This window comes from Puma concolor, chromosome B4, assembly GCF_028749965.1.
Source record: "Puma concolor isolate L17-30 chromosome B4, mPumCon1.1.hap2, whole genome shotgun sequence".
Taxonomy (NCBI): Eukaryota; Metazoa; Chordata; class Mammalia; order Carnivora; family Felidae; genus Puma; species Puma concolor.
In genome coordinates, this window is record NC_141673.1 from 96,281,679 (window position 1) to 96,353,142 (window position 71,464).

At 44.4% G+C, this 71,464-nt stretch overlaps 2 protein-coding genes and 1 long non-coding RNA gene across 4 annotated transcripts; 2 read left to right on the forward strand and 1 right to left on the reverse strand.

Moving 5' to 3' along the window:
• The first annotated feature begins 10,573 nt into the window (after positions 1 to 10,573).
• Positions 10,574 to 36,150, forward strand: HEBP1 (heme binding protein 1). The gene is made up of 4 exons (XM_025930104.2): positions 10,574 to 10,763; positions 19,462 to 19,600; positions 21,352 to 21,532; positions 35,563 to 36,150. The coding sequence occupies exons 1-4, from the start codon at positions 10,686 to 10,688 to the stop codon at positions 35,732 to 35,734; spliced, it is 570 nt and encodes a 189-aa protein (XP_025785889.1). The 5' UTR covers positions 10,574 to 10,685; the 3' UTR covers positions 35,735 to 36,150.
• Positions 36,151 to 46,605: 10,455 nt separating this feature from the next.
• Positions 46,606 to 64,245, reverse strand: LOC147579306 (uncharacterized). Its single transcript, XR_015253796.1, has 3 exons — positions 62,692 to 64,245; positions 55,129 to 57,047; positions 46,606 to 54,104 (listed from the first exon to the last, which is right to left on the reverse strand). It is a non-coding gene; the product is annotated as an uncharacterized LOC147579306 (long non-coding RNA).
• GPRC5D (G protein-coupled receptor class C group 5 member D) lies at positions 56,115 to 63,968 on the forward strand. 2 transcript variants are annotated; one of them, XM_025930772.2, is made up of 3 exons: positions 56,115 to 57,009; positions 62,529 to 62,596; positions 63,693 to 63,968. In XM_025930772.2, the coding sequence occupies exons 1-3, from the start codon at positions 56,115 to 56,117 to the stop codon at positions 63,771 to 63,773; spliced, it is 1,044 nt and encodes a 347-aa protein (XP_025786557.2). In that variant the 3' UTR covers positions 63,774 to 63,968. The 2 variants fall into 2 exon arrangements, with proteins under 2 accessions (XP_025786557.2, XP_086570169.1); XM_086714043.1 differs by lacking the exon at positions 62,529 to 62,596.
• Positions 64,246 to 71,464: the final 7,219 nt, after the last annotated feature.

The window sequence follows — 71,464 nt, forward strand, 5'->3', positions numbered from 1 at the left end:
CTCTCTCTCTCTCTCTCTGAACCTCCTCTGTTCGCATTCTCTCTATATCTCTCAAAATAAATAAACTTTTTTAAGAATTGAGGAAATATGAAAAATGCATGTATTTTCAAAGATGGAAGAACAAATTAAAATGTAATGGAAAATGGTTACTTTTAGGAGGAAAGAGGAAGCAGATTAAAGGGAACAGGGCTAGAAGCCAAATTTCTCTGAACTTACTTTGGGTATAGCTTTTAACTTAGAAACCATGTCAATGGTTTACATAATTATAAAACAAAATTAAATCAAGTTGGGAAAATATCAGTCCCAGAAATTGAAAACAAGATATCAAATATATCAAGTTTATGTCATAACTATATAGAGAAGATTTAATTTAGTAACTTCTAAATATAGCAATTTGACTGTATTTTCCCAGTGGGATGTATTCTAAAGGGAAAATAAAATTTCAAAGAAATCTTAAGTTGTATTCAGGGCTTATATTGCTAATAACAATAGTATGAGACTATTAAACACATGTATATAACAGGATAAAGCCAATATGTAATTTGCAAATGATGTTTGAAACTATTATATATACACACAGAGTAAGCTGAAGCAAGTTAAGTAATGAGTTATGTTAATGAGTAAGAATAAAGAGATACCAATATAAAATAAATGAATTAGGTAAAGAAAATATGTAATGTTTTGAGTTGGAAGTATGAGAATTAACTCTCATGAGGTATTTTTCTTTTTCATACAAGAATACATACTTCTAGTTCTGTCCAAGGAAAATGCGATGGCCAACGCAATGAGGACCCCTAGTGCCCAGATTGAATCTCTAAATACTACTTCTCATAAAGCAACCAGTGCTCCTTGGAACAATAGAGGAGTTTCAACTGGGAGCAGGAATGAGCCTGTAATATCTAGTCATGCTAGAAACAAGGAAGCTATTAAAGTCCACTGGGGTCATGTTGAAAGGTCACAAGAACCAATCTGAAGGAGCTCCCAATGGTCAAAACTGCAACAATTTGGGGGTACCTGGGTGGCTCAGTTGGTTGAACGTCCAACTTTGGCTCAAGTCATTATCTTAAGGCTTGTAGGTTTGAGCTCCACGTCAGGCTCTGTGCTGACAGCTTGGAGCCTAGAGCCTGCTTCAGATTCTGTGTCTTCCTCTCTCTCTGCCCCCCACCCCCCAACCACTCACACGGTCTCTCTCTAAGAATAAATAAATATTAAAACATTTTTTTTCACTGCAACAATTTGAAGGGGCTCCCAATAGCCAAAGGTGGAACGTTATCATTAAGAATCATGATTGCAAGAGAGTGAAACATACAAAATATGTTAAAATCCATAAGTTTGTAATGACACATTAAAAAAAAAAAAAACCCTTACTGGTCACTTTTGGAGGATACAAAAGGATGAAATAATTTTTCTAAAAACTGGAAATGCAAGAGACTTAGTGCCCCATGGGACAACCCTCATACAAGAACAGGAGGCAATGATAAATATTCCCTTCCCTTCCCTTCCCTTTCAAGCAGACAGTTCTTACACACATTCTTCCCTAGCAGGGTTCACCTCGAATTCCTCACAGTGAATCAACTCAGTGAGGTGCTCTTAGGTTATCTGTTCTTCCTTTCCTGCTTCATTCTTCCTTCTTCTGCTCCTGGAAGGATCATTTCCCAAAATAATGACCATCAAGCAAGTCCTTGTCTCAGGCCCTGCATTTCTTGAAGAACATCGGCTAAAACAACTTGTAGTAGAAGTAGGTCTGGAAAGCAGACCCTCAGAATGAGATTCTGGCACTGGGTCACCTATAGGTCAGCCATGGGTAGGGATTCCATTAGTGGTGATAAGTAAGAAGGAAATAATTATAAAGACTGTGGAGTTGGCTGGCTTTTGTTCATAGCCTTAGAAGCCTTGAAGAAAAAAAATTAAATTTAAATTTAAATTAAAAAAAAAAAAAAAAAAAAAAAAAGATGGGCTCAGGTTAACCAGACAACTCAAGACACCCTGGGAAAGTGAGAAAACCTCCATGGCAATGTTTAAAGAAGTGCTTATCCTTTGTAGCCCAGGGGGCAGACCATGCTGAAAATCAAGTCCAGAATTTCATTACTAGGCTAGCAGGGCTCAAAGAATACTGAACAGCAGCCTAAACAGGTCTCCTGTCAAGGTCAAGGACCTTGTATGATGATAGTGAGAATCAGAGACCTAAGATGGGGATATCTGGGTGCATGAGCCTAACAACCTTGAACCCTGATACCTCTTAACCCTCCCAGTCCGCAAAAGCAGCCCCCTCCCCGTGGCTAAAGGAGAATAGCCTCCATTCCATCGGAGGCTCCAAAAGACCTCAGCTGAGGCAGGCACTTCACAACATGGTGCCTGTCCTTCTCAAGATCTGCCTCCACCTTTTCTAACTTCCTCCAAACCAATGACTAGGGAAAAGTCACAGCTCAGCCCCAATGGGCAACGCCTCCTCTGGAAACGTGTTGTTTCCTCTCGGAAACATGCAGCGAATGAAAATACCTGGCCGACAGGTATCAGCAGGAATTTTTTAGATGTCCTTGCACATGTGGGAAAGGATATGTGTAGGGAGTTATTCATTCCAGCATTGTTCTCATTATCAAAAGTGTAAACGGCTATTGATTGGCTACTTTTTAAGTGTGGCACCTCCACGCACGGGAATCTCCACAGCTGTGGGGAATATGAGGATGCTCCTGATATACCAACACGGGACGAATTCATTCTGTATCAGCACATAAAACAGTTTATAGAAACCATGAGTATAGCAAGCTACCATTTGTGCAGCAGGAGTGGGGAGAACAATAGATGCACGTATTTGTCTATGTAGAAAAAGAAATCTGGAAAAAATATATCTGAAAACAATGTAACAATATATGCTTCCGAGAAAGGGAAGTAGGTAGCTGAGAAACAGGGGCTAGAAGGAAACTCTTTACTACGTATCCTTCGGTACCTTTTGGGTTTTTGAAATGTATACGTGACTCAAAAAAAAAAAATGGTATGAAATTTTTTAAAAGTTAACTGTTTTCCTGTTGTCCTCTCCCAGGGATTCTGATTTTGGGCCAAGGAATCTGCATTGATACAGAAGATACAGGAGATGCAAAGAGCACACTGTGAGAAACTCAGACTGACATCACAGGTCCACATATCAAAGTATTCTATGTGAGGTATCACCAGGAAGGGACAGTGAAGAGAGACAAAGATGACGTCCAGGTGTTGGTACCATAAATGGGGAAATTAGAACACTGTTCTGAACAGGATAAGATGGAAGGGGAATTTCCCAAAATAAAGGACAAGCCAGTCCACTTAGATGTAATTGGGAACTAGATCCTTTTTGCCATTCTAGCTGCAATTTTCATAGAGATTCTGTCATCAAAAAGAAATCGCTGACATGACAATGGAGTTATGGGTATGTCAAAAAAGTTCCTCTCTTTTGATTCCTCTTTTTCCCCAAAACTGCTGACTATGATCAACTCTGTTTCAAACAAGCACATTTTTACAACTTTTTCCTTCCCCTCCTAAAACAGTGCACTTGGTTGGTATAGGATGGAACATGAGACACTAAGACACATACACACACACACACACACACACACACACACAGTCTCTCCGATAACTGGGCTCATGTTGCCCACTTTCCTCCTAGAGTCCTGCCCCTCCCACTCTCCCCCTCCCACCCTCTCACACCCCCTCCCATCTTCATTCATTCAACAAATATATATTGAGAACTTATGTTTCTGACACTGGGTACTGGAGACAGAGTCCTAATCAAGGTTCCTTGTCTCATGATATGTACATACCAGTGGAAAGAGCTAGAAAAAAGAACGAAAAGTATAGAAATTAATTAATTAAATATTTTCAGATAATGGTAAGTGTTCTGGGGGAGAGGGAACACTTTAGGTTGGGTAGTCAAGGGAAGTTTCTCTGAAGAGGTTATCTGAGACCTGAATGATGAGAAGGAGCCAGGCAAGTGAATTTCTGGGGCAAGAACATTCCAAGCAAAGGAATAGTCAGTGCAAAGGCCCTGACTCTTGAGGAATACAAAGAAGACCAGTCTGGCTGGGGCAGAGTAAACTAGGATGAGGGCACAAACGTATTAGGCGAAAGAAGAAGGCTATGTGGATGCTTGTGCATACCTACTACAATTTATCTCCACATCTTTTGATAGTAGGCTGCGTATATCATGCCATTTGTCACCTTAATACTTCAGTGTATGTTTCCTAAGAACAAGGATATTCTCCCGCACAATCACAATACAGTTATTAGTTTCAGAAACTTTAACATTGGTACGTTTATCTAATCTACAGTCTTATTCCAATTTAAACAATTATTCCACTAATGTTCTTTATAACATTTCTTAGTACAGAGTGACTCTGGTCCACAGTCACAGACAGCATTTACCTGTCATGTCTCCTCGTTTCCTTTAAACTGGATCAACTTCTCAGCCTTTCCTTGTCTTTTAACATACTGACCAGTAATTTTTCTTTACTAAGTTGTTTTTTTGTTGTTTGTTTTCAGAGAGAGAGAGAGAGTACGAGCACATGCGAGTAGGGAAGGGTCAGAGAGAGGGAGACAAGAGAATCTCAATCAGGCTCTGCGCTGTCAGGGTAGAGCCTGACGTGAGGCTCGACCTCACGAACTGTGAGATCGTGACCTAAGCCAAGATCACGAGTCAGTCCCTCGACAGACTGAGCCACCCACATGCCCCCCAGGCCAGTAATTTAGAGAATTTTCTCTTATTTGGTTTTTCTGATCTCTTTACCATTCGATTCAGGTATGCCACATATGTCACATGGGCAATTTTCCATCCTCAGAGCATTAGTCCAGAGGCACATCGTGCGTTGTTGGTGACGTTAATGTTGATCATTTGTGGAAGGGATCATCCAGGTTCTCCACTGCGCTGTTAACTTGGTGGGGAGATACACATTAATTTATATCCAACAAAAAATTGACTGTCACTCCTGGGTTCGATTTTATGGAGTAGTTAGAAAAAAAAAAATTAACCTTTAGTTTATCTCAGTCAGGGTCCAAAGAAGGACCATACAATGCATTTGGTTGCTATGTCACTGCCCTGTCTAAAGTGGCATACACAATGGGGCGCCTGGATGGCTCAGTCGGCTGACCATCCAACTTCGGCTCTGGTCATGATCTTGCAGTTCGTGGTTTCAAGCCCCGCGTCAGGCTTTGTGCCAATAGCTCGGAGCCTGGAGCCTGCTTTGGATTCTGTGTCTCCCTCTCTCTCTCTGCCCCTCCCTCACTCGCACTCTGTCTCTCTCTCTTTCTCTCTCTCTCTCTCTCTCTCTCTCTGTCTCTCTCAAAAATAATAAAATTAAACAAATTTTAAATAAATAAAGCGGCACACACTGACACACCTCTGGCTCAACACACACCACCTGCCCTATCATATATTTATTGGTGCATTTATTTACTACCTGTCTCCCCACATTAAAAATGTTAACTCCAAAAAAGCAAGGGCTTTTGTCTGTTCTGCTCACTGCTCCAGTACACAGCCTACCTAAACATGAAGAAGTGCTGAAAATTAAAGGAAACAAACCAGACCTGAAGAAGCGTTGAAAATTAAAGGAAATGACCTTTTGTTTTTGTAATCCGGAAGCAAAATTGCAAGGAAGCAATTAATTCCCTGGTGTATCAATATCTGTGGTACTGATTTTTTGCTATGTTCTAAGAGGAGGCAGAGGAAAAGGCAGCACTACCATGGGCAGAGAGTGGGTCTTCCCTGAGGTTAGAACATGTGCACAGTCAAAAAGGACAAGGTAGGATATCATTGATGAGAAAGGCTGACCGGGGAGACAATCTTTGTGCAAACGGGGGAACTTATTAGAGGGGGGAACGCCTTCCTCTCTGAGCCTCAGTCTCTTGGACCCGCACTCAGAAGCCTCTTGGTTACACCAGATGACCCTCTCTGCTAACGTGAGTCAGGAACACCAATTATTTAGCCCCCCTATGTAAAAATCTTAGTGGGATAGATCCCCACTACCTGGACCATACACTCCAGGCTTCCTAGTATTGCATACAACCGTGTTCTCATGCCTTATCACCAATTACGATTTGGTTTGCCGATGCTTTGCCTCTAGGGAAAAAAATGGTGCCTGTTCTGTCCTGTACCTGTTCTATTATTCTCATAATCTACTCACAGAGAAAAGAAAATCTTTCTGACATGGGCTCCTACACCTTCCCACCTACAACCTCCAAAAGCATAGACACCTATACTCATCTCCTCCTTTTCTCTCTGCATAATGGAAGATACGTCCTGATGTACGTCTTTCTTAACTTCTCAGAAATATCACTCAGCCAACCACCTCACTCCTGAATCTTGACATCTTCCTCCTTCCTAGCTCCTTTTTTTCAAAATTAAAGTAACTTGCTTCAGTCTCTCCATGGTTTAAAAAAAAAAAAATGTATCTTGACCTCTCCTCATTCAGCTGCTGTGTGTTACCCTCCTTGTAACAACTAGACTGTGTCATCTGTTTCTGTACCGTCCACAACCTCCTTGGATCTCTCAGTCTGATTTCTGCACCTCTCAGCCTGCGGTGTAACTGTTCTTGCCAAGAACAGAGGCTTTCTTGTTGCTACATCCAGCCAATGCTTCCCAGTCTCTTTCCTACTTGGCTTCTTAGCAGCATTCGACACTGTCCACAAGTCCTTCTTGGGACACACATACTCTCCTCTGGCTTCTTGGCTTAGTGGTTCCTTATGTCACAACTTTTTCTCATTCTCCTTAGTACAACTGTCCCCCACTTCTGCCCCCTTGAATGCTGACATTCCTCAGTGTCGTGTCTAGGCTCTCTTTTCTTATTCTACCTTCTCTACTTGGGGAATTTCATCACTTCCAAGGTGCCCATGAGTAACTGAAGACGCTAATGACTTTTCATATCTGTTTCTCCAACCTACCTCTCCTCCCTGAGACAACACAGTTCTGCCCTAATTGTCAGCCTCAGCTTTTAAGGCTCAGAAACTTGGTCTACCTGCTTTTTAAAGTGGCTTTTTCTCAGAGGAAATTAAGTTATAATCGTCACATAGTAAAGATGCCAAAAATGTTAGGAGCTATTGTCATTGCACTGATATTATCAGTGGTATCGTTAGCATATTCATCACAAATGTTTTTAGCGTGCAAGTGATTTTTAAACAATAAATCAAGCCCATTCTGAAAGGGGCAGAGGGACCAAAAACAAAATGGCTCGTCATGCTTGACTGCAATAACCTACAAACAAGGGAACACGTCTCCATTATTCTGTCCTATTTGAAGGGAAAGATGTCATATTGTACAACCTCGGTGTAGAGTGTGTTTCTGGACTTCAATTCACAGGCAGAATAAAACTAAAAATCAAGGCCAATCAAATGTTATCCAAAGTAACTGAACCTTGTCTCCTTTTAACTAAGGCCAGGCTCAACTCTGACTTCCCATGCGACCCCCTGACTTGGGAAAGTATGTTGGCTTAATGAACATTTCCTGCAAAGAAGGAAGAGGCAATTATCGTATGCTTCAGGGTAAAAAAAGAAAAAAAAAAAAAAGCCACTTCCATTTAAAGTGTCTTTCCTCAAAATCTTCCTCGCTCCTCAGTAGCTGAATTCTCCCTTCTTACCATGCTCACTTCACCAGACTCCCTTCCCACAGCTCCTGGTCTCGCTCTCTCTTCCCTGTAAATGGTTAGTAGGCAACTCAACATGCATACAACTTTGGTTGCTAGAGCTCTGCTTTGTTTCGCCTTACATATAACTATTACTACCTGCATGATTTCCCTCTCGGCCTAGGTAAACCCTGCTTGTGAGTGTTCCTCCCACCAAGCTCCAAATTTTGAGTGGGTTCTTCTGCTGTAGATATCAACCCCCACATCCACCCCCGATCTCATGAACTTGTCTCTCTTCCTGGGTATCATTTCCAAGGAAACAAAAGCAGCTGTAGCCATTGCTGTGATTCATTGTGAAGCCTCCGACTGCCCTCTTCCCCAACCTCTTCAGCACTTGGTGATTTGGAAATTGGGGGGGGTCACACTTCCTGCTCTACTGCCCTAGATATTTACAGAAGCATTCAGAGCAGCATGACTCTGGCCCTACAGTACCTGCCTTTGAACCCTACCTTCACCGTTACTAGCTGCCTGCTCTTAGGTAGATTACCTAGCCTTTCTATGCCCCAATTTCCTAATCTACAACACTGGGGAAGTACTAGTACCTTCCTCCCAGGGTCACTGTCAAGGTTAAATGAGATAAACCAAATAGATCGAGCACTTCTGATGCTAACTGGTTCATATACAGCCCTTAAGGAGTGTTATTATTATCCCTCTCCTACCAAATTCTGCTTCATCATAACATTGCATCCTTAAAACCCCACTGCCTAAACAATCCATACAGTATCTTTTGTCTATAGTACACACACGGTCAACATTATTCAATTTTAATAGCTAATAAATTGCAAAGGGAAGTATCTCACAACATATCAAAGTCTTCAGAGAAAGGAAAACTCCTAATGCTTTAAAATGATGCATCCATACAATGCTCTTGAAGCAGCTGGGGTCAGTTGTAGGTAGTACAACCAACTTAATCCTAGGAGTAGGGAGAGTCTAGCCCTTAACAGTCCACACAGTGCTTTTAAGTGCCTGAGCAATTTCTATCCTGCTGACAGCACTGTAAAGGGACATTATTACCCCAACACTACAGATGTAGGAACAGAGGCCTACAGAGGCTCGGGAATTTGCAGAGGAGACACTAATCACACTAGCAGGACAGAGCCAAATTGGAATCCAGATCTTCTGACCCTATGTTCTTCTGATTCCCAAATGTTCTTGCTACTTGACCATGCTGAGAAATAGGCCCCATTTTACTGTAACTAAAACAGATGATTAGATCTAATGTCAAGAATAATTCTGTTGGGGCGCCTGGGTGGCTCAGTCGGTTGAGCGTCTGACTGCAGCTCAGGTCACGATCTCGCAGTCTGTGAGTTCGAGCCCCAGCGTCCAGCTCTGTGCTGACAGCTCGGAACCTGGAGCCTGCTTCGGATTCTGTGTCTCCCTTTCTCTCTGCTCCTCCCCCGCTCATGCTCTCTCTCTCCCTCTCTCTCTCTCTCTCTCTCTCTGTCAAAAATAAATATTAAAAAAAAAGAAGAAGAAGAATTCTGTTAATCATTGGAAAGCCATTGAGCAACCCTTGGATGAGGGTAACGCTAAAGAAAAATAGATCTTTGCCCTTTAGTAGATTAGTTTGTAATAAAGGGGACATGGCTATGAGAAGGAAAGACCCAGGAACTCTTACAAAGCAACATACAATCTCTTCCGAATTTTAATGTCCCTGGATGATTTCAAATCAATTAAATATCATAGTTTACCAGGTAACATTTGTTTTCTTTCTTGGTGGCACATAAAATAACAGTGCCTCATAATCAGTGTCATCAAGTAATTAAAATAATTAAATAGTCATTTATTTTATAGTAGTCAACAAATATTAGTCGAAAGTAAATCTTGTTTATACACAATAAAGTTAACATATGTTACCACAAAACTGGAGGCCATTAGCATCACCATTATTGATCACCACTATCTGGCTCAGGTTCAAGGTCCTCTCTGTCAAGATGCAGGCACAGCAGGAAGTCCTTCAAGATTAGGGCAGAGCGGCCTGCACAAATGAGGCTAACAATTAGGTTAACAACTCCAGATGACAATGATTACCAGTGAGTTAAAGGTGCATTTAAATCCCTCATATGGACAGAACACTTTGAATAAACAAAATGGTGGGTGAGTTCAGACAGAAGGACCGCAGGGTGTTTCCAGGGACACAATGAACGTTGTACTGTCAGAGAATGTTGACACCATGCATATTGACAGCATGCTCAGGGATTCAAATCCTGGCTAAGCTGCACACTGGTTTTTCATCTTAGGAAAGTCAATTATTCTGAGTATCGAGTTCCTCCTTTGTAAAATGGCTATAAAATATGCATGTTTAGTGGTGAGAGGAGGTGATATTTGTAAAATGCTTGTCAGGGGGAACAGGCACTCAACAAATGATAATAACATTGGTTAGAAGGTTTTGAATAGAAGGGATGAATGAGCAAAGCCACGATTTGAGAAATTAACGTGGAATTTGTGATTAAAACTGGTTGCAGGAAAGAAAGTGGTAAGGAGAAAACTAGTTAAGATGCTTTTTCAATCGTCCAGATGAGAGGTAACGGGGTGGAGTGGGGGGACACACTAGGATATCTGTAGGTGGAGATGCCGCCATCAGCTGTCTCCAGGGGTCAGGAGCTACAGAGACTTTGAACCTTGTCTACTCAGTCCCTGCGGGGGGCAGAGCCTTAAGAGTGGAGCACCAAAAAAGCCCGAGAGGAATCAGAGGCTTGGAAGTTTGGTGTCCAGGTACCTGAGAGCAGAAGCAGCCGTGGACAGAGTGGAGGGCGGCGGGATGTAGGAAGTTCTCCGTTACCGTTGCCTAAATCCCTAACGCGGGAGAATCTGTTTCCAGGCCCCCCAGAACAGTCGCACTCAGTGGAGGAGGCGGGGCCGGCGGAGGCGGAGCGCGGCCCCTCCTCCGCCGCTCCCGCCGTGCCCCGCCCAGCCCGCCTTCGAGCGCCACTCCGCGGGGCGGAGCCCCAGCAGCCCAGCCCGCGGCCTGCGGCCCCGCTCGCCCTATCCACCCTTGCAACCCCGGGTCCGCAGGTGCGTCCGGAGCGCCGCAGCCGCACCATGTTGGGCATGATCAAGAACTCGCTGTTCGGGAGCGTAGAGACGTGGCCTTGGCAGGTCCTGAGCAAAGGGGGCAAGGTAGGCCCGCAGGGCTGCCGAGGACCTGAAACGGGGCGGCACCTCCCACCGCACCCTGATCGGAGGGGGGGCGGGGGCGGGTTCTGACGCGCTGGTGGGACAGCGCTGTGCTCCGGAATGTGCGTTTTGGCGCCTACCGGGGGCGCGGCCCCCCAGTGCCCAGCACGTGAATTGGGAAGGAGGAAGTAAGGGAAGTCCAGCACAGCAGGCCTAGGGCTCTGCTGGGAGGAGGGGTGACAAAAAGGAGAGGTTGCTTTGGGGGAGGGGTACCCCGTGGCGATAGAACTGCGCCTGTTGAATGCATTCCTTCGTTTAAACATCCCAAGCATTCTGCTCTTTTGCTTCCTGGGAGACCTTCGGTTGCAGAAAGACCAGAAACATGCTTGTCCTTAAGAAACTCCCAACTCCTGGAGGACTGAGTATAAAGGAACAAGATCTGTTCTCCACAGAGGCACAGGGGCAGGAACAAACCATTCTGCGAGGGGCTGATGAGGGAGCCTGCCCTGAGGAGGTGTCTTCGGCTGGGCCTCAGGGAGGTTAGAAGTGCACAGAAAAGGAGAGAGCAGGTGCAAAGGCCCAGAGCTGTGAAATGGTATGTTGGCCAGTGGGACTCCCAGAGTTGGGTCCTAGAATACAGGTTGGGTGAAGAGGGCGTAACTGCTGTCTCCCCCCAAATTTACATCAGTGCTAACACAAGCAAATGGGACTGCTCCCTGAAGACAGAGTCCCCCACTAGATCATAGTCTCCTTGCAGACAAGTACTTTGTGCACTTTGTAGACTCAGCTCCCAGCTTCGCATCTCCTATGTTAAAGGACTGTGTTGTCTGGCGGCCAAGTTCTGGTACCTGCTACAGTGATGGTCACAAAAGCCCTCAACTAGACTCTAGTCTGCACTCTTCAAGCAACTATAACCAGAGGCCTGTCCCTTCATCTGTCTGTCTCTCCGTTTCCTCGGCAGCACATAGAATGATCAAGGTTAGCCCAGATCAAGGGTGACATAGTCAGATGCCCACAAGCATCCAAGCAGGTAAGGGGAATGACGCTAGCCGTGTTAGGTGCTAGGGCAAGGTGGGGTCTGAGGCAAATCAGAGAGAACTCAGGGCCCCCTCTACAAAGGCAGTGATGTGGCGTCACAGAGACGTAAACCAGAGTTGCCAGATTTTTAAGGAAGACCAGAAATCCAGATTCTTCGTGTGAACTCTCCCAAGTTAAAATTAATTTATTCGACAAGGAACTACTTGTCGAGTGCCATCTGTGTGCCAGTCCGTCTTACAGGCCGTGGAGATAGAGCAGTGAACAAAACCAAAAAAATTCCATGTCCTCATGGGGCTTACATCTGAGTGGTTAGTGAACAAAAAAACAGGTCAAACATCATTATCAGATGGTGATCAGGGCTGTGAAGAAAAACAAGCAGGGGAGAGAGGAAGGAACAGGGAATTTTAGGAGTGAGGCTGTGCAAATATGTCGGTTTTAACTGTGGATAGCTGCCTACGAATGTTTGTAAACTGCAGGCCATGGGATCTGTCTGTGCCTAGACCAGGCCTGTGTGCCTGCCAGTCTGTGGACTCAGCCCAGGGATGTCTACGGTGCTTTTTGGCCCTAACACTTATAGAATCCACATGTTACCAACAAGTTCCAGAAAGCTTTCCTTTCTATAGTGGAATCCAGCTTACTTGGTCTGTTTAGGTTAAGAGACAATTGCAAATTCAGGTCTGAGTTGGTCTGCTGCCTGTTTGCCCTCAGATCCCTTCCTCATCCACTCCCTGCTTTGCTCTCTGGGTCTCTGTGTGGAGTGGGGGCTGATCCCAGTTGCCTATTTCCCAGGCTCCGATGTCAGGCACCTGGCAGTGAGGTTCACCCAGTGGGAGGCACTACTGGGAGATAAGAGGGTGGGAAGAAGGGAAGAAGGTGTTTCTCCAAACTATCAGGTCTCTGGCACCAAGAGTTTCTCTGTGGATCCAGGTCTTTCTAGACGGGCCACCATGGTTCTAGCTTCCATCATGATCCAGGTGTCTGAGCTCAGGTAGCATAATCCTCCCTCTACCCCTCCTAAGGTGTTCACTCACCTGTGGGTTGCCTCGCTGCTCCCTGTGGGGCATCTCCGCTCTTCTATTATTTATGAAATTAGTTCCTTGAATCAAGATGCCTCTGTTCAAAATACTCTGGTAGCTTCTGTTTCCCTTATGGATACAGTGTCACCTGCCACTGATTTGGTGCCTCTAAGGACAAATACAACTCCCTGATAAACATCTTCCCTCAACATTTGATGGGAGTATGGTGCTCTCTGGGATGTTGCTATCAGGCGGGTGCAAATCATTTAACCTGACCGACCTCAGTTTCAGCAGCTGTAGAATGGATATAAAAATATCTTTCCCAACTGCTCCCAGTGTTAGCATACATATTAATTTTTTAAAAGGCATGAAAATGCGGGGTGCCTGGATGGCTCAGTCAGGTAAGCGTTCTGACTCTTCATTTCAGCTCAGGTCACGATCTTGGGGTGGTGAGATTGAGTTCTGCATGGGCCTCTGCACTGAGTAAGGAGCTTCCTTGGGATTCTCTCTCTACGTCCCTCTGCCCTTTCTCCACTTTGTGCTCTCTTTCCCTCAAAATAAATAAACATTTAAAATGTTTACCCCCTTCAAATGTGGTAATATCATCATGTCACAACTCAGCTCTGTTCTTACTGGCTGTGTGGTCACAGGCAACTTACTTAACTTCTCTGAAGTAAGCATGAGAGGAAATAATTTGTATCTTATAAGGTTGTTTGGAAGCTTAAATGAGATAACCAGTTCAAAGTTGTTCAACAAAATACCTAACACTTGGTTGGGTGTGGTGTTAGTATCCCTTTAGTTTCACAGGTAATTTTGGGTAAACTTCTTGACCTCCTAACCACTCTGAACCCTGAAATTCCTCAACTGTAATACAAGAATCACCATGCCTATGTGACAGTTACTTAAATATTCAAAGGTACTTACAAGCCTTTTTAAATATATATATATATGTGTGTATATATATATGTGTATATATATATATATATATATATATATACACACACACACACAAATTCAGGGTGTTATTATTTTGAAAACAGACTGTCCCTGAAATTGAGCATCTTACCCTGGAAAGAGTCTGGGTCAGGAACTGTTGCCTACTTCGCTGGGCAAATTGATGGCAGGAAGCGTGTCCTGTGTAGCTCAGGTTCAGGCTCACCAGATGTTCAGAACTGATTGTGATGGGGGAGGTCCAGGCTGCTGCAGACCTTATCAGGTGCCTTCCACATTGCTTCTGGAGAGAGGAGGACACACTGCTCTCTGTGTTGGATTGGGTGGGTCTTGTGGATGCTCAGAGCAGGACTGACATCAACAACTGACATCTTTATGGGATTTTTTTCCAGCCTGTGCACATTGGTTGGGACCCGACAGCCTGGGTTGGAATCCTGGCTCAACCACCTGCCCGCTGTAACTTGGGCATGTTATTTAACCCCTTGTGCTCCAGTTTCATCTGAAAATGAAGATAAAAACACTAACGTCTTCACAAGATCATTGGAGGGACTGAGTGAACGAATCCATGCAAAATATTTAAAATAATACCCCACACACAGAAAGTCCTGAGTTAGGTTGATTGTTATTATTATTTTCTTACAATGAGAAAGCTGGCTTCCAGAATTAACATGTACACCCACCACATCAGGTGGCAAGGAAAAAAAAAACTGACCTTGCAGAGGACCTTGCAAATACCGTTGCAAGAGGCATTGTTGCAAGATCCCTGTCTGGAGTTTGAACTTGACCAGGGTTCCCATCGAATGCTGAATATTGGTGTTTGTAGTCATGGGCCAAATCCTTATATGACTGGGAGCATAAGCTAGCCGGATCTGGGGCAGAAGTGGGCTATTCTGTTCCATGTGACAATGAAACACACTAGGGGCGCCTGGGTGGCTCAGTCAGTTGGGTGTCCGACTTCGGCTCAGGTCATGATCTCGCAGTTCATTAATTCAAGCCCCGCTTTGGGCTCTGTGCTGACAGCTCAGAGCCTGGAGCCTGTTTCTGATTCTGTGTCTCCCTCTCTCTCTGACCCTCCCCCATTCATGCTCTGTCTCTCTCTGTCTCAAAAATAAATAAACGTAAAAAAAAATTTTTTTTAAATAAAAAAAATTAAAAAAAAAAAAGAAACACACTAAAGACATTAAATCTGAAGAACCAAATGTGTTAACTGGGTTAGCCTAGGTGCTTTGTTTTCTGCAGAAATGGAATTCTATTTCAATTCCCCCTCGAGAACTAGAGTAGTTTTGTAATATCTGTCACTTAGGTTTGAGCGATCCAGTAAACAATGAGAGTTTATGGACTTAGATGCTGTAAAAACAAGGTGGGACCTGCCATGTTACTACCTTTAGACATTGTGGCCCTGCTTTTCTCCAGCATAAATATAACTAGACTAGTTTCTTGTCTCTCTACCCAGCCTATGTCTGTTGTATTCCTTGTCGTTAGGGTAAGACCAGGTTTTACTCCGCAGTCTCCTTCCCCACAGACCCTTGCAGTACCTACTATATGCAAGACACAGCAGTACATGCTAAGAGATGCAGACAGCCCCTGCCCCCATCCCACCTGCCTGGGATTGCAGGTGGAGGTTAAACACGTTATTCTTCAGCTGTAATTACAATACGTATTGTGTCTCGAAAGGACAAGGGCCTGTCCAAAATACCAGGGGGACTTCTTTTAAATTGGGATCCTCTTTGGGAAGCGACTTTTCGGTTGGGGCTTTTTGGATAAGTAGGGGTTCGTCAGGCAGAGACAGGAAAAAGATATTCCGGGGAGAGAAAAGAGGCAGGTTCAGAGGCCCTGAGGCAGGAATGACCATGGCACTGAAGGCAATAGAAGGCCAGTGAGGAAGTGCTCTGAGTGTGGCTTGCAAGGCAGACAGAAGTTAGGTGGGGCCTAGACCACCTGGGATAGGTTAAGAACCTGGTGAATGAAGACTTGTAGGGGATTAATTAACATGATTAAGTGATACTGACCACTCATTTGTTCCCCAGGCAATCTTCGCTCCATTCACAGGTTTAGTTACCCCTTCTGCTGATGACTCCCAAACTTATATCCCTGTATCAGTGTCTTGCTGAGCTCTAGACCCACGTGTCCAGCTTGCACAATGGACAGTTTGCTCATCTATAACAGGACGCAGATGAACAGATAGATATGAAAGGGCCCTTCTAACCTTAGTCTCGTCTGCCTTCCGAGCTCCTCAGAAGGAAGAATCACTCTGGAGGAGGAGGTTGAGTTGAGCCTTAAGGGTGGGCAGACTTATCACGGAAGCCTTATCTCTCTGAATCACACTGGATTCCTTTCTTTGAAGCCCTTCTTCCCTGTCCCTGGACTTTCTGCCTGGGGGACAGGCTGAGAGCACATATCGCCTAGACCATCCCCAGAACTCTCCTTTCTGCTCCGGGACCCCTCCTACTCGAAATTCCATATCTGGATCACAAAGTCAGTTGAATTAATGTGGGGTGGATGAAACTGGCTTGCACACTCGGCTCACCGTCACTAGGACAGTTGTCACAAAATCCTTCTCCCTGTGACAGCCTATGAGGTCTTTGTGCGTCTGGCCCCTCTCTTGCTGTGCCCTGCTTGACTGCCTTTGCTCCAGCCCCAGTGAACCGCATCACCCTCAGCAGTTTGTTCTTCTGTTCTTTTCATTTACACTCGTGGTGTCCACGACCTGGAATCGCCCTCCCCGAGCTATCAGAACATTTACTACATCATACGATAATTTTATAATCTTCTCACCACCCAACCAGACTGCCCATATCATATTAATCTCTAAATCTATAGCACCCAGCAGAGGTTTTCAATATTTATTCAATGAATCAATGCATCAGTGACTGAATGTCCAGCTGGATGATCTGTAAGCACCTCAAAGTCAGCCTGACCTAGCCAAACACATCAACATGCACCCGTGCCCTGCAAAACAACCTGACTAGTCTTCTTCTGTGTTCCCACCCTACCCTGCCTCTCCTCTTAAACATATCAGATTATTACCTGTTAGCCCGAGCCCCTCCTGATGTCAGAGACTCTCTCTCTTCTCTGTATCGTAGCCCATGCCACAGTGCTCAGCACACGGTAGATGCCCCATCGTTGTAGGTTGAGTGAATAAAAAGAAGGAAAGAAAGAACAAAGGAAAGAGCCAACCAGCTCTTTTCTCCATTGAGAGTTTATCATTGGTTTCTCCAGTTGTGAGAGATGAGGGTCCATGAAATGAATTTGGATGCCCCTATTCTGAGTTTGACACAGGCACACAAATGTCCATCAGAAGTAACTAACTCAGGGCGCCTGGGTGGCTCAGTTAGTTAAGCATCCAACTTTTTTTTTTTAATGTTTTATTTATTTTTGCGAGAGAGAGCGTGAGCGGAGGAGGGGTAGGGAGTGGGGGCAGAGGATCTAAAGCAGGCTCTGTGCTTACGGCAATGAGCTCGATGTAGGGCTCAAACTCACAAACCGTGAGATCATGACATGAGCCAAAGTCGGACGCTCAACCAACTGAGCCACCCAGGTGCCCAAGCATCCAACTCTTGATTTCAGCTCAGGTCATGATCTCACAGTTCATGAGATCAAACCCCGCGTCTGGTTCTATGCTGACGATGCAGAATCCGGCCTGGGATTCTCTCCCTCCCTCTCTCTTTGCTTCTCTCTCTCTCTCTCTCTCTCTTAAAATAAATAAATAACTTTAAAAAAAAGAAAGAACTTACTCAGTAGCTAAAGAAAGATGCTTCAAAGCACTAACATCATCCCCCATACAGTATAGAGTCCGGCAGTAAGCATTAGACTAGGGTTTGGAGGTGTGAAGTCTGGTTCCAATTTCACCCCTTAGTAGCTGTGTGTTCTTGGGCCGTTCAATCCCTCTGGTTCTTCATTTCCTCTTTGGGAAATTTCAGGCTGAAATTCTGTGATTCACAGAGTAGCATTTCTGGAATTTAAAACATAAATGGCAGGACTTGGTGGGACCTCCAGTGGAAGGTGTGTGTCGTCTGTGCTGCGACAGAGCCAGAACGAGCAAAACCGCCCCATTTACACAGCAGGGTTTGCTACTGGAGACTCTTTGGTAGTGTGACGCTCTCCGAGGGGAGGGCCTCACAGCAATCCTTGGAATTAGTAGCCGAGGTAGATTTGCAGCCTCTTGATTCCTGGTCTGGTGCAATTCCCGCCCCCCCCCCTTCTTGCTATTCTCCTTTAATTTTGCATTCCAAACACAATAGGTATTTTTCTCATTCTAAACACAAAACTATAATGTAAATGTACTCTTTCAGACTATCCAGGCCACTTAGCCCCACCTCCACAGAGTCATTCGGTCCCCTTGGGAGTTGAGACCTTTCAGTCTAGGATGTCATAGGAAGTCCTGTTTCCCCAGCCAGGGGCAGCCAAGTTCTCTCTCCCATGTGTCTGGTTTTCATCATCATTAGTAAGCGAGGCAGTTCCTTAAGCATCTCATTTATGATGAGCATCTCATTTATGATGCTTCGTGGCATAGCTCTTGTCCACAAAGACTTCATGGCAGATTTTTCAAACTGCACCAGTGTTTCCTTACCCGATAGCTCAATATAGGGCACGTGTTTCTTCTTTTCGTGGAATAGCATGAAATTTACTTGAATAGAGTGGAAGTCAACAGGGAAGAAAGAAAAGGCTTGATGCAGAATGTATCCCCTCCCTAAGGGTAAAGTATTATTTTTGTGAAGCTTTGTTTCTCCTTGTAAAAAAAATACACATTTCTTGTTATGTGTCGTGGTTCTCTTTAACGTTTGAAAGACACGGTCTTATAGTGTATGTTGAGGAATATGAAATTATCGGAGATATCACAGGGCAAGGAAGAGGAGGAGGGAGTGAAGGAGAGCTGCGTGGGTGTCTATGGCAAAAGACCTTCGGGCAGAGACCCACACAGAGAGTGGTCATGCTGGGGGTGGCGGGGGTGGGGTCCCACCAGGAAGGCTCTGGAGAAGTAGTGGAGCTGAGCATCCTGGGGAGTGGGGGAGGGGTGCCATTTAGCGAGACAGGAGTAGTGTCTGGAAGTACTGAGGGAAGAGAGCCACTCTGTTTCTTCTTGCCCTGAGTCCCTGCTTCTAGAATGAGGCCCATCCTGGAGCCTTGGAGTCTGTGGCGGTGTTGTTGTATCTCTTTGTTTCCTCCTTTGCAATTCTCTTCTCTTTTTCCTGGTTCTCCTGTCATTCAGGTGTTGGATCTCCTGGCCTGATCCCCTGATTTCATTTCCTCCTCTGTTTTCTACTCCTTTGCCTTTTCACTTGACTTTCTGGAAGATTTCCTTCCGCTTTATCTTCTGACCTCTCCACTGAATTTTTCATTTCTGTTGTATTTTTAATTTCAAAGAGCCCTTTGACCTCTGGACATTCTATTTTTATAGCATTCTGGGGGACGTTCTGAGTGGCTTGGGAATGCGGTATCTTCTCTTACCTCTCTGAGAATATTGATTATACCAAGTTTTTTTTCTGCTGACTCTACATTTGTAAGAAATCCCAGAACCTTTTTCTCATGGCCCTTCGTACCTCTACTGTCATCTCTTCTACCCTGCCACCATGCCTGGGTTCGTCATGGAAAGTTCTTTAGCAGTCAGGGTCTCTTGTAGCTGGATACCTTACTGCTTCTGGAGTCACCACAGGTTACCACTTTACATCTCTTAAGCATGTATATTCTGCCCCTAGGAAGAAGTCTCCTATGAGGAGAGGACCTGTGAAGGCGGACAGTTTGCCACAGTGGAAGTGACAGATAAGCCTGTGGATGAGGGTCTGCGTGAAGCCATGCCCAAGGTCATGAAGTATGTGGGGGGCACCAATGACAAGGGTGAGTATCCCTGAGGGATGTGGCTCTAGTCTCAGAAGCAAGCTTACTACGGCTCCCGTCATCAGTGGAAAACACAGGGAGAGGCCACAAGGCACATGTCACCGTGTGCTTCCGTGGCCTGTGAACTTGTTGTACTGTGTGCACGGGGGCACTCGGCAGGCAGGGGGGCGGGAACCACACTGACTTCATCCCAGCCTCCCCCTCGTTGTGTGGTATCCCTGCTCAGTATCACTGCCTTCCTGCTTCTCTCCCAGGCATGAACATACACTCTGGGGTTTTTAACCATACGGTGCTTATCATGACTGAGTGAAGGAAGCCGAGTCACAGAGCCAGGCCAACCTCTGACCCAGACCTCTGCCTCCAGGCTGAACATCTCTGCTCAGTCCCCTGGTCTGGTTGCTCAGAATCTGCAGGGTACTGAGGCTCAGTGAGTGTTGAGTATAGCAAGTCCCCAGCTGTGTTCTAGCAAATGAAGGGTCTGAGAATATTTAAGCTGTCCCACTCCTTACAGTCTTGGCAGTCTGTGATGGCTGTGCCCCTATTTTTAAAATGATGGGCGTGAAGTTTCAGTGTGCCTGTCAGCATGAAAACCATATTTAATATGAATGTAACACTAAAGCTCTCTAATTTAAACTACCCTTTATGATCAGTGCAAACCCAAAGTGGATCAGAAAGCAAGGTGAAAAAAGAGATGTGATGTTTTATTTTTAGGGTATTTCTCAAGCTGATAATTTAGAAAGTTAGAAACTGGTATTAACCTCAGTAACATTTACTAAGACTAAAGTAATCAGGCTTTGTATAAGTCCACCAGTAGGAAGTCAGAAATCTTTTCCTTCTTAATACTGTCATAACTTTTTTTTAGAAGAAAATATGTATAAAAATTATAAAACTCGTTAAAGAAAATTTTGAACATAACACAACAGCACCCCAAATAATACAATCATTGTTGTCTTCTGAATGGATTTCTTTAGGGCTTTTTGCTAGACTTTTTTTTTTAATGTTTATTTTTGAGGGAGAGAAAGAGCGTGAGAGGGGGGAGGGACAGAGAGAGAGAGAGGGAGACACAGAATCCGAAGCAGGCTCCAGGCTCTGAGCTGTCAGCACAGAGCCCAACACGGGCCTTGAACTCACAAGCCGTGAGATCATGACCTCAGCCAAAGTAGGACGCTCAACCGAGTGAGCCACTCAGGCATCCTTTAATAGGCTTTTAAAATGTAATCATAGTGTTTGTGCAATTGTATACCCTTCTGTTACTTATTTCATAACTATTTTCCACCTTTGAGAAATTGTCTTCTTAAGCATAATTATTGATAGCTATGTTATATTGTATCATGCACCTATAATTCACTTAGACATATTGCTGTTTTGAACACTTATATGGCTCCCAGTCTCTCACAATTATAAATTCTGCTGCAATGAATATCCTATCACCTGTAACCTTTTCCACATTTTGGATTATTTCCTTAAAATTTATATTTAAATAGAGAGTATATTTACAGTCTTGATATATATTAGCAAATAATGTTTTCCAAATGAGTTGAATCACTACACTCCTATTTCCAAAATATACAAATAAGAGGTGTTTTGTATGTATCTGACTGTATAGTTTTCATACCTGAAAGGTTTATTATTAATTTCAAGAACAAAAAGAATCCTGATTTGGAAGAAGAATGAGACCAGCAGATCTTTCACAGTTCTGAGCCAAAGTTCTGTCTACAATACCCTCACTCTGTGGGTTTTTATGTTTTCAGGAATCGGGATGGGCATGACCGTGCCTGTTTCCTTTGCTGTGTTTCCAAGTGATGATGGCTCCCTGCAGAAGAAATTGAAAGTCTGGTTCCGGATTCCAAACCAGTTTCAGAGCAACCCGCCAGTTCCCACCGATGACAGTGTTAAGATCGAAGAGAGGGAAAGCATCACTGTCTATTCCCTGTAAGGAGAGGATTCTGTGTGTGTGTGTGTGTGTGTGTGTGTGTGTGTGTGTGTGTGTGTGTGTGTGTTTAATTTATTTATTTAAATTCAAGTTAGTTAACATACAGTGTGGTATTGGTTTCAGGAGTAGAACCCAGTGATTCATCACTTACATGTAACACCCAGTGTTCATCCCAACAGGTGTCCTCCTTAATGCTTATCACCCATTTAGCCCATCCCCCCACCTCCCCACCGACAACCTTCGGTTTGTTCTCTATGTTTAAGAGTCTCTTATGGTTTGCCTCTCTCTGTTTTTATTTTATTGTTGTAAGGAGAGGAATCTTTAGGCATCCAGGGTAGCACGTGACTTCCATCACCACTCCTTAATCATCTGGAGGAAGCATTTACATTACATTTATATTTTATTCCAGTTTTATTGAGATATAATTAAAATATAACATTATAGTGACTTCAGGTATACAATATGTAATGCTTTGATATAGGTAAATATTATGAAATGATCACCATAATGTTTAGTTAACATCCATCACTTGACACAGTTACAATTGCTTTTTCCTGAGATGAGAACTTTTCAGATCTGCTTTCTTAATAACTTTCAAATATTTATTACAACATATTGTTAACTATAGTCACCTTGCTTTCTATTATATCCCCAGGACAAATTGACCTTATAGCTGGCAATTTGTACCTTTTGACCACCTTCACCCATTTCTCCCAACTCTCCGCCTACATCCCCTATCGTTGGCAACCATCAAGCTCTTCTCTGTGAGTTCAGGGTTTGTTTTTTTTTTCAATTCTACATGTAAGTGAGATCATATAGTGTTTTCCTTTCTCTATCTGACTTATTTCACTTAGCATAATGCCCTCAAAGTAATCCACATTGTTACAAATGGCAGATTGTCCTTTTTTTATGGGTGAATAATACTGCATTGTATCTATGTACCACATCTTTGTCCATTCATCTGTTGATGGCCCCTCAGGTTGTTTCCATATCTTGGCTATTATAAATAATGTTGCAGTGAACGTGGTAGTGCAGATATCTCTTCAAGATAGTGATTTTATTTCCTTTGGATATGTACCCAGAAGTGGAATTGCTGGATTATATGGTAGTTCTACTTTTAATTTTTTTAGGACCCTCCATACTGTTTTCCCTAGTGGCTGCACCAATTTACATTCCCACCAACAGTGCACAGTTCTTTTTTTTCCATAGCCTTGCTAACTCTTGTTATTTCTTGTCTTTTTGATAATAGCTATTCTAATGGATGTGAAGTGATATCTCATTGTGGCTTTGATTTGTATTTCAATGATAATTAGTGACGTTGAGCGCCTTTTCATGTACGTATTGGCCATGTGTATGTCTTCTTTGGAAAAATGTCTATTCAGATCCTCTGCCCACTTTTTTAAAATGTTTATTTATTTTGGGGGGGAGAGAGAAAAAGAGTGTGTGTGTGTGTGTGTGTGTGTGTGTGTGTGTGTGTGTGTGTCAGCAGGGGAGGGACAAAGAGAGAGGGAGACAGAGGATCTGAAGCAGGCTTTGCACTGTCAGCGTGGAACCCAATATGGGGCTTGAACCCATGAACCGTGAGATCATGACCTGAGCCAAAGTCAGATGCTTAACCAACTGCCCATTTTTTATCAGATTGTTTGGCTTTTTTGCTATTGATTTATAGGAGTTCTTTATATATTTCAGCTTTTAACTCCTGATCAGATATATGATTTGCAAATATTTTCTCCCATTTAGTAGGTTGCTTTTTCATTATGTTGATGGTTTCCTTTGCTGTGCAGAAACTTTTTTGTTCAATGTAGTCCATTTGTTTATTTTTGCTTTTGTTGCCAAATACAAAAAATTGTTGCCAAGACTGATGCCAAGGAGCTTACACCTTATGTTTTCTTCTAGGAATCTTATGGTTTCAGGTCTTATGTTCAAGTATTTAATCTATTTTGTGTTGATTTTTGTGTGTGGCGTAAGATAGAGGTCCCATGTCAGTCTTTTGCCTGTTGCTGCCCTGTTTTCCAGACACCATTTATTGAAGACACTTGGCTTCTTTGTTGTGAATTGGTTGACCATATATGCATGGGTTTGTTTCTGAGCTCTCTATTCTGTTTCGTTGATCTGTATATCTGTTTTTATGCCAATGCTGTACTGTTTTTATTATAATAACTTTGTAATACAGTTTGAAATCAGGACATACACTTCAGCTTTATTCTTTTTTTCTCAAGATTGCTTTGGCTATTTGGGGTCTTTTGCGGTTCCATACAAATTTCAGGGTTGGTTTTCTAGTTCTGTGAAAAATTCCATTGGAATTTTTATAGGGATTGCATTGAATCTGTCGATTGCTTTTGGTAGTATGAACATCCTAACAATATTAATTCTTCCAATCCATGAGCATGGAATATCTATTCATTTATTTGTGTCTTGTCCAGTTTTCTTCATTAATGTCTTACAGTTTTCAGGTACAGATCTCTTACCTCCTTCGTTAAATTTATTCCTAGGTATTCTTTCCTATTTGATGTCAATAGGATTGTTTCCTTAATTTCTCTGTATTGTCAATGAATTAAGTTAAGAAATACCGAGTCCTGACAATTTCTCACTTCAGTTTCTTCAGCTTACAACACACAAACATTTGTACTGTATCTGAATAAATGCGTTTGCCAGTTGCCAAATTCACCTGGATAGAGTATCCCCACAGCTTAAGCTGAACATCCACATTAGCCACAGCAGGGTTCTGGGAGACTCTGGGAATATCTAAGTCAAGCGGTAATTTGGGGTCACGAATATGTAAATGAGTACATAAATACATAAAGGACTTGGGGGAATCTCCTTTTTTAGCCCATGCTCCCTTTGAATGCCAGAAGGGCAGGGAGTATTTGCCAGAGCTGGACTGCCACCCCCTTAGCTGTTCACTGTCCATGGTCCTTTGAGCAGAGCACTATTATCATTCTAGTCCTGTTGCCAGGGCCTCAAATGGGGTCGTGTTCCTTCTGACTGTAGAGCACAACAGGTACAGATGGTTGCATGTTTTTATTCTTTGGGCCCCAACCGCCCTTCAGAAACCAAGTCTCTTGTAGATAATCAATGACTCCCTGTTTTCAAAATCCTACTTTGTGACAGGCACTGAACCATGTATAGTCAGAGACCAGGAACGTTACCAGTATCAACTATAGGTATGGATCTGCTCTTGCTCTGGAACAACTTAAAGAAAAATAAATATACAAATAATCTTGCACTGGAGAGTTTTTGTCCACGCCCAGGGGCCTCCACACATACTTATTTGACTGCCCCGCCCCACTTCTGCACCTGAGGATGCAACTTTCTCTGTTGCCAACACTAAGGCTGGGAATGTGAGTTTGGCTGCTCTGGGCAGTCCTAGGCCAAGCGATGCAGGGCCCCCCCCAGAGGACAGTGAGTGTACTGCAGTTGGACCGCTAGCACTGGAAACTCAGCTTTATTCCAGTCATCAGACTTTCCAGCCTTCACTACAGAGTCTGCAGAGAAAGCAAACTCTAAGTAAAGAATGTCTTTCCCAGGTCACCTGGGTGGCTCAGTCAGTTAAGCGTCCGACTTCAGCTTAGGTCAAGATCTCAAGGTCCATGGGTTCTGGCCCCGAGTCGGGCTCTGTGCTGACAGCTCAGAGCCTGGAGCTTGCTTCGGATTCTGTGTCTCTCTGTCTCTCTCTCATAAATAAACATTAAAAAAAAAAAGAATGTCTTTCCCAAGGGCAGGGACTAGAGTGGGGAAGCGAGGTGAGGTGCCTGTGGCACAGAATTTAAAGAGACATCCACTTTCACAGTTGTCCAAGTGTAGGGTTAGCACTGAGAGAATAAGCGCCTCCTTAAATCTTATGCCCTTTGTCTCACCTATCTGACCTTCATGCCTGATCCCTCTGTTCCATTCTCTTCCCTGTGTCTTGGGAGGCAGTCTGGTATACTCCAATGAATAAGTATGTTTTCGTTTGAATCCCAGAAGCTTGGGAAGTCCCTCACCCTCTTTAAGACAGTTTCTCCATCTGTCGAGTGCCATAACAATGTCCCTCATAGGATTATTACTAAAGAGTACCTTTCAGTAGTTACTAAGATGCTTCCGTCTTTACAAACCACTTCATGACCTGCGGTAAGTTTCAGTAATTTTTTTTCCCTTCACTCCTTTTGATTTCATGAGGAATGAGGTTGACATGGTTAAATCAGTTCGCATAAGACTTCAAGCGGACGAGGCTGGCTTTGAATCGTCTGTTTTACCAGACCCAGGGTGATTTTTTTTCTTTTAACATTTTAGTATGGAAATTTTCAAACTTATAAAAAAATAGAAGATAGTGAAATCCTACGTAACCCATCACTTACCTTCAATGATAATTAACTCAAGGCCAAACCTGTGTAATAAAAAGATACAATAAACTTAATGACGTCCTATGTAACCTATCACTCACCTTCAAGATAATTAACTCAAGGTCAAATCTGTGTCATGGGTACCCTCACAACTACCACCCAGCCCCTCCACTGGGTTATTTTTAGGCAAATTCCAGACATTTTGTTATTTCATCCACAAATACTTCAGTGTGACTACCAAAGACCTTTTAAAAACACACTCATAATGTCTTATTACTCCTAAAATTTTAACATCATTTCATTAATGTGATAATAATATAAAATATGTCCAGTGTTCAGATTTCTCCCACTACCTGAAAATTTGTTCTTAAAAGTTTGTTTTGAGCCGGGATCCAAATAAAATCCATCCATTGCAATTGGTTGGTATGCCTTTTAAGCTTTTACTAATCTGCGGCCTTCCTCGCCACTACACCTTTTCATTTTTCATTACTGCCTAGGGGTCATTTGTCCTCTTGTTTCCTGTAGTCTGAATGTTGCAGATTGCCTTTCAGTGACATTTTAATGTGTTCCTCTCCCTCCGGCACTGCCTGTAAATTAGTCGTTAGAACCAGAGGCATAGTCAGATTCCAGCTGCTGCTTTTGGCAAGGATGTTTCATAGGTGGTGCTGTATCCCTCTATCGGGGGTTTGCTTGCCTCTGTTTTTGTGAGGTCAGCGACTGTAGATCACCCTTGCCTACAGCCCTTTCTTAGAGCTGGTAAAGTGATAATGTGCTCTATTTGTCCTTCAGTTATTAGCTGGAATACTTTGATACAAAGAGAAACCTCTCCTCGTCTGCCATTTAACTTCCCTGAGATGGAGTCGTAGAGAAAAAGCAAGATACCTTCTCTGTAGCTTGTTGCCTTCTCCTTATCTGTTTTCAGAATAATGACTTCGTTCCTGAACATCTGCCACACGCAAGGTGGTGTCGATCTGTTTTTTGAGTGTCGGTATAAACACAGGAATTTAGACATAATTGATGTGTTTCAGTTCTTTGTAGCTGTTCTTACTGATGTTCAAATTGTCCATCTTTGGCCAGTGGGAGCCTCTTCCAATTGGTTTCTGGGTCCTTTGGACATGACTGTAGTGCTCTATGGTAGCTTCCTTGCTTTCTGGTGTCACAAAAATGTTTCAAGCACATCTGGGCATTTCTTGCTCTAGAGCTGGAATTAGCCATTTCTCCAAGGACCCTGGTTCCTTATAGTGTGAGAGGGTATCTCTTTAAAAGTACTATTAACATCAGGTCTGTGGAAGTTTCCTTTTAATTCTCTGAAATCTAAACCGATGAAAATGATAAATAATGGTATCTTGCATGGCTTAGTGAATTTTTTTTTTTAACTGAACACATGGTCCTAAATTAACATATGTTATTCCTCAACCAGCCACTGGGTGTCACTGCAAGTCAAATGTGCATTTAAAAGTACCTTTATGTGGAAGGCAGTGTGAATGCGGTAGTAGAAAGTCAAGTACACAGTATGTGCATTAGATGACCAAAAAATTAATTCCAAAATGAAAGCTTTGCATCCTTCATTCAGCCTTCCTTTTGTATGAGCTTGTGAAGGGATGTTCAGAAGGGAGTATACATTTATTAGTAGTATGTGTTAGCAGTCAATGAATAGAAGGCTAAGAAAGAATAATACTATCAGAATCTTTTTAGTATTCACAAGAGGCAATAGAAATACCCTCACATTTATATGAGTGGCCCCATTCCAGACCACTGTCCTCCCTCTGTGTTCCACAAAGGCCACTTAGGTTACAGCTCAGCCTCCTCAGCGTAATTCAGCACTGAGTTCAACAGAGACTGATGGCAGGAGAAGGTTGACAGTTTTAGTGAAATGTCTGGGTATAAAGTGTTGGAAACTAGGAGTTCATTGTCAGGGTGACCTGAGATCCAATGCTAGCTCAATGGCCACGGGACCTTTGGCGTGTTGCCGAGCTTCTCTGTGCCTCAGTTTCCCCCAAGTATAAGATGGAGCAAGAGTACCTAACCCACAAGGTTGTTGTGAGGATGCAATATTGTGTATCCACGAATGCCTACACATCGCGAGACATTAGGTAGACCCTTGGTGAGAGTTAGCCTCTTCTCTTCTTGACTTCACCTCCCTCTGAGAATCAGGTCAAGTTTTACTAGAATTAACAAAAAAGTCAAGCTACTACAGATACACTTCAGTTCAAACCTCAACTCTAATAATTATGAGTTTTACAGTTGGGCTTTCTGAGCTTTAGTTTTCTCATCTATAAAATAGAACTTATGGACACCAGGGTGGCCCAGTCAGTTAAGCATCCAACTTTTTTTTTTTAATGTTTATTTTTGAGAGAGACAGAGTGTGAAAAGTTTGAGAGAGACAGAGTGTGAAAAGGGGAAGAGAGGGAGGGAGACACAGAATCTGAAGCAGGCCCCAGGCTCTGAGCTGTCAGCACAGAGCCTGATGCGGAGCTCATGACCTGAGCCAAAGTCGGATGCATAACTGACTGAGCCACCCAGGTGCCCCAAGTGTCCAACTCTTAATTTTGGCTCTTAACCCTTCCCAGGATCATGAGATCGAGTCCTGTGTTGGGCTCCATGCTGGGCATGGGGCCTGCTTAAGATTTCCTCTCTCTCTCTCTCTCTCTCTCTCTGTCCCTTATCCACTCACACTCTTGCTATCTCAAAAAATTACGTTAAAATAAAATAAAGCTTATGATGCACTGTTGTTAGGGTCCAGTGAATGTGCATATGACACAACTTTGTCAGCCATGAAGTACCAACGGATGCTGATGTTGTTTTTCTCTCTAAATGACCAGGCCCTTGGGGCATCTGGGTGACTCAGTCGGTTAAGTGTCAGACGATTTCAGCTCAGGTCACGATCTCATGGTTTGTGGGATCGAGCCTCACATCAGCCTTGTACTGACAGCACAGAGCCTGCTTGGGATTCTCTCTCTCCCTCTCTCTCTGCCCCTCCCCTACTCTCCCTCTCTCAAAATAAATAAACATAAATAAATAAATAAATAAATAAATAAATAACCAGCCCCTCACTGAGGACACTGGCAGCTTGGGAAGTTCAGCCTAGAGAACACGAACTTTGGTAAAAAGAGTACAACTGCTAAGCTTCTAGGGTGTTCCCAGAGCTATAGACCAGTGTTAGCCAAGTTCGTAGATAATTCCAGCACCCATCTGTAATCACAGGAGGCTCAGGCCGAGGGTGACATAATACAGTTTTGCCTCCTTGGTCAGCTCAATACTCAAGCTCTGTCCTTTTGATTGCAAGGAGCCTCACCTTCTTTCAAAAACCTCACCCCTTCCTTTTCTGTCCCCTCACCCTTTATTTTCCTCACCTCACTTATTCTCACCTGCATTATATACCCATTGTTCATTTATTTATTGTCTACTCCCTCACCAGGATATTCTTGAGGGCAGGACCTTGGGCTAGTCTCTAGTAAGTGCTCAGTTAAAAGTTGAATAAATAAGTGAGTGAAAGTCTTGGTCCTTGCCTTCCCTGCACTTCTCTTTTTTTGCTGTCCTCCCTAAAGATCTTGGTCCCCTCCCATAGCTTCATTGGTAAATCTCCAGCCTGACCATCTCTCCAGCTCCCTTGAATGTCTTAGCAATCATCAGACTCAACATGATGACTAAGGTGAGGCCATTTACACATCCATGAATTCATTCAAAAACACCACATATTCATTATTCACTTACTCTGTGCCAGGAATTGCTATAGGTCCTCAAAATAGTGCAGGGGAACAAGCGACGTGGCCGCCCTTTGAAGCCCGAAAAACATTCTAGTGGGGAAGAGAGATGAGAGACAGATGATGTCTCAAGTATTTGAGGACTGTGTTCTTTCCGAGATAAGAAGTCGTGTTTGTGGGTTGAGATTATAGGGGAGCATGTTTCTTACTCTGGCATGAAGTATCTAACAGTAAGAGGGACAGGTAACAAGGCGAGGAAGCCCTTGCCCTGAAGGAGACTAAGCATCGTCTGGAGAGACGTGCAGCCCGTGTGCTATGTAATGTTCGTACTAACTGGGAAGTTTGGTTCCACTGGGCAAATGTCTATCGAATACCTCTGATATTTAAGCCGCCTCCCTTCTAAGAGCCTGCCAGTGATGAGATTCCGAATCTAAAAACATTTCCCCCCACAACCGGTCAGGTGTCCCACCAGTCTTTCGCGAACGGGTACTTGGAAGGGACTTCAGCCACCATTTCTGGGCGGATGAGCCTGAGTCAACACGGCTCGCGCTGCCTTGTCTCCCAAGCACCAGCCTCTCGTTCCCAGCTCCCCAGGAGGCATCTTTCCAAACACCTCCCCAGGGTCTCCCAAATCAATACGTCAAACATGGAATTCAGATGTCCTCCCCAGATCTGATGCCCTGTGTTCTGTCTTACTAAAGGTCCCTTCTGTCCTCCTACTCGTCCCGTTCAAATGTCATCCTGACTCCTTCACCTGGCACATCAACCGTCGGCCAAGTCCTGGTCACCCCCCCAGCCGTGCCTCCCCTTGCATCCGCACCGCCTTGGTCTTCGGCACCTCTTGCCTGAACTGTTGCCGTGTCCTCCTGATAATTTCTAGTTCTTCCACCTCTGCCCCTTCTAAGTTGTCCTTTTATCACCACCTTCCATAGAGCGTGGGACCGATACACTCCCTCCCCGCTGCTGCTCAACTCCGGTCACGGGCCTCGGGCCTGCCTCTGACCTAGGCACGCAGCAGGGCTGGGATCTAAGCCCAAGCTAGTAATAACATGAGAAGGGGGATGGGGAAACTTTGGGCTGGGTCCCCGAATGTGTAGCCAGGCAGCGAAGCCTAGTAAAAATGCTCGGTCATGGCATCGCATCCACGATGTCGCCCCACTCCGTGTCCACCTGATCTCAGCGCACGCCGCCCCCCAGCTCCCAGGGCCCCCCTCCAACACATGCACAGGCACCCTCCACTTCCACGCTTTCACTTTCACCCAGCTGCTCCTACAGACTGTCTCCAGCTTCTGCTTCTTGGAAGCTGTGTGAGGACAGGCATTTTTGTCGTATTGTTCATTGTTGGCATCAGGAAGGGATGCTCAATAAACAAGTGCTTAATATCAGGTCCTCCATGATGCCTTCCCTTCATGTTGTAAGTCAGAACCAATCATTCCCTATTCCCCACCCCCAGAGCATTCCATTTGTACCTTCGACCTTCATTCTAGTGCTTCCTTCTGCCCTATATAATCTTTATGTGTGTTTCTGTCCTGACCACTACAGTTGGACCTCGAGAGGGTAGACAGACGTCTTCATCGTCTTTACAGCTCTGTGGTGTCTAGCTTGTGTTTTGTGCCCCGTGATGCTCGACTCCATGAGCACGGTTCAGTCTGATGGCCTGACATGCCTTACAGTGTGACTTCTTTCCTGTGGACATGAAATTATCAGCTCCTAGTCTTAATACCTCTTTTGCCTAGCACAGGGCTACATGCATAGCAGACTGTCTCTAAATTTGTGTGGGCTTGTTGATAAAGTTTTAGACCAAGTTGGGTGGTCAGGCTAGACCATGCATTTCTCTTCCTATTTTATTTGCATGCCTGAACTATTATTATCTTTTGCCTCTTTGGACCAAAGCCTCTTGTCTGTTAGCCTGCCTCATTGATGCCTGCATCATCCATCACCACCACCCCCCCTCCCCAACCTCTTCCAGACCTTTTTAGTCAGCTCCTTTCATGTTTCTGCAGTCTAGGGTGTGTGTGTCTTTCCTCGGTTCCCATAGTAACCCAATGCTTTGTTCCAAATGCTGAACTCTGACGTGAGGGGAGATAAAATACAGTGCCCCGGAGGAGAGCTTCTTTGAAGATGGAGACTGAGACTTGTTAACAGGCTTACAAAAATAACGTATAGACTTCGTGTTTACTTCCTTTGAGGAGCTCAAAGCGCGTTACGAGAATTCTTGAAATCACACTCAAACGTGCTTGTGAACTTGGAGAGCCATGGGCACTGTGTTACCCTCCGCAGATAGCTTGGAAGCTTGAGGCAGGGAGGAAGGAGGCAGCTTACCTGTGAACAGGCTGAGGAGCCAGCACTGGGCCTGAATCATTTATTAGGACCGCGTGCCCTGTGGGGTTTGGTTTTCTGGCCTGTTTGTGCAGTTCTGTGATTGGGTATGGGTGAGTTGGTTGATTTACCAGTGAGGAGAACACATGTATCTGTTTCATGGCCCACTCGCTTGGTTTGTTTGCTAGTAGAATACCTCCATGGTGAAGCAATAGGGAATTTTTATTCTCATTATCAGCATCTCAGTCAGCCTGGGAATAAATATTTTTTAATTGGGTTTGTTTGTTTTTTTTTTTGTTTTGTTTTGTTTTTTAAATTTTTTTTTTTCAACGTTTATTTATTTTTGGGACAGAGAGAGACAGAGCATGAACGGGGGAGGGGCAGAGAGAGAGGGAGACACAGAATCGGAAACAGGCTCCAGGCTCTGAGCCATCAGCCCAGAGCCTGACGCGGGGCTCGAACTCACGGACCACGAGATCGTGACCTGGCTGAAGTCGGACGCTTAACCGACTGCGCCACCCAGGTGCCCCTGTTTTTTTTTTTTTTTAATGAACTTAAGAATCCCCAAATGATGACATTCTCCATGTCACGTCTCAGACAAGTTCCTTCTCCAGTGGCCCTTGCCAAGGCCACTTTTTCCGCTCACCGCTTGGGGAGTAGGACTCCCAAGAGCAAACTGCTGACCCTCTGTCTGCTCACCGTCCAGGCCTCGTCTCCCTCCTTACCATGATGATAGCCAGTAGCTACTCACTGAGGACTCCCAGTAGCTGTCACTAGGCCCACCTTCCCAAATCAGGATCTCTGACTCCAGTTCTTTCCCAGGTCTGAGGAGATTTTCACAGTGCCCGACACACACTTAGGTACACAGTAATAGTTGCATGAATGTATTTCACAGATGCACCTTCATATCAACATGCCCCCAAACCATATTATTTACCGTCCTCACCCCGCTCCTTGTTTTCTTCAACGTAGCGTCCCTATTCTGGTTATTGGCACCAGTTGCCATCTAGAGACTTTACTGGAAGCCCTGGAGAATCTTCGACTCCTCCACCTCTCCCTGCCCTCCCCTCATATCCAGTCACCCCTCACCTGTGCCTTTGTCCAGAAGCCTTTTCCACCTCACACCTGGCTGTTCCTGGCCTCCACTGACTCTATCTCTCCCTCCACTGCCACCAGAGGAATTTCTCCAGAACACAACCTGATCATGTCAGCCTCTTACTTTCAACCCCGTTGTAGGTCCACCTTTGCATCTAGGATCAGGTTCAAAGTCGGCATGGCATTCAAAGCCCTTCCCAGTGTGGCTCCAGTCAATCCAGTTTTCTTGTTTAAATTACCACTACTGTCCCCTTAGTATGTGCTTTAGATTTTATTACATGAGTGAGTGAATAATGGAGGCCAATAGACCTAAGTGCTATCATCTTGAGGTCTGTCAACCTGAAGACCCTAATCCTTATTGTTTATCCCAGAATTGTTCATCTAGCCAATAGATCTAATGTGTGTCAGGCACTGTGTTAGGTGCTCAGAATATACCAGGGGGGAAAGTGACAAAGATCCCTGCCTTCATGGGGCCTATATTCTTTCAGGAATTCAGACCATAAACAATGAACACAATAAATGAATTATATAGTATGTTAGAAGGTCATAAGTGCTGAGGAAGGAAGGAAGGAAGGAAGGAAGGAAGGAAAGGAAAGGAAAGAAACAAAAGAGAGTGAGAGAAAAAAAGAAAAAGGGAAAAGAAATGGGGGTGGGGGAAGTGGAGTGAAAAAGTAAACAGGGTTTGGAGAGAGGGTCCAGTTGAGAAGATGAGATTGTTTATCGAGTCGGTTCTTCATTACTAGGCTATCTTCCCGGGTTCCTGATATTACCGTAGATTACCATCATGTCCCCCACCCCAAAGGCAGGGAACCAGATAGCTGTTCTGAGCAGAATTGCAAAGTAACAACAACAGCTTCTGTTTGTTGTGGGCTTACTTTGTGACGGGCACTGTGCTGAGCAGTTCACAGTCTTTTCTCCCTTCATCTTTACAACAGCCTTCTGAGATTCTGCTGTCGACCCTATTTAACAGTTGAAGGATCTGAAGATTAGAGAAATTCAAGCATTTGCCCAAGACCATGAGCTAGGAAAGGGCAGAGGTAGTATGATTGAGCACACAACTAGCCATTTTGACTCCAACTGATGAATGAAGGTATTTGAGGACCACACCTTCTTTGGACGTTTCAAAAACCCAGTAGCCTAAAGAGCCAACATTGTTCATTTTCAAGGATAAAATTTAGTGTCACAGCATGAGAGGGGGATGCAGAGGGCACTCCGCACTCCTACATTCAGCATCTGATTCGTCTCAGGCAAGTGGCTCTCAACCTATAGACATTCTCTGAAAATAATTCCAATGTCTTGCAAGCTTTTATTGCCAGAACAGTCTTTCCTTAATGTTCATCGTTGGTCTGCTAATCCAGCTTCCTCTCATTGAGTTAGAGTTCAGCTTTTCTTCAACTGCCTTGTAGTCTTTCTTTGATATACTTCAACCAACTTTCTTCTCTTCCAGATTGGTCTCAGCTTTGTCCATGTTCTATGGCGATTGTCTAGACACTGGAAGAATCAATCCCTTAAAGATGAAATCCTGGGTGTTTTTACATCAGTAACCCTGTAATCAACGTGCTGAATGCTTGCCCAGCATGACTAACCGCTTATAAAAGAGCAAAGCGTGACTCAGAGAACCCCACCAAAAATAATGCATTTGGCCTAATCTTGGCCTGGTGCAGATTCAGACTTTTGAGTCATAAAGCTCATTAGAATTGGGGACATATTTGACTCTAATAAAGATTTTAGTGCAACCCAGATTTAGAGTGGTATATTTAGGGTAGGCCACAGGATGAATTTTGGAGCGTAGGCAGATGACGTAAGGAGGGAATAATCATCTTGAAAAGGCAAGCTTTATTCCTTCTCTGTCCCCACCTTCTGCCATCAAGAAAAAGCCTGATTTAGGAAAGTCTTTTTACTTGCTAGAAAAAGAAGGCTTTCATGATTTGAACAGGAGAAGGGATTTATTAGAAGTGATTTCTTTATTTGGGGCATGCTTACAGCTTGCCAATGGGCCTCCCAAGCCTTCCTCGGGTCTCTGCCTTTGGTCGCTCTGTGTTTTTAACAAAGCTGCTACCTGTCACTGCTGTGATGTGCTCCCTCCTCAAAAAGGATCTGCTGGGGAAGAGACATTAGCTTCAGCTCCACCCTAGCTAACGCCCCTGTCTCCTCCTCCTTCCCCAGCTAGAGCCAGAGGGGCCCAGAGGAGTGGCTGCCTGGGCGGTAGAGAGATCTAGAGAGAAGGGCGAAGGCACAGCCTATGGGAAGGTCAGCCTACCCTCGCTCGGGGAGATTCCAGAAAGGAAAGGGAAGCTCACACTTAGCACTTGACTCCTGTGTTTCAGGCTCTGCATTAGTTTTTCACATCCATTACTCTATTTAATGTTCATAACAACCTTGGGGGGAAAAGACAGCACATCCCCATTGTACACACGAGGATCTGAGGCTCAGAGGGGTCAAATCTCCCCATCTACGAAGTGGCAAACGTCTTACTGCTCTCACGTGCTTGTCATAGTAAGAGCGGCCAGTGACTTCTTTTTTTAAAGACTCCCCGCTCTCTTGGAGACCGCGTGCTTTCTTAACCAGCCCCTTGTTCTTCTACCCTAGGCAGTTTGGTGGTTATGCCAAGGAGGCCGACTATATAGCACACGCCACTCAGCTGCGGACCGCCTTGGAGGGCACAGCCACCTGCCGGAGTGACATCTACTTCTGCACTGGGTACGACCCTCCCATGAAGCCCTACGGACGCCGCAATGAGGTCTGGCTGGTGAAAACATGAGTAATTCTCTGAGTTAGACCTTCCTGGACGTGTGTTTCTGTGTCCGCTTCCTCGGGGGACAGGGAGGGGCAAAGCTGCCAGCTGTATCTCCAGCTTAACCAATCTTCCTTCCCTCAGAGCCCTTCACTGCCAGTGTTCTGAAATCAGCATATTCCATCCCTGCTCTTTTTCTCGTGGTGGGAAATAATACAGCCCAGGTAGGCGGCATCCTTCTGACTGACTTAGCTCTGTGGTAGACCCGAAAAAGAATCAGCAACGTTTTTCCAGGTATCTAGGGCACTCAAAACTGCTTTTTAAAAATTATTGAACTTGTATTTTTGCTATTGAGGGGAAAATGTGATTTGTGCGTGATCTTTCATCTGTGGTCCTTACGAGATCTTTGTCTGAAAATAAAGATCTTCGATTCAAACAGCTGATACTGATCCTAAGTATAGTTATTTCCATGACTCCAGAGTCTCATAAATAACACCGTTATGAGTACTGGTGATGATGTTTACTGTTACAGGAGTGCCAAGTTTTGTTCCAGAATATAAAGCCAAAAATCCCGGGGTAGAAGGACATGTGCCATATGCTTGAACGTGTCTACATCAGAGACGTTCACTTTGACTGTGTTGTGATGATTCTACAACCGTGAGTTGACAATCCTTTTTGCAGCTGTGGTCCACGAAGGGTTCCGGGAGTCACCAAAGTAAACCAATGAGAAAAATCATCACATTCTGTTACACATCCCTGAAGGCAGGAAATCTGCTTGGAGGATGTATTCATGGCGACGAGATGAGGTTAGAAAAAGCGCAGGTCTGGTTTCATGAGCTGAAGAAGAACGTGCGGTTTGGCCTGCAGAGAAGGACAGGGCCCCTCGACCCCCTGCTTCCGGGGGCTGTGAGGGGCAGGCGGGAAAGCAACTGAGCTGAAACAGAACGTGTGGGTGAAGCAAGAGGACAGAAGAGCCTGGTGGGTCATGGGGCAGGTACCCGGGCCCTGCCCTGTCAACAGCCCTCCCGGGGACAGCTGGAAAGGTTTTCTGGGAGAAACCCACCTCGGCACCCATCAGAAAGTTACAACGTGAGCAGCGAGGAAACAAACTAAAATGAGCTTGGATCCTCACCAGGATAAAATGGGATTTGCTAAGGAAAGGGGGAAGAGCTATGCCATCGCCTTTCTTGGCAACCATTCAGAACGGCCATCTCTTCTGAGGGCCGGGCCGGGCCCCTCTCTGAAGACCAGTGAGAGAGCACCCCGGAGCCTTGGCCACCTGGAAACACCGTGCTGGGTGCCTTACGTGCAACCCCACGTACCCCACGTACACGCTCTGGGAGGGAGGAACTGTGGTGACCCTCACACACAGCTGAACACCACAGGCTCACACACTGAACTCAGGGCCAAGATGCCAGCGCGGCCACAGGGGCCTTAGGTCACGGCAAGGCGTTTGAACTTTACCCGGAGAGAAAGGAAAAGCACGTGAATGACTGTGAGCAGGAACACGACACCGCCGTGGTTTAAAGGGAAAATTCTGTGGAAAGGAGACCGGAAGGGAATGCAAGCGGAGGTATGAAGAGCAGTCACGAAACTCTCAGAGGACGGGGGCCTAAGGTGGGATGGTGGCGTGGGGGTGGGGAGAAGCGGGCAGTTCGAGAGAAGCAGGATCGACAGGACTTGGAGGCGACCGGGTGAGTGAGGTGAGGGAGAAGGGGTCCAGGGCAGTGCCCAGGATGTTGGCCGGAGCGGGGTGGATGGAGCTGCCACTCTCTGTGGCAGGGAGCCCAGGCGAGAAGCAGGTGACCGAGAGCAGCGTCCACGCGATGGTCGTGCGGGAGCACCTGAGGGAGGCTGCCTGCCAGTTGCACGTAGGACATATGTGCGGAGGCCGTCAGTATACAGATGGAGTGGATGAACTACGGACTCTCCCAGGGAAAGGCTGCGGAGGAGAAGCGAGAACCTAGGTAAGCATCCAGGGGAACCCCATGTTTGGAGAAGAGCAGAGGAAAAGAGACTGACAAAGACATGGTCAGTGGTGCAGGAAGAAAATGGGAAAATCAGCAAGGAGGACGTGGCCAGCGAGCATTGCTACATCAGGAAGTGCCACTGAGGCAACTCTGTCTCCACCGGGACCATCCTAGGGCACGTCACCATCTTTCTTCCCTGGACTCCCGCAGCGGCCTCCTGACTGGTCGCACCTCCCTTTGGTCCGTTTCTATACAACATCCAGAGGGACTTTGCTTTAAAACTCTCACTTTGCCCTTAGACTGAAATGTATGTTCCATTTCATGTCCTGCCAGGCCTTGTGTGATTTGGCCCCTGACCACTCTTTCCCCTTCCTTTCTTTATAATCTCTTCCTTCTATCCTCCAGCCTTGGTGAACTTCTGCTTCCTTGAACACAGCGAGCTCTTTATCACCCCCAGAGCCTTTGCACTAGCTGTTGTGTCTGCCAGAAATCCTTTCTACCTTCTTTTTCAAGTGGCTGGGCCCTCTTCTCTTCCCATAGGCCCTAACCTAACCCCCTCATCCTCAAAAAAGTCTATAATGGCCCCTCTGTCTAAACTAGGGTCCCCCACAGTTTTCTATCACAGCATTGTATTTATGTTTTCCTTCTTAATGCAAGCCAATATTTGTGATTTGGGGACTTACTCTTTTTTTTCCTCTCTCTTTCTTGATAATAAGGAAGAGCCGCATACCTGGTTTGTTCTCCATTATATCCCCTGACCTAGTTCAGGGTCATCATTTAGGGATGAATTTAACCTTTAAGTAACAGACAACTGAACCAACAGTAGCTTAAACTAATATGTTTTTTTTTTTTTCTCACATAGCAAGAAATCTAGTGGTAGGTTCATTAGCTCAATGCTTACATCTCTGCACTTGCCTTGCTGCTTCCCTCATGACTGCAAGATGGCTGGCGCAGCTCCTGCCATTGCACGTTCATCCATGTTCAAGGTAGGAAAAAAGGGAGAGGAGGAAAGGCTGTATCAGTAGTATCATCTAATTTTATGAGTAAACAAACAGACACTCCCCCAGCAGATTTCCACTTATATCTAATGGGCCAGGACTGACATAGAGCCCCCATACCTGCAACAGAGATGGGGTAAGTGTGTGTGTGTTTAACTTTCCAGCCCTCTGGAGTGGGGAGCAACAAGGGAAAATGACATTCAGAATGGCTTCGGAGTAGCTAATCTACAGGGGTTTCTGCAAGAGGACAGTGAATAGGGCTATTTACCTGGAATCAAGAATTTGGGACAGAGAGAAATGAGAGACAGCTGAAGAGATGGGTGGAGGCCAGATTGCAGAGGATCTTAAAGGTTTTAATTCTACATTCTCACTTTTTTTTTTTTTTTAATGTTTATTTTTGAGAGGGGGCGGAGAGAGGGAGGGGCAGAGAGAAACGGAGACACAGAATCTGCTCCAGGCTCTGGCACAGAGCCCCATGCGGGGCTCGAACTCACAAACCGTGAGATCATGACCTGAGCCGAAGTCGGGCACTTAACTAGCCAAGCCACCCAGGTGCCCCCTCTACATTCTCACTTCTGAGCTGGTGCAAATGGCTTCGCACTTGGCTGCCTTCCTCTGCCGGTGGTTCCTGTTCCCCCCATCTCTCCTCTCTCCCCCTTTGAAAGCCCAGAAGAGTGGAGTGCCATCAAAGTGCAGAAGGGATTGATTTTCAGTCCCCCTACCCCACAGTGAGGACATGGGGTGACTGGATGGTGATACAGTGAATTAAGAAAAAAAGAGGGACAGGAGCGAAGGAAATAAAATGTTTATCTTTAATCTGGATTTAACAATGAAAAACAACCACAGAAACCAGGGTTTCCAATTGCCAATCTGTGAACTAGTGAAGATAACATCTTTTCCTGACTCCCATGTACTTCTCGTCTGTATCTTTCCCAAAATAGAACTTTATGAAAAGGCCCTCTGGCCCCATCTCCCTCCTTCTCTCCCTGGGGTCTGGAGTAGAGCATATAGTTAATATTTGGGATTATTGTGTAATGAAGTTGGAAACCAGGAAACAGTAGAGTACAGATATTAACAAATTATCTAAACTATGCTCGGGGTCTGATGCTTAGGACCACAGCCTGGAAATGCATACATCAGGATGCTGTCTCTGCCTTGAGCCAGAAGCCATCTTCCTGTGGCATTAATACCCTTGTATGTTTTGTGAGCACCACCCAGTAAGCTTTGTCCGGCACATAACCCAGCACGATACCTCACTCTCCTGCTTACGCAAGTGCTTAATGGCCGTCAGGTGATTGTGGCTGTGACTACAGTGGAACATTTGGCTGAGTTCAGGGAACTGGTCATCACTTGTTTAAGGAAGACCTCCTTCATTTACATTTGGCTTCTTCACTCTTGAGTAAAATTACTTTGATCTTGAGCACAGTAATTAAAGCTTCATAGCATTTGGTTGAATGCCATGGATCTTGCCTTTGATTGAATTTATATTCTTGACTAGCTCTAGGCTTTCTCTTTAGAGATGTTTTGTTTCGCTAGCAATCATCATTTTGTAGAAATTTGGGGAGAGACCCGAGCGATGTGCACAAATGCAGAACGGAGAATCCATCTGTGTGAGGTGGAAATGCCAAAGAGGACTGAAAGTGTGGCAGGAATCGGTACAAGCTGCATAGAGCAACCTCGTAATCAAACTTCAGATAAAACTTGAGTTAAGTTTTCCTTGGCTATGAGTTCATTAGACCCTCATCAGAAAGTCGTGTTATGAGCTGGCTCAAACCCAGCTTCTTTTCATGTCTTGCCTCTTCTCCTCTCCTGGGCTCCTTATCCTCCAATAGCATGAGAATACATGCTGGTTCTCCAAAGGTACCCCTCACTTTCCCCACTCCGTGCCTTTGCTCACGCTGCTCCCACACCTAGAACCTCCCCTTGCCTCCCTATCCATCCCTCACATCCCGGCTGAAGTGACTTCACATTCTTCTCTGATTCCCCCAGTTACACCCCTCTTCCCCATGTCACCCCCAGAGTATAAGGATATGTGCACGGTGGATGCTCAGTCTTGCTAATGTAGATTGTTTTGAATTTTTAAATGAGAGCTATTGGTAACTAACATCTATGGAGCGTTCGTCATGTCCCAGGCCCCAGGCAAACTCATTATGTGAATTATTTGTTCTATACAACAACCCTGTGAGGTAGTCACGGGCGCCGCCATTTCTACCCCATTTACAGATGAACTGGGTCAGCTCAGGAAGGTTCATTAACATGCGCCGCGCTGCACAGATGGTACATGACAGAGCTAGAATGGGAGCTCAGGAAGTTTGACTCCAGGACCGAATACTCCTAAACATTCAGTTCAACATCTGGCAAGAAGGAAAGGAGGCCAGGAGGGAATATACTGGGTGGACGCTCCCTCCCTGTATAATTTATTCTGAGGCTGAGCCAAAGTGGCAATGATATAATCCCTGTATCCCTAGGGTACATGGCATGGCCTGAAATTTCGGTGAACCAAACTCCAGGAACTTAAAACTCCAGAAACAACACAGATACCCAGCAGCAACCTACTCGCTACCGGTCAAAGCAGCAGCCTTGGTCTGTCCCGTCTCTCTCTCTCCCTCTACAGATTAAAATTCAGCTAAAAGAGGGGCGCCTGGGTGGCTCAGTCGGTTGAGCGCCGACTTCGGCTCAGGTCACGATCTCGCGGTCCGTGAGTTCGAGCCCCGCATCGGGCCCCTGTGCTGACAGCTCAGAGCCCGGAGCCTGTTTCAGATTCTGTGTCTCCCTCTCACTGACCCTCCCCCGTTCATGCTCTGTCTCTCTCTGTCTCAAAAATAAATAAATAAACGTTAAAAAAAATTTTTTTTTAATTCAGCTAAAAGAAGTTCATATACCACCAATGCAAACACAGGACTATTGCCCCTCCTTAAACAATGTCCACAACGTACTTTTGAATATATCATGTGTGTCTGTAATCATGTTGTCTCCACTCTGATTTTAGAGTCCTTTCTTATGGGCCACCAAATGGGGGCATTCACACAGGGTGTTTGCAGTGAGCGGAGTGTGTTTCATGAACGGAGAGGCCTCAACCAGAGGCAGAGCCCCGTCAAGCCTCAGCCATTCTAGAAACCAAGAGGAACCTTCAGCACTTGGTTGTGTCTGCAAAGGCCCCATGGAGAAAACAGAGTTATTGGAGTCTATGTAATTCTTAGGAGAAGGGCTTGGTGGTCATTGGACAATACCGTCCTTGATTCCTTCCCTCTCACAGAAAATGAGGTGTCCCACTGTCCGTCGAGACCTGTCCTCTCACCTCTGCTGGGGCCAGGTCTCACTTCCATAAGAATTCTGGACTATCTTACTCCACCCTTATGATTTCAATCTTTCCCTCTTCGCTGGCTCTCTCCTCTCCAACGTATGATCATCTCACACCCTCCAGTTAAAACAGAGAAACTTCCCTTGGTCCTGTCTTGTTTTCCAGGTACCATCTCATTTCCTCCACAAATTGCCTTACAAATTACTTTACACACAGGGGCACCTGGGTGGCTCAGTCGGTGGAGCATCCCAACTTCGGCTCCAGTCACGATCTCACAGTTTATAGGTTTGAGCCCCGCATTGGGCTCTGTGCTGATGGCTCAGAGCCTGGAGCCTGCTTTGGATTCTGTGTCTCTCTCTGTCTTTCCTCCATTCACATTCTCTGTCTATGAAAATTAATTAATTAATTAAAATAAAAACAAATTACACACAGAGTATTCACTTCCTTGCCTCTCGTTCACTCTGTTGATAGACATTTACGTTCTCTGAAAGTGATCCTCCTTCACAAAGTCCAGCAGGCACATTTTGGTCTTTATCAGGGTAAATGGCTCCTCTGTACCATTTGATAGAGACACCACCTTCTCCCTTGCATTCCTCCTTTGACACCTGTGATCTGTCATTCTCGAGGTGCACCTACCCCAGACTACTCCGTACTGCCTTCACTCCCCACCCTGCCCTTAGGTTGCTGTGGTTCTCGGGGGGGGGGGGGGGGGGGGTAGAGTCGGGTAATACTCTGCCCTCTTTCTGCCACATCAGTTGCTCTGCACACCCTCCCAAGGGAGCCCATCCATGATGTCACAGATCACATGCCTGGGTTCTGTGACCATCCATGTGCCAGTGACTCCCAAGTGTTCGATTCCAGCCCAGACTTAACTTTTGTATGCATCCCATCTCCTTTCAAAAGGTGGCCTGCAGGCATGTGGAACTAAGAAATGGGTCCATTGCTAAGACCTACACTGAACAGACCCCCTCTCAGTGATGCAAAAACATAAGACCTTTGAAATAACCACTTGTGGGGGGTTAATAGGTAATTGATAAGGCCTGCCCTTTTCTGGAGTCTCTTTCCGGTAGGAAGAGAGGTGGGTGTATTCATTTATTCTTCAAGTTACACCTTCGAGTGCATCCATCTCCACATTTGTCAGCATAGCTCACCAATTCGATGTGATTTCTTGAATGCTGATAGGTAGGCTTATTGTTTTTGTATTCTCAGCTCCCAGCAGAATACCAGTTCTTAGCAAAGGCTCAGTGTCTGATTGCGGGATGAATAAATGAAAGAATGTGCTTCCCAATTTATGCAGCTGCTGAGAGACAGCTGGAAAGTGAGGGTGAAGGGGTGTCCCGTCTCCCTGTCATCCAGCTTGGTACCAAGCTTGGAACCTGGCACATGAAGAAAAGGACAAAAAAGCAAAAATAAATCTATAAGCCCCAGATTGCATTTATCCAACAGACTACCTGACATATATCACACACACAATTCACAGGTACTTTGGACTTGATGTGTCCGAAACTGAACTCTCGGTCCAGCCACCAAGACCTTTTCCTGTCTCAGTCTTCCTTGTCTAAGTAGCACACCATCCCCCTACTAACTTGAGGCAAAAACCTGGAAATATGCCTGGTAAGAGACAAACCCTTAGTTGGTGGGTGGTCCTCAAGCAGCTTCTCCCTCTCCTGTGTGGCTATCGTCTGATACCAGAGTATTCCTCTTGCCAACAAGGCCATTCTCCTTGGAAAGCCCCCATTTTAACTTGACCAGTCGGCCAATTGTTTCTTGTCTCCTCCCAACTTCTCTTACAGAGACTGGAGGGGTGGGTAGGGAAGAGTGGAGGCCCTCTCCTGGATCACCATTCCCACAGTGCCTCCAGGCAAGCTTGGCCAAGAGTGACAGTCCAGGGGACCACATACATGTTGCTGACTGCTGCTGAGTCCTCGCTATTAACCATGCTTTAGCTTATGTTTATAGCTTGTGGTGTTAGGCTCTCCTCTTGGGCGTAACACATTCCTGATTCCTTCTCATCGCTCATTCATTTCACAAATATTTATGGAGCCCCCACTGTATGCTATATGCCCACTGTTGTGGGCGATTAGATTCATCAGTGAAGGGGCACCAGCGTGGTTCAGTCGGTTGAGCGTCCGACTTCGGCTCAGGTCATGATCTCGCAATTCGCGAGTTCAAGCCCCGCATCGGGCTCTCTGCTGACAGCTCAGAGCCTGGAGCCTGCTTCAGATTCTGTCTCCCTCCCTCTCTCTCTGCCCCTCCCTGCTCACTCTCTCTCTCTCAAAAATAAATAAACATTAAAAAAAATTAAAGATTCATCAGTGAACGAAACAAAGATCCTTGCCCTGTGGAGTTGGGTACGTAGGTAGTAAACAGTAGACATAATAAATCATTTACTACCTTATATTTTAGAAAATAATAAATGCTATGGCAAAATTAGAACGTAGAGCTGGATACGAAAATAGGCAGTGTTAGAGGATGGTGTGAAATTTTTACTAGTGTGGAAAGGCCCCATAGAGAACAAAGACTTGAGGCAGTGAGCGAGCTAGCCATGTGGATGTTGGGAGCGGGGCGGGAGGGATGGGGGTGGGGGGAAGCACATTCTAGGCAGAGGAAATAGGCAATGTGAAGCCCTAAGACAAGGTAAGCCTGTGTGACTGAGGCCAAGCTGGCAGGTCAATGGGGCTGCAACAGCAAAGGCCAGAGCACAGAAGGCGAGTTCAGAGAGGTAATGAAAAGGGCTGGTCCTGTCAGGCCTTAGAGGCCACTTTATTTATTTTATTTTATTTTTTTAATTTTTTTTAAACTTTATTTATTTTTTTGAAACAGAAACAGAGCATGAATGGGGGAGGGTCAGAGAGAGGGAGACACAGAATCCGAAGCAGGTTCCAGGCTCCGAGCTGTCGGCACAGAGCCCGACACGGGGCTCGAACTCACAGACTGTGAGATCATGACCTGAGCCGAAGTCGGACGCTCAACTGACTGAGCCACCCAGGCGCCGCTCAGAGGCCACTTTAAAGCGTTGGCTTTCCCTCTGCACAAAAGGGAGAAGACCATTGCAGTATTTTAAGCAGATACATAAAGCCGTCCTTTGAAAGAATCCCTCTGCTGCTGTACTGATTACATACTGTAAGAGCACAGGGTCGGGCTTGGGGTGGGGACAAGAGCAGAAGCAGATGGCCAGCTAGGCGTCTTCCTTCAGCCAAGCAGACAAGGGGTGATGGTGACTTGGGCCAACGGGTGACACCGAAGTGGTGGGAAGCGATCAGAGTCCGTATGTATTTTCAAGGCAGAACCAATAGGATTTCCCATTAAATTGCATATGGGGCGTGAAAGAAAGAGAAAAGTCAAGATGATGCCAAGGTTTTGATTTGAGGAACTAGAAAGATGGAGTTGCTATAAACTGAGATGTGGAAGGGGGACCGGTGAAGCAGGTTGGGGGCTTCAGGGGCCCAGTCTTCCTTTACTCTCTGTCTCTCAACCACCAGCAAGTCAGATTCCTCTTCCAAAGGGTCCCTCGAATCCCGCTGGCTCCCACCTACCTCCCCCACCAGCCCCAGGAAACCGACAGCCACCATCACGGCCCGTCTGGGCTGGAGGTGGCCTCCTGCTTCCTGTCCTGATCCTCTCCGATCCACGCTCCTGCCCCCAGTTCCTAAGCGGGTCAGTCTGATGCCCAAGCTGGATCGCATCACTAACCTGCTAACCGCCCTTTAGTGGTTTCTGTTGCACCGGACTCCGTTCCTTGGGTCCCAAGCGCCTGCACCGTCTGATGCTCACCTCCTGTCCCACTCTCATCCCTTGCTGCAGACACAGTGGCCTTCTTTCAATTTCCCAAACACTCCACTCTTTGGCAGCCTCGTGCTCCTGCTCATCTTACCTCTCTGCCTGGATCGCTCTTCCTCTTTCTGCATGGTCCTGGCTGCGTGGTCCTGGCTGGCTCTTTCCTGTCCCATCCCATCCCATCTCTGCTTCAGTGTCCCTTTCGCTGAGAGACCCTCCTAAGCCACCCTAACAGAGGCACTCCCCACTCCCATTTTTCACTAGTACAGGCTCTTTTATAGTACTTTCCACAACCAGTAAATAATGTATATTTATATATTTTATTTGCTGTCTTACTGCCTCTTCTCCCACCAAACTACAGGCTCATTGAGGCCAGAAACATGTCTGTCTTCTTCATCTCTATGTCCGCGGCATTTGACACAAGAAGTAGTTACAGATGTTCCATAGCCATGTGTGGGTATGGGAACAAATGAATCATATTAAGTGTAATGCAATAGAAAGCTTTGGGGCGCCTGGGTGGCGCAGTCGGTTAAGCGTCCGACTTCAACCAGGTCACGATCTCACGGTCCGTGAGTTCGAGCCCCGCGTCGGGCTCTGGGCTGATGGCTCAGAGCCTGGAGCCTGTTTCCGATTCTGTGTCTCCCTCTCTCTCTGCCCCTCGCCCGTTCATGCTCTGTCTCTCTCTGTCCCAAAAATAAATAAACGTTGAAAAAAAAAATTAAAAAAAAAAAAAAAAAAGAAAGCTTAAATGCCATAAATAAAATTACCCTCGGAATAGCATGCATATCCTTTAAAATACAAGGCTCTGGGCCCCTCCTCCTCTCTCACCTGTTCATGCCCCACCCCCCACTCACCTACTTGTCATTCCTGGCCTCAGCCACTGTGCATACAGGCTGTTTCCTCCATCTGGAGCCCTCTGATTCCTCGTTTCACGTAGCTTAGCTTGGCTTACACATGTCTTCCTCTGAAAGGTCTTCTCGGATTCCCCCATCGGGTGTACCCACAGATTATTTACTGAATGCCTAATGTTTCCATTATCTGCTCACTCTCCACCCACCTCAGTCTATAAGCAACTTGAATACAGCAATGGGCCCTAGGTCTCATTAGCTGTGACAGCTCAAGCGAAAACAGATGCTCAGGAAAGTCATTAGAAGAATGAATGAGTGGGCACCTGGTGTCTCAGTCAGTTAAGTGTCTGACTCTTGGTTTCAGCTCAGGTCATGATCTCACGGTTCTTGGGTTCAAGCCCCACATGGAACTCTGCACTGACAGCACAGAGCCTGCTTGGGATTTTCTCTCTCTCTCTCCCTCTCTCTCTCTCTCAAAAATAAAATAAATAAACTTTAAAAAAAGAACAACAAATGAGCAAATGAATGAATTAATGCCGATAATACATTTCTAGAGAGAGGCTCTAGAAGTAAATAAATGGACTATCTTCCTTTGTAGACCTAACATTTGAATTTAGCATCATAGTTTGCATGTTGACAATTAAGTTACGAAAGTCCTTTAAAATTAATAGTATTCCTAGGTTCAACAGTCTTATTTAAACTTTCATAGAGTTTATATCATCATTTTGCTTTCAAGACTCTTTAACCCAGCCCACACCAAATTATCACAGAAATCACTGATGTTTTCTTCTTTAAGTAAATATACCCACAGGAAAGAGGAAACATTTATGTAAGTTCAGAGAAATCGAGAAAATTGTCTAGGATCAGAGAGCTAGTTCATAGCTGGTATCCAAACCCAAGTCGGATTCCAGGCCAGTGCCCATTTGATGAAACTAGGATTTTTCAAACTTTTTGTTAACCCCAGCCCACAGTCAGAAATACGTCTTACATTTCAACCCAGTAACAGCACATGCACACCCCCACACACTGATGAAACAAATGATATGAAAATATGAAATGATATTTCCCATTACTACCAATGGTAAATAAAAACATAGCAGAGTTAACATTGCATACGATTCTATTGGTATTTACATAGAGGATAAAAATCCAAAATTGAAAATAAACAAAAATTTAGACATGATTTTTCTTTAGTGAACAGATGTGCTTACCTGCTTGTAAATTCATTCCAGTGGAATACCTGAGGACAAATGTAGTAATTCCAGCTGCTGGACAAAGTGTACACCTGAGGATATACATCTAATACACTGTTGAACCTGGTTCTTTGCCTTTTTTAATCCAGGAAAAGTTGAAAACCCTAAAAATTCACCCAAATGTGTTGTTGTGATTGGTAATATAGTAATACTCTCTATGTAGAACTGGAAATTTATTAAAATCTCAATCTAAATAACAAACATAATACCTCTTAATCATTCTTCAGTATCAGAATGCAATGAAATTACTTATTCTCTTTTCTGTTCACGAAGGTTAATTCAATTATTGATTCAGAGTTATTGACTCAGATTCAGTGAAAAGCAAATGTATCTTTTATTCAATGTTTTCCCTGCAAGATTCAGATTTTCCTCTACAAAGGAATGATTGGGACTTTGAGAGAAAAATGAAGTGTAACAGTAACTCTCATTTTATTTCATTCAAGCTGATTTTATAATGTTCCCTTCCAGGGGTGCCTGGGTGGCTCAGTCGGTCAAGTGGCCGACTTCGGCTCAGGTCATGATCTCACAGCTTGTGAGTTCGAGCCCCACGTTGGGCTCCGTGCTGACAGCTCGGAGCCCGGAGCCTGCTTCCGATTCTGTGCCTCCCTCTCTCCCTGCCCTAACCCACTCGCAATCTATCTCTGTCTCTCTCAAAAATAAACATTAAAAAAGATTTTTTATAATGTTCCCTTCTATGTGTTGCAATAATGTCGGGAACATACAGCAGCTGGAATTATTACATTTTTAAGGAAAATTTAAAAACTGGAATGAACATCGTTTCAATGGAGTGCTGGTCGCTCTGATCGTATGGGGATGTGGGCCTGAGGCGTTAACTAGACTACACCCCCACTTACCCACCCAAGTAAAACATGTCAGTTTTCATTTGGAGCACTGAATGAAGTTTCAACACACTTCAAAGCTTGATGACAGGAACAAAGATTTAGAGGTTAGATGTGAAATTGGCATGTGTTTCAGACCAGGACAACTACAACCTTGAAAAATATTATATGCACTTCTACTACACAAAAAGCGTATTTGTCACTGGGACATCTTTGTCAATGGGTTATACAGAGCCTTCTCTCAGGATCCAACAGTTTATGAAAGTTATATTTCTCGTGTGGGCAGGCACTGGTATTGTCCACAAATTTTCCATAGGGATTCATTATTTCCAATATTAGCTAAGCCAACATTTGCTATCTTGCTGAGTACCGTGCCGTCTTCCAGATGCTCATTTTTTTGGTCATTTGACCACTCAGTGGGTAAGTACGTAGGTATTCACCTCTGGAAATGAAAAACAGGAGAGTAGCACATTGGCAAGTCGGGGGAAAAAAAAAAAAACAAAAGACCAACCCAGCTCTTTTAGCGTTGATCTCTCTAAACTTGCCAACTCAGACTTGATTCTGCAAATCCACTCAGTAGTAATTGCCAGTGTCACCTTTGCCTTCAAAGTGGATTTCGTCACCCAGCACTGACTTGGCTTTTTTAGAACTCTGTAGAAATAAACATTAAGCTATAGAAAACTCATAGCGATGCAAACAATTCTTACATATAGACATGTACATAAGTTCTGTTCAGTGTAGTGTCAGTGGAACACCTGGAACAATAGGATCCATTTCCCAGATGGCTTTTCCATTCCCATGTCTGGTGCTGTGGTGTGGATGGCTGGAAGACTGAGCTGGTGCTGTTGACCAGCGAACCTACCTGTGGTCTCTTAGTGGCTTGGGATTCTCAGAGCATCAGAGCTGTGTAGCTGTGTCTCAGGAGAAATCATCTGGGGATCAAGTACTCCAAGGGACCAAAGCAGAAGCTACAAGTCTCATTTTGACCCAGCCTCAGAATTCACACATCATCACTTCCACCATATTTTATTGGTTACAAAAGAGTCAGCCAAGTGAGATCTACCCTCAAGTGGTGGGGAATTCGACCCCGTTTCTTGACTGGAGGAATGTCCAATAATGACAGCCATCTTTTAAAACTGCCCTGTCTTTTGGAATCCTTGAATGTGTTTGACATGTTATAGTTTTCTTCCAAAATTGTTAATTAAGGATGCCCCCAAATCAGCCTAATATGCACTTTTACTACCCGAGTATCATGTCCAAAAGGACTTGCCAAATGAGATATTTTCCCAGTTCAAGAAATCTAAATCTTATTTCTGAGTTTATGTATCATGCTTTGCTTAATATTGTATCTTATGGCGACCAGAAATTCTGCCATGTATAGTAAGTAGATGTGGTCAGCTCCAACATCTGAACAAAATATTTCTACAGGCTTTGCTCACTGGCATCTCACTTGGTTTCAGTGAATCCATGAGGTTCAAGAAATTTAGGTGCCAAAGATTCATGATGAATAAACCATGATTGTTAATCAGTTTTTAATAACTCTGATATTGTTTCTGCTCATATTTGTTGTCCAAGCTTGTAATTTCTTTGCAATGTTTCCAGCTTAAATAAACATTGAATCAACAACATATTGTTCCAACTCAGAGATTATATTTAATCTAGCTATAAGTAAAATTAAATGTAAACAACTTAAAAAATCTTCCATAAAAATTGTCTTGTCACTCGTATCTGATATAACCAAAAGTGTTGGCAACTTACATCAGTGATGTTATCGAGTTAAATCACAAAATTTATAGCAGACTATAATTATGCTAAAACATAGCTTCTCTATGCTCTGCAATAAGACAGATTTGATGAGATATTATGGTATACAGATCTTCCTCGATTTACAACGGGGTTACATCCTGATAAATCCATCTTATGTTGAACATAGAGTACGTTTAAAATGCATTCAATACACCTAACCTACCAAGCATCATATCTTAGCTTAGTTTGCCTTAAATGTGCTCAGGGGCACCTGGGTGGCTCAGTCAGTTAAGCGTCCAACTTCAGCTCAGGTCATGATCTCACGGTTTGTGGGTTCGAGCCCCGCATCAGCTCGGAGCCTGGAGCCTGCTTCGGATCCTGTGTCCGCACCCCGCCCCGCCCCACCGCCCCTTCCCTGCTCACATTCTGTGTGTCTCCCTCTCAAAACTAAACAAACATTTAAAAAAAAACCTTCTCATGTGCTCAGAAATTTCCATTCGCATAAAGTTGGGCAAAATCATCTAATACAAAGCCTGTTTTATAATAAAGTGTTGGCTATTTCATAGAATTTATTGAATACTATGCTGAAAAACAGAATGCTTGTATGGGGGCAGAGTGATTTTAAGTGTATGGAGGTGTTTAGCCTCATGATCTTGTGGCTGACCGGGAGCTGTCGGCTGCCACCACCCAACATCAGGAGAGAGGATTGCTCAGCACATAGCCCGGAAAAAGATCAAATTCAAATTTTAAGCTCAGTTTCTACTCTTTGGCACCACCATAGTCCAAAAATTGGAAGCTGAACCCCGGTAAGTCAGCAGACTGTAAATTTCATTAAAAATTATGTGTCAAGTCTGTGGTTTTTGCTAAGCTTTGCGTGTTTAATTAAATCACGTTTAGGTGATTTTCATATTTAAGGTCCTTCCTCTACTTTTTCCTTTTTATAGGGCTTAGTCAACATTTTTCTCAATGTTGTTGTGTTTACGCTTCCAGATCCAGCAGTTAAACTTGACACACCTCTATATTTTGCACATCATCTCTTTTCTTCTAATGAGGATAAAACAACCCAATATGAAAGCAATGTATACTAGTTCAATTAAAATGTTACAGTAGTTGCAAACTGGGAAAAAAAAAAAAGTCGGATAATTTCCTTTCCAAAAACTACCCTGCTCATTCATAAATGAGACTCAGTTGAGTCTTGACACTTTGCTGACCCAGATAAAACATTGTAGGTTCCTCGCAACTAACTGCACATCCTATTAATATACAATTAAACTGTACAGTCGTAACATCCCGATATTATATGCATTAAATTGACCATATATGGGAAAGTTTAATGAGATGCCCAAAGCCTGCTACGTAATTTGCAGGGCCCAGTGCAAAATGAAAATGTGGCACCCTACCTGGCCATGGGTAAGTCAGTCCCCCCTTTCCAAGAGCCCACCACCTCAATCCAAGGGGAGAGGTGACCCCCGATGGAGTGTGCCAGCAGTCATGGGGCAGGAACAGAAATGGGGAAGCCAAGTGACCCAGGGCGCCAAGTGGTGGTAGGGAGTAGGCGACAAAGAACCTGTCTCAGGGAAGCAGAGAGACAATGGGAGGCAGGATCACGCCTGACCCCAGGCTCCAAGCTCTCAGTGCCTGCTCCATTGTCTCATCTGACTTCACGTTCATCACACAAAGACAAAATTAAGAATTTCGAGATGGTGACCACAAGAAGCTAAATTTGAAGCATGGGATCATTCTGAATGGGAGTCCCTGAGCAACTGCCCTGGTGGCATCACCATGAAGCTGGTCCTGGAGATGCCAGTGAGCAAAATGAGCAGGTAACCCAGTCCTGGCCAGCACCCCGCACCACACGGCCAGTCCTCGCCTGGCTGCGGGGTGTGCTGCAGGATGCCGAGCATCTGATGTACTCTCGTAATCTATTTTTTTATCTTTCTTTCTTTCCGGTCATGACCCATGTGTCATGTCTGAGTGCTCCTCTCTTCCAAGGCCTGTCCTCCTGAGGTGGGAAGTGTCAGGGAGACAGCCAATACGGCAGCAGGAATGTGCCAGCAATCAGATGGCCCTGGCCATCCCCTCTAACATTCCATACCTTTGGTACCTCCCTTCGTCTCTCTGGGCCTCTGCCTCCTTGCTATGCAATTTCTCATGTTATACTATTGGCTTCCTACTTATTAATTATTAATGAGAGGGTGAGACTAGGTGACCTCTAACATTCCCTCCAGGTCTGTTTCTGGAAGAAAGAGACAACACAAATCGGTGTTTGGCAAAAGGCGTTTGGCCTCTTGACTGTTTTGTCTTCATTTTTATTGGACTTGTTATAATCAATATAGTCTGATTCATCAAAGCCACATTTGAACTGTTTGGTGAGATGTCGTTGCTGCATAAAAGCCAAAAGAAAGGAGATGTGAGTAATGTGGATGTGTGTAGGCAAAGAAGGCCCTCGTTTCCTTAAGGCCTGGCAGCAGATGGGTTAATTCCATGACCCCAGATTTTAGAATGGCAATAATTAGTACCTGAGACAAGCTCTTTTATCTAAGATGCTCAAAGGGCTTTGTGGTCATTAACCCATTAATTCACCTGCCTCAAGCCATCAGGAGCTCAAGAAGAATCTTAGAAGACAAGCATGCTGGAAATGGAAACATCACCACAGTGAGGAGTGGCCATGAGTAACTAGCTGGGAGGGGGTGGGGGGGAAAGGGAAGGGTCACCAGAACAGTTCTCTTGGAAGAATTAAATGGGGAATCCTCTGCTGTTCTACAGACAGCAATGTAACTACTCACGAGGCTCTCTGAGTGAGTTCTCATGGATGTCCCATTTCATCATCTGGAAAAATCTCTTTACCCTTAAAGTAAACTTTAGATTAGCTTTTACAGTTTCCGACAAACCACAATTATGCCTAAAGCAAGTAAAGGAGAGGACTCTCCTCCCTGGAATATTCTTCTCTCAAAGGCTGGGGGGGAGGGGGGGATGGCTCTTTAAAGCTGAAGAGTCTCTAAAGATAGAGCACCACTTCAGAATGAATTTGTCTGGGGTTTGTTAAGGTCCTGACTTGTTTGCTGGTAGTTTCCATTAAAAAGCTTCTGCTGGAAAACCACACTGCTAAGACCTGCCTTCACAAGGTCAGGAATTCTATCATTAGACTCTCCCAGCTGAACAATCCACCCATCACCTAGGATGGCCAGGTGCTATGGGGGCATAAAATGTGGAGACTGACCCCCCACCAAGCAGCTATAACTCTAATCAAGGGGGTGAGGCCAATACAAAGAAAATAAATTAATACATTTATTATTTATTACTATTTTGAATTCATTGATTATTTTATTTATTGAAAATCGATTGATGCAAATAAAATGGACCGAAAGTATGGTTTCCACTAATTGTGAAGAGCACAGACCCAACCCCAGCATGCCTTGGAGTTCATGGTAGGAGGTAAGTGGTGAGGGCTCCAGGGATTAAGGGAGTCAGGGAAGCTCACAGAGGAAATAAGAGATAAATCTTAGAGGTAGGGAAAGTATTTGGTTAGGGAACAGGATCAGCGGAAATAAAGCAAAAGGCAATTCAGGTCATGGACAACATCTAAGAGAAGGCAATCAGACCGGAGTTTGTTTCTTTATGCACAGTGGGAAAACCAACCTGGATAAACCATAGGGCTAGGAGACCTGAAAGAAATACAGTTGGATGAGAAAGATAGGGCCAGATCGCAGAGTGACTGGAAACCAAACTAACAAGTACTGACTTGGGGTCTTTGGAAGTCCTCTATCAAAATGCAAATACCCAGTGAAAGAACCAAGGAGTAAACTGGGGGGTGTAGAGGTGCGCTCAGTATAGGCTGGACACTACTAATGTGTTCCATTATACACTGTCACAGGAGAAAAGGGATTTGTTACACCAATATTGGCCGGTAAATTCAACTATGAGTTCCATCTTTGGCCTTGGGATGCCCTGATGGAATGAAACCCAGAACAGGTGTCTTCTGATAGGAATGAGGAGACGAAGGACAACAGGAAATTGTACCAAAGGCTTCGGCATTACCAGAAAGAGCTGGTCAAGGTAGGGGCCCACACTTGTTGGACAGCCAAAGCCTGAGGAAAGACTTACACTGGATAGGGAAGAGTCGTAGAGAAGACAAATTTCCCCTAATTCACAATTTTGCCAACCGCTGGCCCTTTTAATGCACATAACCCTTCTTTAGGGCCCAGTAAAACTCTTATTCATTAAATGGATACTATTTTGGATCTCACAACCAAAATCAGGATGTGGGGAAGAATCCAGATGGCTCTTTAGGGAGGAGGTCAGACGGAGAGTGAAGTGTCCTCACGTAAGGCCAACTGAAGGCCTCTTGCAGCTTCCTAAACACAGTGGAGTATATGGGGAGGAAGCCGTCTTTTCCTAAAGTCACCTTCAGGACCCCCTAAGGCCAAGGTGCCTCAAGTTAGCAATAGCATAGAAAATAATTGTTCTCGGGGCGCCTGGGTGGCTCAGTCAGTTGAGCGGCCGACTTCGGCTCAGGTCATGATCTCGCGGTCCGTGAGTTCGAGCCCCGCGTCGGGCTCTCAGAGCCTGGAGCCTGTTTCAGATTCTGTGTCTCCCTCTCTCTGACCCTCCCCCGTTCATGCTCTGTCTCTCTCTGTCTCAAAAACAAATAAACGTTAAAAAAAAAAAAAAGAAAAGAATTGTTCTCACCAAAGAAAGCTCTGGAGAAAAGTTGCCGTGAAACTGGAATAGGTGTGTCCTTCCGGTTCTTTTTATAGGCACTGCAGGAACCTGAGTGAGGGCCTTCCGCCCATTTGGGGAGAGATTAAAGAAGCTGCGATTGTCTCCTTCTTACTCATTGGCAGTTACAACCTCGCAGCCACTACCACCTCAGCTTCCAGCGTGGACACAGAGAAGGTAAGTGGGAACGAAGGGGCCATGTCCTTAGCTATAAACCAGGATTGCTCCAGCCATCTGGCTTGGGAATAACTGAAGGGGAATAGAGCTAGAAGTATCCAATTGCCAAGTACTTTTTTCCTAAAGAATGTGTGGAATTTTTTTTTCTTGGGCAGCCTCAGTGACGACATAGATGTTGGTGCTCAATGGTCCCAAAAGGTAGTTGAAGCAGGGACCATTTTGCATAATTCTTTGATGAACAAATAGTAGGTATTTAGCAATAACATGTTCTGTTGGATTGACTTACGTTAAAAGAAGGAACGGCCATTAGAATTACTAGGAAGAATAATCTGCCTGTCTCCCTCAAGCAGTGCATCAGTGTCTCGAATGATCCGATGATCAATTAACGTTGACAGCACTCATTCTGGAGTCCGACCTAACTGGAATCTCATCAACCATGCAACCTTTGTCACATACCCTATTTTGTGAAAATGATCCTGCCTCGGGTTTCAAAAAGGCTTGGTGGAAACTGACGTGAAAATGGATGAAGCATCGGGAAGTAGACATTGTTCTGCTTTTCCCAGCAGAATGGAGCCAGGCGAGATTTCAGGGTTTGATAGTTTGGGGACGTTGTATCCAGTATGTCCAGGTGTCTTCTTTTGGGAATGAGAGACCTTATAGTGCCCAAACAGGACTACCCAATGGGCGCTCTTATGGGCGGATGTAGTCAGAAATTTGTCTCATCTTTCTTCCGCAGGGAAACAGAAGTCCATTCTCGTGAGGTCCGCCTACAAGTCACCATGTATGAGGACTGCGTCAAGTCCACTGAGGACTATTATTTCCTCTGTGACAATGAGGGGCCATGGAGCACTGTTCTAGAGTCCCTGGCAATAATTGGCATAGTAGTTACGATTATCCTACTCTTGGCGTTTCTCTTCCTCATGCGAAGGGTTCAAGACTGCAGCCAGTGGAATGTCCTTCCCACTCAGTTCCTCTTCCTCCTGGGTGTGTTGGGACTCTTTAGCCTCACGTTTGCCTTCATCACTCAGTTCAATCAGCAAACTGCCCCTGTACGCTACTTTCTCTTTGGGGTTCTCTTTGCTCTCTGTTTCTCATGCCTCTTGGCTCATGCCTCCAACCTGGTGAAGCTGGTCCGGGGCAGAGTCTCCTTCTCTTGGACAACAATTCTGTGCATTGCTATTGGTGTCAGCTTGCTGCAGATAATCATTGCCACTGAGTATGTGACTCTCATGATGACCAGGGGTATGATGTTCATGCATATGACACCCTGTCAGCTCAACGTGGACTTTGTTGTGCTCCTGGTCTATGTCCTCTTCCTGATGGCCCTCACATTCTTCGTCTCCAAAGCCACTTTCTGTGGCCCATGTGAGAACTGGAAGCAACATGGAAGGCTCATCTTCGTCACTGTGCTCATCTCCATCATTATCTGGGTAGTGTGGATCTCCATGCTCCTGAGAGGCAACCCACAGTTCCAGCGGCAGCCCCAGTGGGATGACCCTGTCATCTGTATTGCCCTGGTCACCAATGCATGGGTCTTCCTGCTGCTGTACATCATACCCGAGCTCTGCATTCTCTACAGATCGAGCAAGCAGACTTGCCCTTTACCAGGCAATGCCTGCCCAGCCCCAGCCTACCAATGCAGCTTCAGAGTGGAGAACCAGGAACTCTCACGAGGTACTTTCCCAGGGGTTTCAGGGAGTAGGGAGGCTTTCCTGTGGGAAAAACAGGAGAGAAATTGAGAAATAGGATGAACCAAGAGGGAACAATTTAGATGGGTGACTTACTATTTCCAAAAAGGAGGTAAAGATACCTGGAATCAAGGTTAGACTTTTACGAAAAATCAGTTCTTCCAAAATACAGAGATTTATGGGGGAGAGGCCAAGACAGAAATGAATCAAAGGCCCTAAATAAAGAGGGTGTGACTGAGTGCTCACGCCGGGTAAAGAAAGGCACCCACTATAAAGTGAGTTAACTAGCACCAAATTAGGCTTGGACCATGCAGCTGCATGGCATATGATGCTAAGTCCAGACGTTTGGGCCATCAGATGCAAAAGTCAATCCAGGTAACATGTGATTGACATTTTTAAAAATTTAAGTCTTGAAGCTAATTTGCCCAAACATCATAATAAACTGATTCATAGGACTCATCACTTCATTAACGTCACAAAGCCCAATAACTTCTAAATCTCTACTTTTCAAACCATTCACTGCTTGAAAGCCTTCAAAGTTTGCAAAAAGTGACCGGAAGAGCCATCGAATCAGAATTCTAATAAAGGCTCAGATATGTAATCATTAACAGAAATAAAGCAACTTGCTTATGTGACATTTTCAAAAAATTTCTGGTCAGATTTTGTTTTTATCTTTATGTAAGACCAAGCCACCTGTCTATACTTGGTTAATGAATAAAATAGATTAACCATGACAACAAAAATGCTTGGACCCTAACAACCTGGGAGATAGTGGCTAATTTTGGTTGTCTAGAAATATGTCAAACCCCATTCATTCCCTTCTGAAACATCTGGCCTATTATTCATAACCCAATATCATAGTTTTACATCAATTTTTGTGTCTTAATAGGCATCTGATTCCTCACAATTTATTTCTAATGTGCAAAATGATGTTATTTTAAATGTATATCACACATAATGTTCACCAGGCTCAAAAAAATTAATAGAAGCCTTCCCTTTAAGTGCATACACTTTTTTGAGCTGTCATCTATGGCTAATTACACATTCAAATTAAATCCTGTTCAGAGAGATGCAGCCATTCATTCTTTTCAGTTCAGTTGACCGAGAGTAGGAAATTGATGCTATACATCCTTCCTTTAACAGTTTTTCCTTGCTTGTTGATGGTGCGTCGTCAGATCACTAAGGTTTATGGCAGAATTGCAGAGTCAATCCCTGAAACTACGTTTTGTAGTTCTCACCAGAAGATTAGATAAAATTTCTTGTGTTGTTTTATTGTCGTTGTATATTTCCAAGAAACAAAAGCCGAGAGAAAGAGAGAGAGGGGTTCTTAGAATTGTATAATACCCCATACATACTGGGACTTGTAATGATCAAGAGTCCATACCCCAAAACACAAGTGTTTTAAGTGTTCTAAGGAGGGTTTGGTGAAAGACCAAGGGCTTGGTACTATCCTTGTTACTCGAGCATGGTTAGAAAATCCATTTCTGAGCAGGAAATGCCTGCCAGTGACAGTCACTGTCAAAGCAGTTTGGTGTTTTGTTTGTTTTTATTGTAGACAGAGAGAGAGCATGAGTGGGAGAGAGGGGCAAAGGGAAAGAGGGAGAGAGAGAGAGAGAGAGAGAGAGTCTTAAGCAGGCTCCACGCTCAGCTCAGAGCCCAACACAGGGCTTGATCCCACGACCCCAGGATCATGACCTGAGTCGAAATCAAGAATCAGACACTCAACCAACTGAGCCACTCAGGTGCCCCCAGTTTGATGTTGTGTTAAAAAAAATAATAATAATAAATCAGTAGTGTAGCAAAGGACATACAGATTGCTCTCCACATTGGTCAGAATAACCAGAAACTTAAACTGGGACAACAGAATCAGAATCTAGGTCACCTGGGAAAAATTACAAATATCAAAACTTAGAAGAATAATTAAAACTCAGTACAAAATAGAGGATTCCACCAAGCTCAGGAAAACATACCAGTAGACACAAAATAGATAAGAGCCAGACTAGAAGAGTACGATAACAAGAACTTGAGAAACCCTACGTACGTATTATAGGTCACAAGCTAGCAATAGGCAAGCAGCTTACCACTGCCTTTGTTTTCCTTTGCTCAAGAAACACAGTGCTATATAAACAGACGTGTGGTCAGCAAGAACAATCAGGCTGTTGTGCTGGGCGTCAGTCAGCCAGTCGCCAACAAGAATACCCATTCCAGTCCTGGGATCCACCAATGAGAAGTGTGGGGGACTTGGGGAGGCTGAGGGAAAACCACAAAGACAGTTAAAGGGTTATAACATCAGACCCATGTGGAAAGGTTAATACAATGGAATAGACAGTAGTTCTTAAGGTGCCTTCCTCACAGACCATGCCAGTTCTCTCTCTAAATTCTGTATACCGAAACATGACATTTTGTGTGAGCCCATGAGGCATGCGTTTGTCATGAGACTCTTCTGATTAATACTGCCTGTAGCTGTGACTCCAGTCACATAATTATTTGATTGACCACTGGGTTGTGAGATGAGAATTATTCATCTGAAAGAAGAGAAAGACAAGAGGAGATTAGCAGGGAATTTCACAAGTATGAAGACCTCTCTCCAAGAGGCTGTTGTCCTGTTTTCTGTCTCCAACTAAAGACAATCTGTAGAAGTGAACTCAAACCAAAGCACAAAGGATTTAGATTGACTGTGAAAATAAGAGTAAACACTGAAATAGATCAGCAAAGGGGATTAAGGACTCTATTTCCCTGGGATTCTTTCAAAAGAAGATTAGGCTTTATGTCTCTGAAGTGGCTTATGAACTTAATTCCGAGATCTAAAAACATCCGGGTGGAGAATAAAAATGCACTCAAGCATGTTCCCACAGGACACCAAACAAATGGTTATAAATATTCTTTGCCCTCTATTATAAATGCATTCCTAGAAGGCTGTATATTGATTATATTTTTTAAACCAGTTGTCCTTTTAACTGAGATTTTTTTTTTTAACGTTTATTCATTATTGAGAGACAGAGGGAGACAGAGCATGAGCATGGGAGGGGCAGAGAGAGGGGGAGACACAAAATCCCAAGCAGGCTCCAGGCCGAGCTGTCAGCACAGAGCTTGATGCGGAGCTTGAACTCACAAACCACGAGATCATGACCTGAGCCGAAGTCAGACACTTAACCAACTGAGCCACCCAGGCGCCCCCTTTTAACCGAGAATTTTAAATGCAATATAATTTGTGGAGATCTTAAATATAGAATATCAGCCATCAAAATTTTTTTGTGAAGGGAAATCTCCTATTCTAAATATTGCTTACTTCATCTGCCCTAGTTTACTTAAGGTATTGTTATATCAAGTTTGCTATAAGCAAGGCCCATGTATATATATATATTTTTTTTTTAAACATTTATTTACTTTGAGAGAGAGAGAGGGTGCACACATGCACACGAGCATGAGCAGGGGAGAGGCAGAGAGAGGGAGAGAGAGAATCCCAAGCAGGCTCCACACTGTCAGAGCAGAGCCTGACTCAGGACTCCATCTCACAAACCAAACTGTGAAATTATGACCTGAGCCAAAATCCAGAGTCAGACGCCTAACCAGCTGAGCCACCCAGGCACCCCAAGACCCATGTATATTTTAAAATATCACATTATTGTGGGCATTTTTTTCTGTTCATTGTTTGAAGGTGTACAAACCTAGCATGATTCTTTTTGAAGGCTTTAAGATAAAAACAATGAGTCTATGCAGTGTAAAAGTGGTTCAATGACTGTAAAATGATGTGAACCAAGAGAATGTTCCCGCAAACTTAAGCCCATTCATTGGGCTGTTTGCCTTATAGTAAATACGAGCTTTTGCTGGACGGCCCTTTTTTTTTTTTTTTAATTTTTTTTTTTAATGTTTTTATTTATTTTTGAGACAGAGAGAGACAGAGCATGAGTGGGGAAGGGGCAGAGAGAGAGGGAGACACAGAATCTGAGGCAGGCTCCAGGCTCTGAGCTGTCAGCACAGAGCCCGACGCGGGGCTCGAACTCACAGACTGTGAGATCGTGACCCGGGCTGAAGTCAGACGCTCAACTGACTGAGCCACCCAGACGCCCCTGCACGGCCTTTTTGACAATTCTCAGCATGTTTTTCTTCAAGGCACCCCCTTCCTAGGAGAAACCCAATTTCAGTGGTCCCAAGTGGTGTAGTTTTTGTTTGCTCTTTCTCAGGAACAACTCTCAGAACTGCTGTTTTATCACCTTCAAGAGCTACAGGTTACAGAGAGAGTCGTGGTATAAAGTAGGGAAGACTACAGTGAGTCTGGGCAGGATTTGTCTGGTCTGAGGACGGATAAGGCACAGGTGTGACATTCCTAAAGATCCAGAGAGCGTGAGATAATTGTGCAGCATGGGGCAGCAGAAAGAACGCAGAATCTGGATGCCCTGGCTTGAGGCTCAGCTCTGCTTCCTGCCAACTTTGAGACCAAACCAAGCTCCTCAACGTCTAGAAGCTCAGGCTCCTTGCCTAAATGATGGCTATAATGTCTCTGCCTCTTCCCTGTATAAACATAAGGTCTTCCTTACTCAACTCAGATTTCACAGCATGAAGTGGCTGCAGGATGAACAGAAAGAGGAAAACACTTTGGTGTTTTCCTTTGGTAAATCCATGAACAGCAGCCAGTCCTGGAGAATTCTGGAGAATGAAGCTTCTCTGGTGTCTAGTCTAGTCTGATGAGAATGTTGGGTGGATGTCGGTCCCTAAGGAGCTGAGTGTGAAGGAGTCTCGTTATACCTCAAGGAACACAGTTAAACCGAGAATTCAGTTCGTTCTGTCATGAAGGAAAGAATAGCATTTCATATTTCACAGGGTCCAACCCTCTAGAAAAAAATGACAGTGGGAAGACAATGTCAGATCATCACGTATGACCACACCACCAGCACCACCATGGGTAATAATATGCAGAGTACAGTAATATGGTGTTTTCGATGATCATGCCCTACTCCAAGGGTCGTACACATATTGAACGACTTAATCCTCAAGACAATCCTATGAAGGACATTTGCTATTATGATCATCATGATCTCCCTTTTATTCGCATCAGGAAACAAAGGCAACCAAAGGTTAAGAAACTTGGCCCCAGGTCACACAGCTAGCGAGAGAGCCCCTAAGTGTGAACACTGGGGCATGGCCATGTCTGTGACCATCAAACAACAGATACGTAATGCGCAAGGGCCTGACCTCGGAGACAGACACAGCTCAAAAGTCTTGTTGAGGGGACCGACATTAAACACATAACCGCGCATGGGATTATTCTATGTCCTGAACACACGTACGCCATCCATAGTCAACCTTCCTCATGAGCTTTCAAGCCCTCTTTTTTTAAATCATAGATTCACGGGAAAAAGAAAAAAAAATCAGCCTCGACTGAGAATTCCTTTCTAAAAGGCCAAGAACCTCTTTGCAAGGCCTTGAGTCTCCTCATAGTCCTCATGTGCTGTTTCCACGTGAATCTCTGACACTAACCCAGCCCTTCCCTCCTTTGGCTTTCAGCCCGAGACAGTGATGGAGCTGAGGAGGATGTAGCATTAACTTCATATGGTACCCCCATTCAGCTGCAGGTAAATGTGCTCGTCTACAATCACCAAGGAGGGATATAGCAAGCCCACCTTCCACAGGAGAGCTGTCAGGCTTCATTTCCAATGTCTTTACTGACCTGAGAGAGGACAGGCAGGGCAGGCTCGTCCCTCCAAGTCTGTGCAGCTTCAGTCATCCAGATATAATGCCTTTGTCTCTGCCCGAGCCCCTCCAAATCCCCATGGCCCCTCCATTAACGATGTACTCCAATATAGGTGAATGTCGCTGGAAAGAAAAGGCAGCTTGAAGGGTTCCTGTGAGGGTGAAGAGGAGCAAGCTCGCTGCTTTTTGCCTTGGGGACAACAGGGACTTGTGAATATGAATGAGGTCACATCTGCTTTTAGTATCTATCAGTTGTCTAGATGATCCCCTGAGCCCCGCTGGCTGCCTCTCTGAGTCACCGTCTAGCTCCCGCAGCTCAGGCTGCCCCCAAGAACTGGGTTAGGTCCGTCACCACCATCAGCAGATGGGTGTAACCGATTTTAATTCTTTCAGACAAAAGCAGAGGGAGCGCTACTGAGCAGAAGGGGAGGCAACTTGCGTTTGTGCCACGATGGCTTGAGGGCACACAGATGCAGGCAGCCAAAAATACCACACTGGGACACGGTTCTTGTATTTTGATCCCCGTAACTGAAATCTGAGGGTGAAAGTCATGCTCAGATTGTTTGTTTGATGGACCGTACACGGCAACTCTAATCCTAATCCTTCTGGTCTGTTATCTGAGACTTTGCCTTTTCCTGGAATGGCACACAGCCCAGGATACAGATAGATCGTTTGCCGTCATTAACCCTTTGGAGGGCATTTACATGATGAGATCTTTATTATACCTTCTCCAAGAATTTCTTGGATTACTTCGATGTCCAGTGATCAGCTCTTCAAGAATCTTGCAAAAAGATTCTTGTTACTGGCTAAGAAGGAAGATGGTAAAACAAAGTTCTGATGTGGGTAGCCTCAATATTTTTTTTCTTTATCAACAAAGGACTGAATGAAGCTGAAATGGTATTTCAAACGTAGCTCTGGAGAGTATCATCCCTTGTGTTGGCTCAGAAAGTTGACAATGGATTTCTTCTTCTTTTCCAGACTGTTGATCCTGTACAAGAGTGTTTCATCCCACTGCCTAAACCAAGCTCCCAGGAAGACGCAGAAATACAAAGTCCGTAGGAAACATGTGCAGTGAAAACTCAGAAGATCATCCCAATGGAGCCCTGATGGGTTGCTGGGGAGTCCTGAGTCACACTATCAACAGAGTATGGGCTCATCCTTCCTCCCCTGCTTCCTAGCCCATTCCATCCATCTGGGACCCATCATCAGAAGACCACACTCTCAAGCAAAATTACAATCTTGCTGGCCACCCTACCTTGATTATGTGTCTCTTTCTTCCTTTGTGCAACTGAAAGATTCCCTTCCTTAGCAATGCAAAAACAAATTGGCACCTCTTACTAATGGGGCCAGAAGACCTTGGTCTGAAAAAAATAGGGCCATATTAATGTGACAAAATATAGAGGTCCAGGGATGCCTGGGTGGCTCAGTTGGTTAAGCGTCTGGCTCTTGATTTCAGCTCAGGTCACGATCTCATGTTCGTGAGATGAACCCTTGCATCAGGCTCTGCACTGACAGCCAGAGGCCTGCTTAGGATTCTCTCTCTCCCTCTCTCTCTCTCTCTCTCTCGAGGGAGGTCAGTAGCAACTTACTACTAGATTGATCCTCTAGTCATGTTTTATAAAGGGACCCTAAATGAGTAACCCAGAATTTGCAACAAAAATTATAGCAAAATCCTTGGGATCCCCACAATTGGGTATACTAAATAACACAGACATTTCATGGGCTTGCAAGCTGGCAGCAAACTGGCAGCTTCCTCCCATGGTTTTAGCACCCCATGACAGCGAGTATGGTGGCAGATGTGGCTGAGGTCAGTGACCTGCTTTGATGAACCACTAAGAGCAAAGGAAGAACCACCCTAGTTGATGCTTATAAAGGATTTTAGGCGGTGCATATAAAAAACAGAGTCTGCCTGTCTTGATGTTTCTAATGGACTGATGCCTCTGCATTAATTACTTTGACTACATTCCTCCTACAGCTCCACATCCTTCCTGATGGATTCTTCTATTCTTAACACCCATTTGTTGTACATAACAGGTATAACAGGACCAGAGGTGTGCCACCAGAAAACAGAACCTTAGAGAAAAAGAAAGACTTGCCCAAAGTCACACAGTAGTTAGTGGTGGGCCAGGTCTTTCGACTCACAGGCCACCCCTCTTCCCGTTGTATACGGCTTCTCCATGCCTGTATTTCTGTATTAACAAGTAAGCGTGGACCCCCTGAGAACCAAATGTGATATCTCAGACCAGTGAGTGTTGAGGGCCTCCTATGTGAAAGCAATTTGAAGGATAGCTAAGACTCCATACATGAAAAAGAGCCTTTTTAGTAAGCAACATACAGCGTGAACTGCTCAAGATCACCAAGTATTTCCTAAGCACCTGCAAGAATAGGAACTGTTCTTGGATTGAGCCCTAAGCAGATAAGGCAGACAATGTTGCTTTGGCGGAGTTTATGATTTTTGTAGAGGAGATAACACAACGCAGAGAATTTCAGGATCACAGCTCCCTCCTTTTACAGACAAGGAAAGGGACTTGGCCACAATAACATGGCTTGCCAGCGGCAGAATTGACTAGAATCCAGGTTCCCCAGCTACGGTTCAAGGGCTTGCTCACCCTCTGCACAATGTTCCAACATGTCATATATTTTTCTGTTGCCCTCAGATAGCTGGTCCTTTTTGAAATCTGTGCCCTGAGCAATGTTCTCAAAACAAACAAGTATGTAGGTAAATGACCAAAGAGTGTTGCCCTCTGCTTTTATCGGTAATAAAAAATTGAGGGAAAATGTTTAAACGTGAAGACTCAGACCTATTGATGAGATGCTATTTAACAAACCATGTAAAGAACCCAACTCGAGGGATAAACAAGCCACAACCTTACATCTGCTCTGGAAGAAAATCATCATCATTGATCCTCCTAGTTTTTATCCTCAAAATGATGACAGTGGCATCTTCAACATAATTCTGTCTTGTTGTGTTGTTTGGTTGGTTTGGCAGATGTTTCTGTTGAGTTGGCCAACCCATTTTAATAATAAGCCCATTCAAACCGTATGTGGTGGCTAATATTGTTTCCCAAAATGTCTTTCTTAAAATTAGTAAAAGTAAAATTGAACATCTTTGTACCAAATTTTGGACTACGTGTTAGTTAGATTTGGGGGGTGGGGGTTCTACGGTGGCAAGTGCCTCATTCAGGCTGTTTCAGGAATGGCGTTGGATTGTGAGGTTACATATGGCAGCAGGGAGACAAAACTCTCTGAGAGCAGATATAGCCACTCAGCCAGCTTCGTGGAGATGGAATACTGTCAGGCATTGGTAGGAGATTGTTGTCCCCACCTCAGCCCTGAAATGCCCCTCAGCCATTTTGATAATTTCCTCCCTGTCTCCTTTTGAGGTGTTTTCATGTATCCACCCACTATGGGCTGACTGGTTCTCTCCCCAAGTATCATATTCAGATTCCTGAAAGGAAGTCTGAGCGGTCCAACTAATCATCATTGCTTCTGACAGGGAGCTCTTTAGAAGTGGCCCTCCTCTTAATTTACAGTCAGCTTCTAGACTGCCAGCCCGTGGGTCTCGTAACCATCCTTGGTCCATTCAGCTGTGCCTGCCTTTGTCATGTGGGACAGACTTGGTCACATATGTCTGCTCCCTCAGCAAGAAGCTGTGGGCAGGAAATTCGCCTCCAGGCAGCAAGGCATAGCATGCACCATGAGTGGCCAACACAGGAGAGATTAATCCAGAAAAGTATGAGTTTATGAAGTTAAAGAATATTTTAATGAAAGTACAATTTCATTTCTTTAAAGTTAATGCAGCAATTCACATAAAGCTAAAAACCCCAATAGCCTTCTAAGTCAAGATCCATGAGGAACCACTTAAAAAAAAAATGATAAAACTATTTATGATTACCATATTGTACTCAATTAGTCAATTCAACAGGTATTATGTGAAGATTTAAACTCATTTACTTATATGTACCAGGTTGTATCATTTAAAAGGTGCTTATTCTCGGGGCGCCTGGGTGGCGCAGTCGGTTAAGCGTCCGACTTCAGCTCAGGTCACGATCTCACAGTCTGTGAGTTCGAGCCCCGCATCGGGCTCTGGGCTGATGGCTCAGAGCCTGGAGCCTGCTTCCGATTCTGTGTCTCCCTCTCTCTCTGCCCCTCCCCCGTTCATGCTCTGTCTCTCTCTGTCTCAAAAATAAATAAACGTTAAAAAAAAAAATTTTAAAAGGTGCTTATTCTCATACGTATTTTAGATAATCCTCTGCTGACTTTATCCAGAAGAAAGGGTATTGCTGAAAAACTTTGTTATAAAATATCTCCCTGGTATAATGTGGCTGGTTAGCTCAGTTAGAGCATGATGCTAATAAAATACCTGCCAAGTAGAGTTAATATATCCTTCATTTTGATGATTTTTCCTGACCTAAAGATCATCAAAGATTTGTTTCCCTCCACATTAGATTTCATGCTCTCCCCGTAAGCTTAAAGGCTTCCAGTTAGCATGCCTTATTTCAAGCTGTGGTCTCATCAGGCTAAATTCTCTCACGCCCTCTACCATTATTCCTTCTTCTCCTTTTATTGTTTTTTTATTTTTATTTATTTTTTAGAGAGAGATGGCACAAATGGGGGAGAGGGGCAGAGGGAGAGAGAGCACGGAACCCCCTGCGGCGCTCAATCCCATGACCCTGTGATCATGACCTGAGCCGAAATCAAGAGTCTGATGCTCAACTGACTGAGCCACCCAGGTGCCCTTCTTCTCTCTTCTTTTAAACAGATGACCCCTCTTTCCAGGATTCTTTCTCCTTCAGATTGGCCAGATTCATGCCTTGTTATCCTCTTTTTCTCCTCCCACAATCAGTTCCAAGTTTACCTTTTCCCAGAAGCTTTCTCTGATAATATAAGGACCCAGGGGTGTCACATACCAAGCCCTTAAGTTGTGGCAGGATGAAGTTCTCTTTTTGCCTCAAGCTCAGATGGTAAAGAAGATATTTCTGTAGCATCTTCCTCAGATTAAGCCTACTCATCTCCTTTATAAGCACACAATTGATGAGCAATAAACTGGAAAACGTATGTGTGCTTCCTTGGTACAAAAGCCTCTGTATTTTTCGCGAGAAGAAGGCGCTTCTCAATTAACATTCAACGGGGGCAATCGTGAAGACCTCGACTTCTAAGGAGACATGCTTGACATCCCAGACATCTCCTTGGAGTCATCAAAAATGTCTTGATGGCTCAAGCCAGTTTTAAGCTCCCGGTCTTCTGTGAGAGATCATACTGGCTGCCTTTCACAGACAGATGAGTTAAAATTAAGTTTGCATTTTAACACGTATCAGAATTTATTTATTCAAAGGGCTTCAAAGTGGAGGACTCAGGAAGCATGAGGATGCATCCACTGCTGACAACGTTATTAGAATGCTTTTCCTGGAACAGCTTTCAAGAAAGTCTCAAGAAAATCAGTGTGATTGGGTTACTGTGATAGTCCAGCTGTCAGATCGGAGAGGTGAGTTGAATGAGGAATTTCCAATATTGATCTCATCCGTCACTCAAAGAACTACCAAGTACGCTTCGGAAATGCCACTGGATATCTTTCTGGATTTTTCTAAAGAGAGTGGAACTATTAGAACTCAAGCCACATTTAATCAGTAGATAAATCAAATCCGGGTTTGGAAACGTTGCACCAGATCTGCAACAGGATGAATCCTCTAGGCAGACTGTTTTTTTAATATGAAAAGTAAGCAGATCTTATTGACTTTTATATGTTCTCGGAGAAAAACATTCACATGTACAAGATTGGCATTTGATATGAGATGTGTTCGCACTTTATTTTACACAAGTCCTTTCATTTCAGGTCAGACATAATTTTTCATTTCGACAGGACTTTCACATGATTATAGTCACAAGCTCTTGAGATAACTATGTGTCATCATAGGGCTCAAGATAAACTAAATTGGTAGGGATTTCAGTCATATCTGTTATTGCCCAATTACTATAGGATAATGGAGTACACCCAGTAAAGCAGATACAGAGGAAGCTATCCATAAAAAAGGTGTAAAACACAGGGAAAGAAAATAAATTATAGTACTGCATATATATTTTACTTGACGAAACTGACATTTTTAACTCACCAACATGTTCTTTTATGTGATATAAATGTACCAAGGGAGCACGATTTTAAAATTCCTTTTAGGGGCGCCTGGGTGTCTCAGTCAGTTAAGCATCTGACTCTTGATTTCGGCTCACGTCGTGATCTCGTGGTTCATGAGATGGAGTCCTGAGTCAGGCTCTGCGCTGACAGTGTGGAGCCTGCTTGGGATTCTCTCTTTCCCTCTCTCTCTGGCCCTCCCCCCCAACCATGCGCTCAGGTGCATGCTCTCCCTCTAAGTAAATAATAAACAGTTAAAACAAAAAAGAAAACAAGGGGCGCCTGGGTGGCGCAGTCGGTTAAGAATCCGACTTCAGCTCAGGTCACGATCTCACGGTCCTTGAGTTCGAGCCCTGCGTCGGGCTCTGGGCTGATGGCCCAGAGCCTGGAGCCTGCTTCCGGTTCTGTGTCTCCCTCTCTCTCTGCCCCTCCCCCGTTCATGCTCTGTCTCTCTCTGTCCCAAAAATAAATAAACGTTGAAAAAAAAAATGAAAAAAAAAAAGAAAACAAAATAAAATTCTTTTTAAAAAAATTTTTTTAAATAAACGTTGAAAAAAAAATTTAAAAAAAAAGAAAACAAAATAAAATTCTTTTTAAAAAAATTTTTTTAACGTTTATTTATTTTTGAGACAGAGAGAGACAGAGCATGAACGGGGGAGGGGCAGAGAGAGAGGGAGACACAGAACCGGAAGCAGGCTCCAGGCTCTGGGCCATCAGCCCAGAGCCCGACGCGGGGCTCGAACTCAAGGACCGTGAGATGGTGACCTGAGCTGAAGTCGGATGCTTAACCGACTGAGCCACCCAGGCACTCCAATAAAATTCTTTTTAAATGTGAAATTCACTGCTTAGTTATTCTGTTTTTAAGAGTCTTATAGATGTGCACATCTTCCAAAAAACAGAGCCCACCTGAACATACTAACAGGGCTGAACTTTTAAAAATATATTCTACAAAGGGAACGTTTTGTCATAGCTCCCACCTGGACTTTATTGGTATGTAGAAGAACTCTGTGTAGACTTCATCTGCAATTCATTTTTAAATTCCTTAATGTCAACTCCAAATGGCATTACTCCCAGGGCAATTTCTGTCTGGAAACTTGCTGTCAGTCTGAAAAACTGAGCTTTTTGAGTTTTGATTTGAACTTACAGCTGATTCACATTTTTAAAAATGTTTGCTAGATCTGTTATTATTAGGGGCCTGTTTTAAAAGCAAAGGAAAATCCATGGAAAAGAAACAAGGAGATGCCTATAGCAGGATAAGATCTTAGAATAGATGGATCTTTGGGATGACTGGTCCTTTAGGCTAGTAATAATTTGTTTTTAAACAGCCCTTCACGTTTTAGCACTTTACAAACGGTTTTCACATCTGCTATCTCGTTTGATCAGTTGGATGGATGAGGCAATTTATTTCAATTATGTATGTATATATACATTTATTTATATGTTTATATATTTAATTTTTATATATTCATGTGATAGTTATATACATTTAATTTTTATATATTTATATAATATGTATCATATATACATATATACATATATGTATATATATACATATATATACATACATATATATACACATATATATATGTATATAAATCTTTCTAAGATAATAAGAATCTCTTCTAAAAGTGCATTTGGGCCACTACCACTCTGCTGTTTTTTACAGTATAATCTGAACTACATCTGTAAACTGCAACAGACACAAACCCCATGAGAATCCTTATTTATGAGCAAAGATGTCACTGAAAGATTTCCAAAAAAGACTGTGCTTTTGGTTTTTAGCTACAGTTGTTATCACCATGTTCTGATGTTGATAACCCATTTTTCTAAACACCAAAACACATGATAGGAGCATTTAGGAAATAAGGAAACTCCGTCAACTCTATGGAAAGTGTCAGCTCCGGTAGTCATAAGTGCTGTTTGCCAAACGTTTTTCAAACTCTCCTGCCTTCCAGGCATATGGCAGGATTGCCCTTGTGAGGTTGGGTGGAACCATGGCACTAATTCTGGCCAATAAGTTGGAGCAGAGATAATGTCATTTGCAAAGTCAAAGCCAGGCAGAGGCAATTAATTGCTGGTGCAGGGCCATCGGGAGTTTGATTCTTTTTCTTCCACGGTGGCAAGCTCCATCCATCTGGATTCCATGATGAAGACGTAGTCTAAGCAAGAAATAAGACTTTGGTATTAACTCACCCAGAGTCGGACTTGTTGCCTTAGCTGGCCCAGCACATTCCGACTAAGCCATGAACCAGTTGTCTGGTGTCCTGAAGGGAAAGGAGTTACTTGTCTGGATGCTTTACTTTACCACTGATTGTTCTAGTGCTCTTCAAAGACATCCTTAGATTAAAGAAGAACCACCCTGTTCTTGACTGATATATGCCAGACGAATCTGCCAGCCAGGTGGCCCCATGGTTGTTCCCATAATTACAACTCACTGAGAAAGCTGCCATCATAAAAGCACGCAGAGGATGAGGTGGTGACTTAGAACACAGAGTCACTCTGTCTGAGAGACTGAGGGCAAGGAAGACTTCACAGTGGAGGTCAAAAGCTCGAGCTCTGTCTTAAATGGTAGGCAGGAATTCATGGGGCAGGTGATACAGGGAATGATACTCAGAGCAGCCAC

Coding starts and splice junctions, on each gene's coding strand:
- HEBP1 (XM_025930104.2), top strand. CDS start 10,686: ATGTTGGGCATGATCAAGAACTCGCTGTTCGGGAGCGTAGAGACGTGG. Junction 10,764..19,461: donor TCCTGAGCAAAGGGGGCAAG/GTAGGCCCGCAG, acceptor TTCTGCCCCTAG/GAAGAAGTCTCCTATGAGGA. Junction 19,601..21,351: donor GGGGGGCACCAATGACAAGG/GTGAGTATCCCT, acceptor TTATGTTTTCAG/GAATCGGGATGGGCATGACC.
- GPRC5D (XM_025930772.2), top strand. CDS start 56,115: ATGTATGAGGACTGCGTCAAGTCCACTGAGGACTATTATTTCCTCTGT. Junction 57,010..62,528: donor GAACCAGGAACTCTCACGAG/GTACTTTCCCAG, acceptor TTTGGCTTTCAG/CCCGAGACAGTGATGGAGCT. Junction 62,597..63,692: donor GTACCCCCATTCAGCTGCAG/GTAAATGTGCTC, acceptor CTTCTTTTCCAG/ACTGTTGATCCTGTACAAGA.